General features: G+C 43.2%; 2 protein-coding genes and 1 long non-coding RNA gene across 4 annotated transcripts; 2 read left to right on the top strand and 1 right to left on the bottom strand.

Moving 5' to 3' along the window:
- The first annotated feature begins 11,017 nt into the window (after positions 1–11,017).
- On the top strand, positions 11,018–13,142 carry LOC102078049 (pre-mRNA-splicing factor 38A). 2 transcript variants are annotated; one of them, XM_019356130.2, is made up of 2 exons: positions 11,018–11,405; positions 11,688–13,142. In XM_019356130.2, exons 1-2 carry the CDS (start codon positions 11,129–11,131, stop codon positions 11,756–11,758), a joined length of 348 nt encoding a protein of 115 aa, XP_019211675.1. In that variant the 5' UTR covers positions 11,018–11,128; the 3' UTR covers positions 11,759–13,142. The 2 variants fall into 2 exon arrangements, with proteins under 2 accessions (XP_019211675.1, XP_005465144.1); XM_005465087.4 differs by having other exon boundaries at positions 11,018–11,489.
- LOC102078228 (methylglutaconyl-CoA hydratase, mitochondrial-like) lies at positions 12,476–35,408 on the bottom strand. The gene is made up of 4 exons (XM_025907031.1): positions 35,403–35,408; positions 17,070–17,077; positions 14,352–14,370; positions 12,476–13,892 (listed from the first exon to the last, which is right to left on the bottom strand). Exon 4 carries the CDS (start codon positions 13,675–13,677, stop codon positions 12,853–12,855), a length of 825 nt encoding a protein of 274 aa, XP_025762816.1. The 5' UTR covers positions 13,678–13,892; positions 14,352–14,370; positions 17,070–17,077; positions 35,403–35,408; the 3' UTR covers positions 12,476–12,852.
- LOC112846855 (uncharacterized) lies at positions 16,400–17,335 on the top strand. The gene is made up of 3 exons (XR_003220034.1): positions 16,400–16,715; positions 16,794–16,852; positions 17,098–17,335. It is a non-coding gene; the product is annotated as an uncharacterized LOC112846855 (long non-coding RNA).
- Positions 35,409–67,533: the final 32,125 nt, after the last annotated feature.

The following is a 67,533-nucleotide window of genomic DNA, read 5'->3' as shown; positions in this document are numbered from 1 at the left end:
CACCCTGCAGTCCCTGCTGCATGTCCTCCCCTCTCTCTCTCCCCACTTTCCTGTGTCTCTCTACACTGTCGCTATCAAATAAATAGAACAATGTCAAGATCCACTGACACACACTGAAGTGTGTATATACGTGTGTGTGTACCTGTCTTCACTTGGATTGTCACAGCTCCACACACACAGACAAACGACCTGTTTCCAGCTATGATCTCTGTTCACAGCTTCACCACATTTCTCACACCGACTGCTGACTTTACCATCCTCATTACTTGGATGTGAAATCTTGTTGTCTTTGTTTTGCTCTGTCTGATTTTTTTCTTGTGGTCCAGTTGTGGCTTTGGTCAGCCCACACCTTCCCATGCTTCAGTTATCGGGGTTTGCAGTTGGGGAAACCTTCCAGTCGACGTATCGTTTGTGTTGTGGTGAGCTCCTCTGAGAGCTCAGTGAGGACGACCCATCATGACCCATCACCCATCAGACTCACACACAACAGCAGAAATGCTGTTATGTAAAGAACACTAGACTGTGTTAGCTGTTGTCACTCACCATGTACAGTAGAGTTAGTGCTTAGTTTCAAGTCAGCTTTTTGCAGAAATCTCCAGTTAGTGTCTGTCTTTGTCAGGCAGGAGTCAGTTTGTGAACCAGTTCATGAAACATAGCGAGCTCCATTCTTAGAAACAAAGTCATCCTGCTCTGATTCTGCCATAAAGGTCTCACACAAACTAAACTCTGCAAACACTGCTGTGAAAATGTTTGGCCCCTTTCTGATTTCCTATTTTATGTGTTTGCCAAACTTCAATGTTTCAGATCATCAAACAAATGTAAATATTAGACAAAGAAAACACAAATAAACACAAAATGCTGTTTCTAAATGAAAGTGTTTATTATTAAGGGAGAAATAATCCAAACCTACATGGTCCTGTGTGAAAAAGTGATCGCCCCCTAAACTTAATACCTGGTTGGGCGACTTTTACCAACAACAGCTGCAATCAAGTGTTTGTGATAACTGAGTCTTTTACAGAGGAGGAACTTTGTCCCACTCATCTTTGCAGAATTGGAGGCTTTTCAGGAATAAACCACCTTTTTAAGGTCACCCCACAGCATTTCAGTTGTATTCAGGTCAGGACTTTGACTCGGCCACAGTTTGTTTTTGTTAAGCCATTCAGAGGTGGACACCAAAACAGCCCCAGACCATCACTCTACCACCACCAAGTTTTACTGCTGGTCTGATGTTCCTTTTCTGAAATGCTGTTACTTTGACACCAGATGTAATGGGACACACACCGTCCACAAAGTTCAACTTTTGTCTCATCAGTCAAAATGTTTTGGCAAATGTGAGACGAACCTTTTTGTTCTTGTTGATCAGCAGTGGTTCTCTCCTTGAACTCTCCCATGGTTCCCCAGTCTCTTTCTTATTGTTCAATCATGAACTCTGACCTTAATTGAAACATGTGAAACCTGCTGTTCTTTAATGTTGTTCTGGGTTCTTCTGTGACCTCCTGGATGAGTCGTTGCTGCACTCATGGAGTAATTTTGGTCGGTCTGTCACTCTTGGGAAGCTTCACCACTGTTCCAAGTTTTCTCCATTTGTGTATAATGTTAAACACAAACACTGACGGTTTAACGTGGAGGCGGAGTCTGTTTACACAGAGAGGCGGAGTCTGTTTACACACTAAAATAATGGATAGCTGCAGGCCTGGTCTCGTGTGTGAGAAGCTGTAAATCAAATATCTTCTACCTGCAAAATTCCTTCAGTTTTATTTCTACAGCAGCAAATGACAACAACAGTCACCTCCAGGAGTTTCTACTGTAAAGTAAAGACTCGACAATAACAGAGAGAAACTCCACCAATCAGACGACCCCCCTATGAGAACGGTGACGGTGGGATCATCCTCATGTTCTTACAGCGTGGTTACAGCGTGGCTATGAAATCTCCACCATGTTAAAGAGTTTTTGGACACTCGATGGGAAACTGCCCGCTCAGGCCCAGCAGTTTGCTTCAATGACCTGGAGAAGAACGCAGGAAATCCTCCAAGGTTTCAAACATGTTTCAGTCCTGGAAATGTGCAATACTACCTGCTGCATTATGAGCTTCAGTAATGAGCACAGCAGTGGACTCAGTCAGTGTTTCCATCACATCCAGGCCCAGAAGACTTGGAGGAAATGAAGATTTTGTTCTTCCACTTATTTCCTGTCATATTCTGCACTTCTTACTTCTTTCAGCTGCCCATGAAACAATGAAAGCTTTCTGCAAGAAAGACAATAAAGATCAGTTTGATCATCAACATGAAGTTTGTTTTTATTTGACAGCATCAGCTGTTGCATCAAGTAAGGAGTCAAAGGCAGCAAAGAGCTGTTTGTGTGTTTTTGGAGTGGATCACTGCGGCTTTATTCACGTGTCCTCTCTACAGAAGCTCACTGGCTGTTGGGAGGACCCGGACATTTCCCTCTGGGTTGTTTGGCTCTGTTGGAACTTTGAGGAAGAATAAATCTTATAAAAGCTGATCTCTAATAATTCTCTCTGTAATGTTCAGTATATGTGTGCGTGCTGTGATTGGTGTTTTCCCTGTGAGTGTTTGATGTGACACCTGTAGCTTTAGCTCACCTTGAAAACAGAGGTTATGTTTTTGGTAGCGTGTGTGTGCGTGTCGTTCTGTGTGTGAACACGAGAGCTCGAATAGTTGTGAATGAACTCTGATCAAACTTTGTAGGGGTGTAGAGCGGGCTCATGTTAACAATCTATTCAAATCTGGCTCACATCCACCCAAGTCTTCAAGGTCGACTTCATGATTTATTGATGGAAACTGAGAAAAAGCCTCAAACTTAGAAACTAGGATTGGAACAAGTGTGCTGTGGATCATCAACATGTAGAAAGGAGCACATGAAGGTTTCAAATATCAGCTCACATCTGACCTCTGACCTCACTTTCAAGGTCAACAGATGGATCTGAAGGTCAAAGTGATAATAATGCTCTTTAGAGCCATTTTGGAGCTCTGAGCTCTTTTTCAAGGTCAAATAAGGTCAAACTTCCATCAAATGTCTCATGTTTCAAACTCTGTTTATAATTCTACTGTCTTTGTTTCTAATGGAACATTTACTTTATTAAACAATGAAATAGTGACATGTTCTACATCCACATCAATCACAATCATAGAAAATGTCAAATAAATGTGCTTGTGTTGTGTCCATGATGATGTTAACAAACAAACTGTGACAGAGCCTCAGACGTGATGAAGAAGCTGAATCAGCAGAAAGAGCAGAGCAGGAAGCAGCATCATCCACACAGGTGTGTCTCAGGTGAGTCCTGCTCCCACACTAAACACATCCACATCATATTAGCATGTGCTAACATGTGCTTCTGCTTTATTTCACTCTGATATGTTTCCAGTCAATATGTCTGCTGTGTGTCTCTCAGCACTTGCACTAAATCTTGCCGTGTGTCTGTGATACTGCGTGATGCTAACAGACTGTAACGTCAGTGAGTCTGTGAGTATCTCTGTCACCTACAGCTTCCCCTGTGGAGCTCATTTCAAATGCTCAGGTTTACACTCAGGAACAGGAAATGCTGCGTCTGCAGTTTGTCTCCTTCAAACTAAAGTGTCTCAGACACGTGCAGCACGTGAGCACAAAGATGTTTTTGGTCACGTGGTGGGCACGAGGAGCTCTCAGTGAGTTTGGAGCTGAAACATCTTTGACTCCCAGAGTTCAACTGTGAAAGTGAAACAAGCAAACATGGATATTTAGGAGCCTCAGACGGTGTGATGATGATGATGAACCCAGGAAAGAAACAAAGAGAGAAAAGAACAGATTGGAGATCAGAGCTGAACACACACTTTTTTAAAAGCATGCAGGAGCCGTGAGGACGAGCACGGATTCATTCATTCATATCTGCACTGTAATCTGAACTCTCTCTCCCTCTCTTTCTAATCTCATGTCTGAAGGTGAGAAGGACACCGTCTCCCTGACAGAAAAGCTTCTCCACCCACACAGCTGAAGAAGAAGAAGATATTTACAGTGTGTACAATGGCATCACTCTTCCACACACAGACAATCACTTGTTGATGCAGCGTGGTCCAGCTGGGAGTAAGGAGGTAGGAAAGCTGAGCCAGTGTTCCCGCTTTAAAGAAGGCACCTTCAGCCAATCACTGACTCCACCCACAACTCAGCATAGTGACAAATACTCAGTACAGGCTAAACAGCACCACCCTCAGGCCAACACGGAGAAAAACATTCACACTGAAACAAGACAAATGATGATCAGGGCCCTGTTTCAGAAAGCCGGTTTAGAAAACCGATAAATGATACTCAGCGTTGAGTAACCCCGAACTGTCCAACTCGGAATATTCGGGTTCAGAAAGGCTGATAACAATTAGTTCAATCAACGCGGAGTTGCTTTAACCCCAAGTTAAGCGCGCGCACGAGGATACATAAAGCCCTGATTAGTGGAGCACAGATTAAGCGAGTCACCATGGAGACGGAGGGAAAGAAGGCGCGGTCAATGTATTTTACAGCGCTTGAGGCCGAAATTCTGATGGTAGCATATACCGATAACATGCAAATTTTTGCGGAAAAAAAGTAACACAGCCTCAGCTGCAAAAGAAAGGGAGCACGCATGGCAAAACATAGCCGACAGAGTCAATGCGTGAGTGTTAATTTAAACATTGATCTAGGGATTTCCACCCATTTAACACGTTATTTTATTATATTTCATTTTATTTTTTATGTTATACATTTTATTTTGTGATGTGATGTGAGCGCAGGTGCAACCCAACAGGTCCCAAACGTTCCTGGCAGCAAGTAAAAATGAAATATAAAAATATAGTCCAAACAGGTAAGGTGTAATTGCATTATGAGCCATAGTGCTTGGTCTGTTTGTCCTATGTAAATCAATTGCAGTTAGAGGCTACATTAATTTTCTTTCTGTAAGCACTTATTGAAATTATCTGAGCACATTACAAGTACATATTTGCTTACTCTGTATGCTCAAATGTGACCCGTTATAGCCAACAGAAAAAAAGCGGAGGGCCGAAAAACAGGTGGGGGTCCTCCACCACCACCACTCACAGAGGCTGAGCAGTTGGCCCTCAGCCAAAACAGTGGGCGCCCTGTGGCTGAAGGCATCTCTGCAGGGACATCCTCTGAGTCAATAACCCCGCAAGACACAAGTGCCTACATAAGAGGTAAATTACTATACTCCATTACTATAATGAAATAATTTGTTAGTTTGAAATGCTACAGGGATGCTACAGGGAACTATGTACCTGTACATTAATGCTGTGGAAAGACTTCCTGTTCACATAGTCTCCTTCATTTACTGAAGGAGCAATGATTGGAATGTGAGTGCCATCTATACAGCCAATCACGCCTGGGAACCCTGAAAATAAATGTAAAATTTAAGTAGTAGTTCAAGTATCACCACATCATGAATTAAGTTTTGTTCATCCTTATACCTGCAATTTTGTGGAATCCCTCTCTGATAAATCTTGTGGGTCTATGACCGGGGAACACCACAAACGAGTACAGGAGACGTTTCAGTGCAACTGTAACATTCCTGACTGCCCGACAGACGGTAGCCTTGGAAACGTGCTCAGCGTCACCAATATTATACAGAAAGCTCCCGTTTGCAAAAAACCGAAGTGCAATACAAATAATATGTACAGAACTGAGAGAATGTCCGCAATGTGTCACATGAGCAATATAAGGCCTGAGGATGTTATTCAAATAAATTATAGATTGTGCTGACAAACGGTAACGTTCACACAGAAAATCATCAGGAAATGATAAAATGTCCAAACGCGCTCTAATCACTCTCTCCCGGCGGAGAGCTCTGCGGAGAATTTGGGCTTCAACATCTACTGGCTCTTCAAGGAAGGGGCACGCCATGTCTGACACTTCCTACAGTCAGGTTTCCGACAAAGAGGCGGAGAAGGTCAGGGTTAGTTGAAGTAAACCTGCTAGGGGGCAGGTTAGCTTCACGGAGTGTGTCGTCATAGTAACTCACTCAGAATTAATCTAAACTCGCTTTGTGAAACCGAAAACCCAGAGTTTTCGTTACCTCAGGGTATACTTACTCAGAGTTTGCACTAAACCGGCTTTCTGAAACAGGGCCCTGGGCTCCAAACATTCATATCCAACACATGTAAAGCCTTCAAACATCATCTGCTAATGTTTCTGTTTATTCTATGATTATTTTAAAATGAGCTCACAGCCACCTGTCGTCCTGCTGAGCTCCACCAAGGGGCCACTTTAAGGACCTGTCAGATAATCTTATTAGTCAATCATTATCTTATCATTTTACAATTCTATTTAAACTTTCAGCAACTTAGGACCCCACATCCAGTCATTCACCCATTCACACACACATTCACACACTGGTGATGGCAAGTTACATTGTAGCCACAGCCGCCCTGGGGCGCACTGACAGAGGCGAGGCTGCCGGAAACTGGCGCCACCGGGCCCTTTGACCACCACCAGTAGGCAACGGGTGAAGTGTCTTGCCCAAGGACACAACAACTGAGACTGTTGGAGCCGGGGCTCGAACCGGCAACCTTCCGATTACAAGACTAACACCCAACTCTTGAGCCACGATCACCCCTAAACAAACAACAAAGTACAAATACTCTGTTACTGTACTTAAGTAGAATTTTCAGGTATCTGTACTTTCTACTCCTTACATGTTATAAATGTGCCTCTCAGTAAAACACAATGTGCTGCAGGCTACAAATAAAATAGGTGTGATAGTCACACCAAAAGCTTCAGACAGTTTTCATTGTGCATGTTTGACCTACTTTGTTTTTCCCCAAAATATTGATGTAACACAGTCCAGTGTCTGTATAATGAACTTAGAGCATAGAAACAAAGTCTCAGTCCCATCACACTAGTATTGATCCGACACCAATACCAGCGTTGGTATCGATTGGCCACCTTTAAGGTCCAATTCATGCCTTTATTGAACAACTAATTCCTGCCTGTTCAAATGAAGTTCCTGCAGAAAGCTTTAAAAGGAGCAACATTTCAGTCTGTCACACTAACACATGCTGGAGCAGCTGTTCATATTTAACATGCACATATTGTTCACAACCAAACAAAGCGCTGCAGTTCTCCCTCTCTGTGAAGCAGCACAGTTACATGGAAAAGATAAAGCCTACAGTGGACAAGCTGCTGATCTCAGATCTGTAGGTGATGACAGAGAGCACATGTGGCTGTGCATTTATTAACACTGGGAACTGTGGGAACCAGTAGAAGAAGAAGGCTGCTTGATGATATTAAGGTAAGTGTGGAAACTTCTTCACACTGAGCATTTAAAGCCTGCTGGCTGCTCATGTTGTGAGTGTGTGTGTCCTCACTCATCAGGAGTGTGTGAAGCTTTCATGTGCATCCATCTTTTCCTGCATCAGTGTGTGTGTCCTCTATGAAAAGCTTGAGAGCTCCTCAGACCGTGCACACACACACGAAGACCAGGCTGTGTCACAAAGTTTACACGTTTGATCCGACTGTGTGAAGAACACAACATGTGAAGCTTCAGCTTCTCTCTGTGTTTAAACACACTCACAGGCAGCCATGTGACTACCAAGCTTCAGCCAATCAGAACAAACTGGAGCAAAGTTCAACATGTTAGAAGTTAGTTTGTGCCCAGTGTGCATGTTTCATGAGTGCTGTGATAACTCTGTGTGTGCGTTTATTGAAATGACGTGGAAAGAGGTGTGAACATGTGCGCTGAGACCGCCGCCCCCGTGAGCCCGACCGAGACGAGCAGGTGTATGAAGAGGGGCGGGGCTTAGAGAGGCTCTCTGAGTGGATATGATTGGCGTTTTACAGCCACAGCACCCTGAGCAGCCCCGATCTGACATCATCTCTGAAAATCAATCAATCAATAATCAATCAGTGAGTTTGTTTGATTTTGACTGTGAACTTTGTTTCAAAGATGGAGGCCACGCTGCTCTCAGAGGACTGTGTGTGGTTGTGGTAAACGTGTGAGCTGCTGCTGGTTCTTCCTCACATGTTTGACATGTTTCCACCTTTTTCACAGATGTAAACGGCTCCAAAAGGCTCGAGTGGTTCTGGATTTGACAGCACGAGGACTTTATGTCTGCTTCCAAACAGAAATGAATGGTGGCAGCAGGATTTCTGTCTCTACTTGGAGTTTGATTTTGGCTGTTTGGTTTGTGTTATGGTTTCTTTCAGTCCATGTCACAGATCCAGACACTGCACATCCCGCTGACTTCACTGAGCTACATCAGTTTGCTTATTTTACTTTTGTTATAGAACATTTTTGCTAAGCTATCATATCTGGCCTCCTCCCTTTGGTCCTTCCCATGAGCTGTCAGATATCAGGATGTTTCTATAAAACCAGTTCCTGTAGAAATGACATCATTACTGTGGGAATATTGTCAAATCTTCCAGCACGACTGGATTCACAGAGGAACACGAGGAGGAACTTTGTTTGCTGTGAACTCACCAGAACAGGAAACTGATGACATCCATGAGCTGCTGTAATCCTGAGAGCTGATTTCAAAAAGCGTGAAATGTCCCCGACGCTCAGACCTGACGGGTCTGTGGACTGTTTGAAGGAAGCGTGGACTGTGATGTTCTCCTCACTGAAGCAGATTCAAACTCATATGGACACAGAACACAACCATGATGTCAGCGTGACCCAGGTCTCATTGCTGAGTGACATTTCCTACTGTTTAATGGTCAGTGAACACGCCACGGTGATGTTGATGTGGGCGTGGCAGCCACACACTGCAGCTGTGGATTTTCCTCTGTGTGCTGGAACTTTGTTTCAAAGTAGTTATGATGAGTTTATAAAATTGTGTGTGAGTGAAACTGATGAGTGTAATGTGCTGTCAGAGTGAGGAGTCACTTTGAAGCTGTGTCCAGGAGTTATTGTGATCACACAAACTCCTCTGGTGAGTTGGTCTGATGCACATTCATGGTTAGTGCTGCCCTGTTATACCTCAGTAACACAACTGCTGTGATGTTATTAAAGTGGCCACGTTGTGTAACACGGATCCTTTCAGCTCCTTCTGGAGATGATTCCAGGAAAAAGATGGAGCTCATTGAAAAGACTCTGAGCACAAACATTAAAATCCTGTGAGAGCGAAGCCTGAACTGATTCTGCTTTTTCCTCATGAATGTTCACAGATAAGAGGAGAGATTCAGAGAGGAACCAACCAATGTGAAAGTGAGAGACAGACGGAGACAGCAAGGAAGGAAAGTGAAAGGTTTCCAGGATCAGACGAGTTCAGGTGGATTCATAAAGAGAGATCAGCAATAAAAGGAATGAAGTGTTTCCTCAGCTGGAGGCAGAACCAGCAGCTGGACTGTTTCCCCACAGCTGGACTCACAGGTGAGACACCTGCAGCTTTACTGACACCCAGTGGACGCAGCAGGAAACTGCAGCAGCTCAGACAGTAATTCAAGTGTTTATTCAGGGCTGCTGTGGCTCATTAAAAACTCTGAAAATCAAATAAACGAAGGTCTTCAAATGTCACATATTTCTCTAAAATCATTAAATTTAAGTTCATTTTCAGACTGGAAGCAAAAAATGAGCCCAAGAAGAATTTTTTCAGTCAGTTTTTAAAGTTTGACTCGCTCAGCGTCTCTCCTCTTATCACCGCTGATCAGACACATTTATTTATTTGAAGATGCAGTTAGCGGCTGACACGCTGATGATGCTCAGTAGATCTGATCTTTGTATCTGAATTTATTTGACAGGGACAGTGTTCATGTTCATGGACATCAGGATAAAACCAGAAGATGGAAACCTGCCAGATTTGAGCTAAACTGCTCATTTCCATGTGCATAGCTGGACTGGCCATCGGGCATACCGGGCATTTGTCCTTACCCACTCCGTCTTTTTGTTTGTTAACAGAAGACGGAGAGACAACAAACACTAAGGAAGTTCAGCCATCAGCTCCACCTATGGCAGCCTCCACCCTGCTTCCAACTCCAGCAGTCCGGACGCTGCGGTGAGTAAACTGGGCTCTGCTAATGTTGCTAATTCCCATCCTGTGACTATTAAAATGAAGCAGGAGAAAAGGTAGAAAAGAGTGGAGGAGGAAGGGATAAGTGTAGAAGCAGAGAATAAGAGGCGTGCAGAGGTGGAGAGGGTTAAGATGGATGAGAGAAGGCAGGAAAGGAAGTACTGACTGAGAAGAAGAGATGGAAGGTAAAAACTCCTGAGGTTGTTAATGTTAAAGAACTTGGGAGTCCAGAAACTGTGTTCATGGCTGCTGATGTCTGAGCTTAGTTTATCTAAGCCTGACAGCCACGAGACATTTCCTCACTCCAGGGCTTCCCCTGGGACTGAACTGGAGTCCTCAGCTAGCTCTGGATTCCTGGAGGTTGTTGCAGTTGGTGTGACACCATCGTCTCATCTGCCTGCAGCCACCACTCTGCCATCTCTTCCGCCACCTGCAGCTATGACGCCACCCGGACCTGCCCAGCCTGTAGCCGTAGCTCAGTCAGCAGCACAGCCTGTAGCCGTAGCACGTAACTCACTCAGCTGCCGAGCATGAAACTCACTCAGCTGCCCAGCATCAAACCCAGTCAGCTGCCCAGCATGAAACTCAGTCTTCAGCCCCGCTACCTGTAGCTCAGTCTTTAGTCCAGTCAGCCTCTCATCTTCACCCTCAGTCGGAGGTCGATGCACCTGCTGGACCCACACCACCGTCATTTCACCTGTCTTTTGTTCCTGCATCGCTGCCCAGTCTACCGCAAGTAGCTGCCGCACCATCATCACCTCCACCCTCTGCAACTGCTTCTCCACCAGCGTCCCATCAGTCTGCAGTGACCGCAGCGCTCTCAGCTTCACCATCCACATCAACTACGCTACCATCACCTCCACCGCCTGCAGCTGCCACTCCATCGTCACCATCGGCTCGACCGTCTGCGGTTGTGGTGCAGCCGGACGAGCCCGCGGAGGATCTCAGCGAGTAGGAGGAGCCCGAGCCGCCAGCGGAGGAGTTCAGCGAGCCAGAGCAGGAGCTCAGCGAGCTGGAGGAGCCCACGGCGCCAGCGGAGGAGCTCAGCGAGCCAGAGCAGGAGCTCAGTGAGCCGGAGGAGCCCGTGGCGCAAGCGGAGGAGCTCAGCGAGCTGCAGGTGCTCGCGCTACCCGAGCAGGAGCTCAATGAGCCAGAGGCACGCGCCGCCAGCAGAGGAGCTCGGCGAGCGGGAGGAGCCCGTGCTGCCCACGGAAGACCTCAGCGAGCCGGAGGGACCAGCGCGACCAGCACAGCCGCCACGTCCGCGACCGGTACGGCCGCCACGTCCGCGTCCAACACGTCCACGACCGGCACGTCATAGATCAGGTACCACACCTCACTGTGGTTCATCGGAGATGTGCCGCCGCCACTGGACCCGCGGCAGGCCGCCGGAGCTGCAGCACCACCACCACAGGACGCGTGGTAAGCCACCGGAGATGCAGCGCCGTCGCCACTGGACCTGTGGCCGCCCGCCGGAGCTGCAGCGCTTCCACCAAGGGGTTAGAGGTAGGCCACCTGAACTGTTTTGCCGCCACTGCATAACCCACCGCAGGTCTCGCCTGTTTTGCCGTCCACCGGGTCGGCCGACAGAACTGTGTTGCTGCCACTAGGGCAGGGGTTGGACTATTGAACTGGGGTTTTTTGTTGTGTTGGCGGAGATGTTTTTTGAGTTGTGGGTTAACGGCTGCCTTTGTGGTTTTCCAGCAGGAGTGCGGGAACGGGAGAGCAGCGAGCACAAGTTTCACGGGAGCGCAGACACGGAGCACGGGCACTGAGAAGAAGACACGGAACTGGAGTTGGGATCGCACTGGGGATTTATTGTTGTTTGGATCATTACACCACTGTAAATAAACGCACTGCCTAAATCATAAAGTCCTGCACTTTGGGTCCTCATTTCTCACATCCTCCAGACCGTGACACTCTTAGCCTTGTATGATGTCAGAACTGATATCCTTAATATCGTTATCTCAGGTGTGGCTCTGGCTGTCAACAGAGAAGTACAACACACTGTTGTGCTGCTCAAGGGATTCAAGGGCCAATCGGAACAAAGTTGCTGTAAAGGAAGACGAGCCGATTTCAGATTGTTTCAGGCGATGTAAGCTTTAAGCACCCCTCATATTTTTCAAGAATGTTTATATTTAAAAAAAACCCAAAACAAAACAAAAAAACACTTTAATATGATGTTGTCTTAAGTAAGTAACAAAATTGGGCAGCAAGTAAAGATGACATGTAAAGAAAATAGTTTAGCTAATGTTTGCTATTTGCTATGGGGAAAAGTGTCAAGCTCTGACCAGTAATCAAGTCGCTCAGATCTTTTTTTGGTAAATTATAGAGTTGAGATAAGTTTTTATTCAGATTAATTTGGCACCAAAAACTGACTTGTAGGAAAATAACAATTAATGATTTTTAACCAGTTAATCTGAAGGATTTTTTTGTTACTAGCACATTGAGGCCCCAAAAGTAAGAAATCAAACCATCTCCATTCACTTCACTTTGGTAAAGGGAATCAAAAACTGTTTTATGCAGACATGAACACAGCAGGACACATTTAACTTAGCTGGGTTAGTTTGCTTTGTTTCTCCAAATCTTAATGTGATTAGTTGTAAATTCTTTACTTTACAATTTAAAGCGCCTTGTGGTGACTGCTGTCATAAATTGTCACTATATAAATAAATGTGAATAGAATTATCAAAGTCAGAAAGTGCTTTAGCCTGAAACACCAGCCCACAACGACCCCTAAGGTCCAGCTGTCAACTATGATGTAAGGGCTAATGTGTTGACAAGTTTAGTCTGACCCATAATTTATGTTGGAAGCAGTGGAACAGTAGCAGAGCTGAAGGCAGAACTGATCGATTCTGGAACGATGACTTCATTCCCCTTTGTACTGAGGCTGCCTCTTCTCCTTGAAAGCAGACAAGCCTTCCAAACGGTCTTTGGTTGGTATCACCTGGGAATAACAAGCCTCTTCTATTGCCAGACCTGTAGATAAATCCACCTCTATCCCCTGGTTAATTGCCAACTTTGCCATCCTTATTGCAATTGGGCCCTGGGGGTTAATCTCCCGTGCAAGCTCCAGAGCCCTCAAGTAGGCAGCATCTCCACTGTTATTCTGCTCCACAGAATGACTGACAAGACCCATTTGTTGCGCCTGTGTTCCATCAACCACTCGTGCAGCAAAGATGAGCTCCTTGGCTAGAGAGACGCCAATCACCCTAGGGAGACGTTGTGTACCACCTGCTCCAGGAATAATTGCAAGTTTAGTCTCAACTAGTCCCATTTTGGCAGTATTGGAGGAAATTCTGATGTCACAAGCAAGGGCCATTTCCAAACCTCCTCCTAAGGCAGCACCATCAATTGCAGCAATTGTTGGTACTGGCAGGTTTCCTAGCTCTGTAATGAGGGCTCTTGCTTTGGATACAAATGGTCCCACTTCGCTCTGGTGCATCTTGGCCCTCTCCTTCAGATCTGCACCTGCACAAAATATACCAGGAACTAAACTACATAAAATTACACTGCGCACTTTTTTATTCTTCTTGATGTCCTCCACAGCTTCAAACATCACTTTCACAAGATTTTTGTTTATGGCATTTTTGGCTTTTGGTCGATTTATTCCAACGACGACAATACCGCTGTCTTCTCCGTCCAGGTATCTAACGTGCAGCTCATCCTTTGAGTCGGAGCTGTAGTATCGCATAACAGCACTGTGGCCGTTCAGGCGAGGACAAAGCACGACTCTGTTGGACAGAACATACCGTCTGGAGCAGAAGGCAGCGGCTAGCCTACACGCACTTTGTCGATGCGCTGACTGCACGCGTCTCCACTCCACTTCAGCATCTTCAGGCAGGTTTTGTGTGGTGTTGAAGGGCAGCTGGACAGACTCCGCCCCCTCCTCCACCTCCACCTGACAGACTGAGAGGACAACAAACACAACATGAGCTGTACAAAGTGTGATTGGTGTTGACAGAGCAGCATCATGTGACTCTTGTTCTGCACTAAATGAAGCGATGGAGTGGCGCCTCCTTCAGGCAGAGAAACAGCTCATGGAGAGAAATAATTATTCGAGCAAAAACAAGAGTGGAGCTGCAAATAAGGCCGAGAGGAACGCTGAAGAAAACTGTTCATGTGTGAATTCATCACTTCATAGATTTATTTGAGCACTAAAATCAGAGCTGCTTCTATTTCTAATATGACAGCTGTACATTAGAGCTGGAACACTTTTCCACCCAAACCCAAATGTTTTGGGTGGAAATCAAATAAAAACCAAAACAGCCACAAACATCAGACATGCTAACACTGTAACATTATTGGATGGAGCCACTGAGACTGAACCACCATCATGAGTCTGTCAGCTGTATCTACAGCACTGACCTCTGACTTTCAGCTCCACTTGTTTCTCCATCAGGACGTTTCCCTCCCTGCTGTAGACGGTGCAGGTGTAGGTGGAGTTGTCTCCATCTGTGGGGTATTTCAGGGTCAACCATTCAAACCATTCAAACACCGTTAGATTCCTCTTCTTTTGGACATGACTGCTTCTATTTTTCTCATTTATAACATTTATATTTTTAATTTTATTCAACTTTTTTCAACAAAAATTTCCCATGTATTTCAATGGAGAGACCCTTCAAATTCTAATTCAACTCACTCCTCTTTAAACTGTATCTACTTCCACATACGTTGACATAGAACCACCATTCAAACTTTAGAACGAAGACAAGACATTCAACTATTCAACTTGTATTTATCTTTTCAATATCTATTATACTTTTTCTTCAGTTCCAGTTTAAGTTTCATGATGTTTTTTCACCCGTTTCAGAGTTTATAATGGGTGTGTATGGGACGGAATGTTGGGGCTAGAGTGAGACAGCTGAACTGCCAGAGTGAGAGGAGCGAAAAAATTCATCTTAAAATATTTTTTAAAACTGCTGCTGTGTCCACAGCGTTTGCTCTACAGGTATGATTTTACCCTCAAAACGTAGCCATCGCTGTCCTCTTTCATCCAATGTGTTTACTATTGTACTAGGTGTTATGGTTCTTTCATAAATGTCACCAAAGAACAGCCTCCTCCCTCCAACTCCTCCATAGACTCTAATGTTAAAATGGCTCAGAAGGTTCGTTTGAAAATCAGAAGAGCATGGTGTTTTTACACTGTCACCACGTCCATATAATAAACTCCACAAGCATGAAAACTGAGAATTAGGTAGACTGGACATTGCTGCCGCTCACGGTGAAAGAATTTTGTCAATAGGACCTGTACTTTTCATTTGGGAACGATTTGTTTGGGCCTGACTTTTCTGTTCATTTTAAGCAGCAAAAGTGAGGTGCATGTCTGTGCGTGTGTATGGAGCCAGTGGGTGCAGTCACTATAGCAACCAGGCTCACACCTGCCTGCCTAACGAGCTCTCTCTCACTGTGCCAAGATTCATCTTAAACACTTCTCTTTCAACTGCTGCTGTGTCCACAGTGTTTGCTCTACAGCCATCATTTTACCCTCAAAACGAAGCCATCGTTGTTCTCTTTCCAACAGCATGTCTTTCAAAGCTCAGAGATGTAAACCTTTAAAGCTGTGTGGATCCAAGTGGAGGGATTACACTTTAGTCATTCAGTGATTCAAAGAAAATGAACTTTTAATATTCATTCAAATGTTTTCTGACTCTAAATTGTGTTTTCTCATTTCTTAGGTTTTCCAAATTTTAATTTAAAAACTTTTCAGCTATTTTCCAACTTCTTCTGTGTGAACATCAGCTTTCAAAAGTTCTGCACTTTTGTTTTCAGGTTAAAAACTCTGTATTTTCCAGCTCATTCAACATTTTTATTTTTAACTTAAAATTCAGCAATTAATTCATTTCAGTGCATACATTCAGATTCAAGCATTCACACTGCAGTTTCTTCAGAAAATGCACTTTCTAGTTTTAGCAGCTTGATTTATAATGAGGTTTGTTGTGATGTCACACCTCAGTCGGCTAGAGCTCCTGCTGGGGAGAGGTGTGCATGCAGACGTCTGGTCATATGAAGTTGCTGTACTGAATTTGTTTTTATTTGAACAGTTTTGGGAGGATTAACCTGCCTCAGCTGGCAAAGCGAGAGTTGACTCGTCTCATCATTCGCACAACAAAACACAGAGAACACAGCAATCAGAGTGTCAGGCCAGACCGCTACACCTGTCCCTCTGCTGCTGGAACACTCACCCAGTGAGGGACAGTAAAGGATATTTCTATTCTTCTCTTTTTTAAAGTTTTTTTTAATTGCAAAGGTTTAATAAATATTCAAGTGTTGATTTTAGCATTTACGTGTCGAAAAAAGCCAAAAAAACAATCATACATATTGAAACTCATTGTTTTTATATGTTTTTAAAGCTTCTTAAAGATGGCCTGCTGTGAATGAACTTGAACCCTGAATCACTGAGCTCATCATGAGTACTCAATTATAATATCAGTGCAGCCACGGGTGAGATAACCAGGTCCTGCTGTTATAAGTGTAAGTGTCACAGAAATGGCTTATGTATAAAGAAGTTTAATAGATGGTTCCAGCAGTTAAAATGTTCTTGCTTGTACATTTCTGTGGACAATAGTGTAAAGGTGTGTTTATCTTGTCACAAAGAACAAGTTTTGTTACACCGCTAATATCGCGAGGTTTGGGCGTGGTAATATAGGCTGTGAGCCCACGTTTAATAATCACGCTAAGGAGTTCAGCGAGCTATCTGCAAAAGCCTGGTTAGTCTACCAGCTGTTCAAGGTATTTGATATAACTGTATTGTAATATTGTGAAAATTTGTAATGTATGGTGTTCTAATTATTTTATGTTTTCAATTAGAATGCACAGGACTGTAAAGTTATTGTTCTAGGACCTCCGAAGTGGCAGGCGGCCACGAGGTAATTTTTTTTGTTGTTAAAACACAAGTGTTACTTTTGATAGACTGACGCGCTTAAAGCCTTTGTGTTTTATGTTTGTAGTTTTCATGGCGTTCAATAAATACAGCGAAGCGCCCGTCTTGAAGTAGCCGTGCCTGTGTTGTCATTTCGGAGTTACAATAAGTTATTTCCTCACTGTGAGAACATAACTGAGTGAATTCATAGAAAGTTATTTAATCTTTCTCTCTCCTGTTTGGCCGGGGCAGAACTCATGGTGAGTTCACACCCTTGGCCCACGCCTTCCTGGATTGGGAACACCTGGGCCTCATCAGACCAGCTGGTATTTAAGAGCTAGGAGGTCTGCTGTTCGGCGCTGGACTGTTGTGAAGACTCTCATTCCCCGGACCCGTCCCCGTGTTTCCCCATATGAAGTGTGGAAGAAGCGACTGGTCACTAGTGGAAAGAGAGAGGTCAGAGTGGACGTGTGTGATTCCCCTTTTTGCCCTGGAGCCCTGCCCCTCATCTTGTAAATAGCACAATCCTCGCACAGCCTGTAAATACACTTGGTGAAGAAATTGTAAATAAACTTTCTCTGTTAAATCGCAACTCCGGAGTCCTGCGTGTGGATCCTCAGAGCAACCCGTGACAATAACTGAGTGAATTCACAGAAAGTTATTTAATTATAGCAGGAAAACAAAAACAAAAAAAAGTTTTCAATCACTCATGTCCTTCACAGTGGTTTGGTCCTCCATCATTAAACATTAAAATCATTAAACAATTTTTTTCTTTTTTTATTGCTGAAAGGGATTTTTTGATTTCCCATCAGGCTCTTCCAGCTGACAGGTGCACAGTTGAAACCAGCTAACAGTATTCAGGCTCCACCCACTGCACCGCAACAGCACACAGTGATCTGTCTGACTGAAGCTCTGCTTTCTGATAACTCCACATACAGATGCTGCGTAACAGCAGAGACTATGATGGCTCTGTTGGTCACTACAAACACTCTGGATGTTCAGAATAGAGCCCTGCATTGGGACTGGGACCCAACGCCAATCTTGCAGGAGCTGCGGGCGGGAACGGGCAGCTGAAAATGGACAGCGGGTCCTGAGAGCCATCGTGTTCACTGTGATGTTCAGCAAGTTTGAATGTGTTTCTTTGAAATGTGTCTCAGGGTTTTCTGATTATTATTGTGATTATTGTTGCTGTGTATTTGTGATCCAAAGCTCAGAGACTTTTGTGTTTTTATTGATTCTCTTCTTGTTCTACTGAAATAACTCATTCTGTGCATAGAAACTTATTTCATCATAAAGTATATCTGCAGGTGTGGGCGGGGTCACGCACAAAAACAGCAGAGGTGGGTGGTAATGGTCAGAAATTCAGCAGGAGTGGGTTTTAAAAACAGTCCAGCACAGGCTCGAGTTCAGAGCTTTAAAAAGCTGCACAATACAGTAGGACACCATCACGTGTCTGCGGTCAAACTGTTTAAACGGGCCTTTCAGAGCCTGTTGCCGGGCAGATTATTCATCCTGGAGCTGCAGCTGTGGAACAGCCACAGCAAAAGATGTTTGGTGTGACGGGCGCACCTGCAGACACACAACTATGAAGTGAGTGCCGTGCAGCAACTTGATGCGTATGATTGTGTTACACACACCACACAAATAATGACACACTTCTTGTTCATATATCTCACTCATTCATTTGGACTTTGGTGAAATCCATTAGTTCTGTTTGGAGCACATTTAGTGAGCTTTTGTACAACACAGTTAAATTCTGTCTTTGTCACATTTCTTTGTTTTCCTGCTGCTGAAGGCTCCATGTGACTGCTGAGGGCTGTTGGTAGTTCTATACAGGAAGTGCTGATTGGACCAAACCAAGCACAGCCCTCTCATTGGGGGCCAATGTTTGTGTTGTTGTTAGATGATTGTTGGTATTTGTGTTGCCCTCATGTCTCACACTGCTCTGATCAGCCAGTATTTAAGTCCTCTTTGTTTCTTGTGGGTCGGCTCACTTTGATTGTGTTGAGCAGTTAGTTTGGAGTGAAGTTGTTTGAGTTCAGTTCTGATCAGCTGACCTCTCTGAGGCCCTGTGTCACTTCCTGTTGGATATTTGTGCATTTTTGGTTAAATAAAAGCCACTTTTTCCCAAAATGGCCGCTGTGTTCTCACGTCTGAGCGGCTCGCTCCATCACACTCGCTCACCCCCCAAAACATGAATGTGATATAAGCGTGCCCTGAAAGCTGAATACAAACATATAGAAGGTCACAGCAGTGTGGAGAATATGAAAATGAGCTCAGACACAGTCAAAGATTCTTTTCTATGGATGTTTTTCAGGAGACGTTTGGTCCCTGCAGGACCAGCATGTCGTAGCAACTCACAAGTGTAGATACTGTAGGTGCAGCGAATGTTTAAGTTGCATTGATTAGAATATACTGGACATCCAAAGCTAAGATTCAGCGCACTGTGTTAGAGGCTGGATTTTGATGAATTCATCATATATACAACCTTTGATCATCATTTATGTCCAGTTGAGAATGAATCTGTGCACTCACATATTAAATGAACTGAAATCAGTAGTGTGATCTCCAGTCTTGCTATAAGGAATGAGAGAACTGACAGCTGTTATTTTAATCAGCCTGTCTCAGTTGTTTTAACTCTAAGTATCACAAATTAATGTGGTAACATCTGGACTGACGAGTTTACTGTCAGCATTTTAATCGCTAGTTTAAAGGCTGTAGGTTGCAGCCATTGCTCTAACACTGTATAAATGTAACAGGGCTCAGTGCTGGTTCTAACAGTCTGAGCTGCTTCCAGCTTTGCTTGTGAAGAGCACAGCAGCTTACAAAACACGTAGCGAGCTCGTACAGCTGCGACGTAAAATTTTCATAAGCTAAGATGACCTTAAAATAACGGGGCTACATGCGGTGATGCTAGCGTTAGCCATGTTACCTTCAACAGGTGGTCAGACTGCGTAAACAGGCACACAGTCAGAGGTTGGCTCTCCGTTTTGCTGCAGGCTCCCTTCATTCTTCACATTTCCGTGTCAAGCCGAGTGTAAATCCCGAGGCTGAACGGCCTTTGTACAAGCACACACGCTTCTTAGCAGGGCGAAGCTATGAGCTAGAAAAATCCAGGCAGACAGCCTGTGTCTGTCCAACCCAGTGACGTTCTACAGTCAATGGTCCAACCAATCAGAGAGCTCCTTACATCCCACGGTGTGGCTAATTTGCATTGCAGCAGGATTTTTAAAATGAAGTAGCTAATCCAAATGTTAATCCCTGAGCAAACAGGAAAGGGAAATGGATTTTGAAATGAGAAATGGAATCACCATTTTAAAAAGCATTTTGAAAATCACTTTATTAAAGTGGAATTCAAAAATGAATTTACAAATGCAGAATTTATTCTACAATTCATTATTTAAGCACAGAATACTTTATTTCGATGTGCACGACTCTTGTGGTCCTCCATAAAGGAGTCCCTCTTGCAGCAGATATGTATATTAAAATCACCAGAAATATGAACACGGTCATAATTTTAAAAAAGAGAAGCTGGAAAATCTGCAAATTCGGAAATAAAAGACTTATTGTATTTGGGTGGCCGATAAATCGCAGCACAGAGAGTCACAGGGGGGCCAGTCAGTTCAAATAATTGAGCCTCGAAGCTAGAGAAAGTAAGAGTAGGCAGTCGCTGAAGTTTAAGTTTATTTTTGAAAACTGTGGCTAGGCCTCCAACCTTCCCTGGAAGTCTCGGTGAGCTGGAAAAAAAAAACAGTCAGGGGGAAGGAGTTCAGAGAAGGAGAAAAGCTCATCGGGGCGAATCCAGGTTTTGGTCAGGAGCAAAACATCCAGGAGCAGGGTGAGGAAAAGATCATTTAGGATGCAGGTTTTATTCGCCAGCGATCTTGAGTTAAACAATGCCATCCGGCTCTTAGCCACCGCATGCCTGACAGAGGCGCGTCTCAGCTTGCTTAGGAGTCTCAGAGGTCCCAATCCAGGTCTGAAGTGGCGAGTACACCACTGGAAAGGTTGGATGAAAATGAAGTCCAATAGGGCAGATCCAGCAATGGCTGAGCAGTTTGAAGGATGGCCGGCCATGGGAGGTGAATGGAAATTGCAGAGGAGTTAGCCACAGTATGTGCCTTAAAACCAGTTTTCTCCTGTTTTGAGTTAGTTAAGGAGGTCAGACTGTCTCGGTTTTGGGTTGCTGCTCTTGCCGTCGACCGGCCAGTCAGCTGAGCAGTTTTGCGTTCTTTTTCTAACTTTAATGCTGTTTTCGTTGTTGTTTTTCGCCGTCTACTCGGTATATTTGTATTATTTTCCTTTTCCTAATTTTTGTGATTTTTCGGACTTGTTTTCGACACTCGACATGACCCCAAGGCTCACCTACACCAGGGACTCCCTCATCTAGCTGCGGCTGCAGCTGCAGCCCGGACTCCGGCTTTTCCTGCACATTGATGGCTTTTCACCACTTCTTCGTCTGGACAGGCGGCGGCGTGTGTCTGTATTTAAACAACAGCTGGTCTTCTACAGTCACTGTGAGGGAGAAGCTGTACACTACAGACATCAAGCTTCTGGCTGTTTCCCTGCGCCACTACTACCTCCCCAGAGAATTCCCACAGCTTTTCATCATCTTGGTTTACATCAACCCCAGAGCTGATGCAGCTAAAGCCACAGAGTACTTCACCAACAATCTGTACAAACTGGAACAATTATCACCGGACTCTCCCAAGTTCATCCTGGGTGATTTAAACCACTGTTCCCCTGACAAGTCGCTTAAAGTCTGGTCTGCTGGGGTGGCAACATCTCTGCCGGGGACAGGAAGAGACTGAACAGGCTGATCTGCAGGGCCAGCTCTGTTCTAGGATGCCCTCTGGACCCAGTGGAGGCGATGAGTGACAGGAGAATGGTGGCTAAGCTGTCATCCCTGTTGGACAACATCTCCCACCCCATGCAGGAGACTCTGACAGCACTGAGCAGCTCCTTCAGTGGCAGCGGCACCCACGGTGTGGGAAGGAGAGATTTCACAGGTCTTTCCTTCCCACTGCTGTCAGACTCCACAACAAAGACTTTTGCAGCTGATCAGACACACATTCACCAGTGTATGAATGGGTGGATGACTGAATGTGTAAAGCGCTTTGGGGTCCTTAGGGACTAGTAAAGCGCTATACAAATACAGGCCATTTACCATTTACCACACAAACCCACACATGTGCAATAAGACTAAGTGCAATACTCTTTTCTGCTAAAGTTGTATTTTTACTTAGTTGTATAAAGCATTTGTATTCTATTTTTATCCCATTGTATATTTTATTTTATTCTATTGTATATAGTATTTTATTTTATTCTTTTCTATTCTGTACAGTTGTGCACAGTATATTATTCTTATTGTATTCCAGTGTTCTCTAATTTTTGCTATATAACTTTGCACTGTCCACTTTCTGCTGTGACAAAACAAATTTCCCACATGTGGGACTAATAAAGGTTATCTTATCTTATCTTATCTTAAAGGATACCAACAGTATGTTACATGCAGCACACGTCAGGGGAAGACTCTGGATAAAAGCTATGGCTCTGTACCAGATGCATTTAAAGCCCTACCCCTCCCTCCTCTCAGCTCAGCAGACCACCACACCATCCTGCTGGCCCCTGCTTACACCCAAGTCATCAAGAGGATTAAAAAGGTCACCAAAGACATCATGCAGTGGACAGCGGAAAGTATCCTCACACTACAAGGAGGATTTTCTTCACCAGCTCTGCTCTGGATAAAAAGGAGGTCAACAGGGACGTCAAGAGGGCCATAAAAACTGCTAAACTGGACTACAAAAACACAGTTGGAAAAAAAAAATTCACCACAGGGGACCTCCGCTTAGCCTGGCAGGGCCTCAAACCATGGCCTCTGTGAATACTGCAGTCACCACCCCCAGAACCATCCCGGTAGAGAGCAGCAACCCCTTCTCCCTCCCTGACGACCTCAACGCTTTCTACACCAGGTGTGAGACGGACAACATGGCCCAGCTTGAGGAGTCCAGATCCTCACTCAAACCTGGCAGCTCTGCACTCACCTTCAGGACTGAGGACGTGGTGAGAGCCCTCAGGAGGACCAGGGAGAAGAGCTCACCTGGCCCTGACAACATCAGCAGTCGAGTTCTGAGGCACTGTGCAGGGCAACTAGGAAGTGTGTTCCGGACTCCATTTCAACACTCAATTGACAGTCATACCGTCCCCAGCTGTGGAAACACTCCACAGTCATCCCCATCCCCAAAAGAAACAACCCAAAGTCTCTGAATGATCTTCGTCCTGTGGCCCTCACCTCCCTGGTGATGAAGGCCATGGAGAAGATCATAAAACAGCACATCATAAGAGCAACTGACCCCCTGATGGACCCAATCCAGTTTGCTTATCGTGCACGCAGAGGTGTTTTCCACCACAAAGTTACCACCATGCAAACTAACGTTTTTACTAGAATCAGGGCTGGGCTGATAATCTGGTACACCATGCATCTTACTGGTGGCTGCTACACAGCCGGCCCTACAAGAACTAAAAGCAGCCCATTTGTTTATTTTCATTACTGACACTGGATTGTCCAATCAAAGCTTTTAGTGCAACTGGCCCCTCCCCCTCACTCACTTACTAACCAGGCCTCACAGTCACAGCAGGCTGCTGCACCAGCTGGGGACAAGTGAGGATTACAAGTAAGAAGGGGCAGATTGAAGGACTGAGGTAAAATGAATGGCTGCTTTCACCATGAGCCACTGCTAACAGATAAAGTGTAGTTAACTGCATAATGTTGCCCCGAGGCAACAACGCAAAAAGAGACGTTTTATAAAAAAGCAACTAAATCTGAATCTTTAAACATCTACAAATACACCTCAGATATTCTTGTACATTCACAATTTTTTAAAAATATTGTTTTTTAAACATGCATAAAAATGATATTAGACTTAGGTCCAATCCTCTGCTGCTCCTTATGTCACTCAACACTGAGAGGTTTCATGTAACAAAATAAGTCAATAAATTTAAGGGACAGCATCATGACATAAAGAGTTAAAAGCAACACAGTATCTGTTGGCAGCTCCACCCTGACCACAACCATCCACAAAGCATCACAAACCTACAATCCTGAAAGTGTGTTGTAAGGTTTTTGTACCATATGGTCCATGGGCCACGTTCCAGCCACCTTAATACTTATAATACCTGTTATGTTGGACTTGGGTTTTAGATTTTTTGGGAGATAGATGAAGCAAATATTTCTGGATTCATAAGCTCTTTATTCCGAGGGGTCACCCTGTGTGTTTTTGCTGTGATGCAGCCTAACAGAGAGGACACTCAGTACACCACTCATCTAAAACTGCAGCCATTTGTTATTTTAGAAACTTAGTCATCTGTCAATTATTGTAAAATGCTTTTGTCTGATTAATGATAAATAATAAATCTTCAAAAGTGAAGAATCACAGGTGTTTCAGAACAACTGGTTTCTGTTTTGGAACTTTCAGTATTTTAAAGTTGAACTAAAACCCAACTAAACCCATCATTGTATTTACATGTTTATTAGTTTTAAAGAAAACATTTTCTTAAATGCAAAAATATGTAATTTCTTAAGTACAGTCAAAGTCAAACGTAATAAAGCATAAAACATGAATCTTTACTCTGTAAATGTAAAGTCGCTCTTACTTCTCTGTTACTTCTGTCTTGAACAGAAGCTTCTCTCCACTCTCACAGAGCACACATCATTACATTTGTATTTTGTAGCAATAAATTAAAATCATCACATAAACACCACACAGTGAGATTATCTGCCTTAGACTGTGGTGTGAGTGCAGATTAATCTGCATTCAGTTTCTCACCATTTATGAGGAGCAGGATCATCAGCAACATCTTCATCCTCCTGTAAAAAGCTCAAACAAACACAAAGTCCTTTAAATCAGCTGCTGACTGAACAAAGAAACAAACACTCTCCAGCTGTAAGCACACAAGGAAAGGGTCACTTTTGTTTTTAAGAGGAAGTCAGTCATGTGACATGAAACTGTCCACTGTGAAAAATCATCTTTACAGCCCACAACTTCCACCTCAGTGCTGACACAAGGCTCATCAGCAGACTGACATGTATTAAATGTCATTTGAATAAAGAACAATAAAAAAGTGCTGCCATGCTTAAAAAGTGTAATTTTAATAACCCAAAGCTTCAGCTTGTCTCTATGTTTGTGATATATTATCTATATAAGTGTAGGGCTCATCAATGCCCTCATTGATAACACAGAGTTGACAGTGTTTAATAAATAATGTGTCCGAATTATTTCAGAGTTTTGTCTAAGATTAGTTTTAAGTTTTGTAATTTAAGCTGGACTGTTTGAAAAAACACTGATGGGGTATTTTTGCACCACCTTTTCAGAGCAGATAGAAACTCATGATGGTCCTGGCAGGTCAGGGTTTGTTTTCCTTCTTTCCTTCTTCTTCCTCTCTGTGTCTCCTTCCCTCTCTCTTTCCTCTCGGGTGGCTGGCTTGATCTCCAGTCTTCCTGGGCTCTGGCTGTTTGTCATCAGCTCATTCACTCAGTAGAATTTAAAGACTAACAGGCACCTCCACTCTCTGCCAGACTGCTGCCTATCAGTGGTGGTAATTGCCGTCCAGTGTTTTCCTCTCTGCTTGTTCCTCAGGAATTTTCTCACCTGTTTTCTTTTGTGTCTTTTGCATCAATCCAAGACTCCAAACCACCTCAGACAGTCACAGCTATCATTCCCTCAGCCACCTCTAACAAGTCCTCTCCTCTCGTGCAGAAATCCCTGTGATGTTCCTGTAAAGACTCAATTTATCTGCTGTTGGTCTTTTCAGAAGCTCCAGATCTGTGAATTCTAAGTACTGGAGTGTGCTGCTGACCTTTGACCTGGAGTTGTATTTCTGAGTCTTCGTTCATTTCCAAATGCAGTGATGGTGCAGGTGTAGGTGCCGCTGTCAGAGATGATGGGGTTCCTCAGAGTGAGGCTGAAGTCTCCGGTCCTCAGAGAGTCCGTCTTCATGGATGTTCTTCTCCTGTAACGCTGGTTTTGGGCTCTCAGTTCATCTCCTGCCAGGTTACGCTGGTGGACGATTGGAGGATTGAGGTCATAGCGGCTCTACACCATAGTGGGACATGCAGGTACAGAAGAGTCCTGACAGGTCGGCAGGACAGACTCCCCCCCCTCATACACCTCCAGAGCTGAGGCATGCTGGGAAAGTGAGGACAGAGAGACAGAAAAATGAACCAGCTGTGTGTGAGTCTAAAGCTGAACTGCAGTAAATCATTTTGAACAATGAAGCTTGACTGTGCAGGTTTTCAGGTCTAAGATATCAAATCTAAGTTTAAGAACAGAAGATTTCACTTTAAATTAAGGACAACATGCAGCTGATGTTTTATATCTAAAGGTCTCTGAGTTTTAGATTTAATAATAATAATAATAATGGATTGCATTTATATAGCGCTCTCTAGGCACCCAAAGCGCTTTACAATTCCACTATTCATTCACTCTCACATTCACACACTGGTGGAGGAAAGCTACTGTTGTAGCCACAGCTGCTCTGGGGCAGACTGACAGAAGCGAGGCTGCCATATTGCGCCATCGGCCCCTCTGGCCATCACCAGTAGGCGGTAGGGTAAAGTGTCTTGCCCAAGGACACAACGACCAGGACAGAGAGAGCAGGGGGATCAAACCGGCAACCTTCCGGTTACAGATGAGCTTCCCAATCCCCTGAGCCACAGTCGCCCTGTTCTCAGAGAGGAAGCTCTCATGGCTTCATGTGTCACATAAATCCAAATCAGATCAGGTCACAGCATCCAGAGATCACTGAAGTCTGAAACCAGGACAAGGACCACAAAGGTAGATCCTCCTTCTGAAGCTGCTTTACTAAATTTCCTTCTGAGCCTCGTTTTGTTTCATCCAGTCAACGTTTCCATGGCACAGATCATTTCTACTCACTACAGTTAAAGTTTGGAGGCAGGTTCTCACTTTCACCCATGAGGTTTGGACTCTTCTCACTGAGCAGTTTCCTGTTTCATGGCAATAAAAACTCAAATTAGGTTCAGACGACAAACATTTGACATTTTAATTAGTTTTGATCCGTCAGCCACACATCGTCTACTCCAGATACACAGGCAGTGTTACCGGGCAGGCTTTTTAAATATAAGAATATATTTATTTACATGTTAGCTGTGGCTGGTATTCCAAACATAACACAACCAAATCCAGCCCACAGCATCATATTATTTTACATCAGTTGGTTTCCTTTTTCCATTATTGTCAACATTATTATTGTGTCACTGAGGTGCCGTGACAGTGGCAGCCTGTTGCAGAAGCTCCTGTTTCTGGTTGTTCTTCATAGTTTTGATCAATCTTGTCGTTTTAATGTTTCACTTTATAAACGTACTTAATCCTCAGTCATGTGTCCATGTTTGTGTGTGAGTGACTCTGTGTTACATACTCTCAGGACCAGCTGCTTGCACTCTCCCAAACATGGCTGCTGCCTGGAGTTAGACCTGCAGAGGAGATGTGGTGGAGTGAGAGTGTGTTAGAAAAACTCTCGTATGAAGTGAGACACACAGAGTAATGAGGTCATACATGTTTATTTACTTGGATGGAAGTAAAAGCAAACACAGTGAACATCTATGTGAGTGCTCGCCGGGGCACTTCTGCTACTTTGATACACTTGTTCCAACATCATCCTGGGAACAGATGTGTGTGACGCTCTTACAGAAACAGTTCAGTCACATGTGTACATGATGCTAACTGTGCTCTGGATCACAGACAGCAGAGGAAACACAACAAGACCTGAGAGAGACACAGGTCTTGGAACAGTCTTCCTCAATCCATCAGAGAATGCTCTACATTTAAATTGTTTAAGGCTCAGACTAAAAATTGGTTATGGACAAATCAAGTGTGTGATCATGTATAAGTTGTATAGTATTAATGTTTTACTTGGGAATAGAATGGTTTGTATGTGTGAGTTTGGTGATGGAGTTCTTATTATGTATGAATTAGGATTTTTTTTATGTATTATTATGGAAATGAGCCTTTGGCTATAATCTTGTATGTTTACATTCATGTAATTTCTTTTTTTACATGTATGTTCATTAACATGCACTGTCCTAAATAAATACATTTTTTTTTAAATTAGAGACGTTCCTTCAGCTTACTGTAGAGACTGTTGCATAACGTTAATCATGTTTCTGTCAGATAAGCTCTAAAATCCTGAAACAGGCCTGAGCTCAGTCACAGTGCAGGACACTACAAACACGACAGCTTTGTCTGATGTGATGATTTGCTGTGGATGAAGCTTCCCAACAGTCTACAGTAAAAGTTATTAAATTAGGCCAACCTTAAACAAACTGCAGCATTGATAATAATAAAGCTGCTGTAAGAATCATGTTTCTGAACAATGTTAGTTTTTATACTTCCTTCATGTTTAAATAGTTTTTCTTACAAAGCTTTTAAAAGTCTGTAAACGCTGGGCTGTGGTGTTCACATACAGGAGTGCTGTCATTGTTAGAGTTGGATTGTTGGTTGTTGTTTATGCTTAGAAATATATAATCATATATGCTTAGAAGTATATAATCATTTGTAGATTGAAAGAATGTCTCATCCTAGGAGGTCTGTAACAGCTCTGTGTAGCATGAAGAGGGGAGGGTGTTCACTCCTCCTCAGAGTGTTCTGGCATAGATCACAAACCTCTTGGGATCATGAGCAAGGTTGTATCTTCTCTGTTGATATATGGTATAGCAAACACACGTATGTCTGTTTTAGTCTAAGTGCCTTTTGTTTAGATGAACTGCTGGACTTCCAGACCAGCAGGTTTAGGGAAGTCGTTTATGGGGTCACACACACACACACACACACACACACACACACACACACGTACACACACACACACACACACACACACACACACACACATGCTTACACAAAGCACAGGCAAGGTACTCTTTGTTTGTATGTATACGTCATATGTTAATGAACCTATGTATATTCATGTAACCTCAATAAAAGATCAGTGTTACGGGGGAGCGGACGAGAACAACTGGGGTCAAGCGAAGGAACCGCGTTTGTCCAGTTGGTCTCCCTCGTATACGAGAATCATAAAGAGCTCTGCTTGGTGTGAATGCTTTTTGCTGTGTAACTGAATTGTCTTGAACGTTCCAGCGAATAGGTTTAAGCTACAAACCTATCAGTCATGTTGTAGTTTTAGTACGTGTTAATAACCTGCTACAGGTAAACTGTCCCCATGGATCCCCACACTGCTCTACATGAACGTTTCCACTAATGGGAAACAGGCATCTGCACACATGTGCTTCACTAACTACACAGAGTACTGATGTAACTCTGTCACAATCCTAACAAAGCAGCTTCTTTCAACACTCCTAACTTACAGCTTGTGATCATTTCCAGTCTGTCTCTGCATCTACTCTGGCAGCTGCCTGGATAGTTAAAGGAAACCAGTGTGTTACATCCCCAGGAGGATGTTGGTTTTCTTCTTTCAACTAACTCCTTATGTTTTGTCTAGGCTCCACCTCCTCTGTCCTGATTGGATGCTGCTCACAGAATCCAGCTAATTGTCAATCAGCAGAGTTACTTAAGGCCTGTGGAGCTGTGTTTCTGGGCCCTCTGGCCATATCTGTGCAGGCTTGCATGCCTTTTGACTTATATGTGCATTTTTGTGTTTTCATGTTCAGACTGCCTGTAGGAGAGAGCTGCCTTTTGTTTTGACACCCTGTTTTCTCCTGTTTATGTGTGTTGTTAGGTAGGTTATGGTTATAGGTTGTATATTTTGTTTTCTTTAGAGTTGGGGAAGTTTCTTTTATTTTCATATCTGGGATGTTTTGTTTGTTATGTTGGCCTTGGCTCTTCCTGAAGTTAACCCTCAGTCTGAACCAGAATTTCAACACGAGCATAAAATAAACCTTTTAAAATTACCATCTTGGCTCCTCCTTCACTACTTACCTTTATGTTAGTCCCTTCAAACCCCCTCGACTAGCCAGGGGACGTAACAAGTGTTATCCTTGGAGCTGCTCTAACTACACCAGCTTTATTACTCTGCTCACTGCTTTGTATCTGCTGTAAGAAAAGCCACAGCTGGGTAAGGTTCATAGTGCCACATGGAAGTTTTGTCAGTGAAGTTCAAGCTGAACAAACATCATTTACAAACATCAGTCTCCCACAGAAAATAAGCTCTCTCTCTCTCTCTCCCTCTCTCTCTCTCTCTCTCTCTCTCTCTTTTAAGTCCCGCCCCTGAAACATGAGGGTGAGGTTGACTCACTCACACAGAGGAGAGAAAGAGCATCAAGAGACAGAGACAGGTAGAAAGTGGTGAGGCAGCACAGGAGCACAGAGGGACCATGACAGGCTGGTAGCTCGGTGTAGGGATCTAATGGTGCTCAGTCAGATGCTTGTTTTGCTCCTTGGTTTTCTGAAGGTCTGCCTGATGGACCTCCATAATCACTGACACTGACAAAGGTGATGCTGAGCTGAGGGAACAGAAATATCCCCTTCAGGAGGTGGAGGTGGTGGTGGAGGTACTGCTTTCAGTTGTACATGATTAAAGTCTCCAGCCACAGTCACAACCCCCTCTGCTTTGACATTCAGCTGTTGATCATGCAGTACAGCTGCTCCAGTGCTAACTTAGCATTAGCCTTTGTGCTATATAAACAGCTTTGAGCAGACAGGCAGAAACCCCCGTGGCGTGTAGACCGCTCTGCATTTTACTGACAGATACTCCAAACCTGTGAGCAGTGTGTTCACATCAGCAGCTGTTCTGTATGTAGACACACAAACCTGCAGCTTTACAGGACGCACACCTGTCCACTCGAACACTGGAGCACCTCTCTGACTCCACAGCTGTGTGGGGAGTATTGTGATCCAGCCAGCTCTCTGTGATTATTGTTAGACACCTGTCCGTCCTGGAGACATGATTCTCAGCTGCATCATGTCCATTATGTTGGTGAGTGACTTGGTGAGTTTGTGAGGGCGAGACTCGGTAAAGCCAGTTTGTGTTAGCATGTAGCTTCACACGTGTGCCGGCCTCCTCAGAGGTGAAATGGTGATGGCTTTACTTGTTGCTCCATCTCTGGTGGTATAAAGTTTGTGCACCCTAACATTAACCTCTATGCCCCTCCTCTTTCTACAAAGGAGTAAGAGGAGCAGCAGGAGGTACCAGCTGGACTGTTTCCCCACAGCTGGACTCACAGGTGAGACACCTGAAGCTTTACTGACACCCAGTGGACGCAGCAGGAAACTGCAGCAGCTCCGACAGTAATTCAAGTGTTTATTCAGGGCTGCTGTGGCTCATTAAAAACTCTGAAATTAAAAACAAATGAAGGTCTTCAAATGTCTCATGTTTCCCCCAAATCACTGAATGGAAGTTTTTTAAGACTGGAAGGAAAAATGAAACCAAGAACAATTATTATTAATAGTAATGATGATTATTATTCTTGTTGTTATTTTATTGTAAAACAAAAAAAACCTTTTTCACTTGAAATTTATTGGTGAAAACTCGAATGAAATTTCCTGAACAATGAAATAGTGACATGTTCTCCATCCAAATCAATCAAAATAATAGCTCTTAAAGTGTTACATCATAGAAAATCTCCAGGGCCAGACTTAGTGGATCCTTACTTCTTGAAACTGGCAGCTGATTTTGTGGCAGTGCCTCTCACAACAATTTTCAACCTCACACTGGATATGAATGAAATTCCCTCAGTATTGAAATCAGCTTTTGTTGTCCCTCTATTAAAAGGGGGCGACCCAGCAGTGTTAACTAATTACAGACCAATATCTAATCTATCTGTGCTGGCCAAAGTTCTTGAAGCTCTTGTGTTTGAGAGCAGTTAAAGGAGTTTTTAGAGACCAATGCCATTTTATCTGAATATCAATCAGGCTTTAGGAAAGATCCCAGTACTATCACAGCTGCAATGAAAGTGTAAATGATAATACTGTTGCACTTGATAAGAAACAACTGTGCATCCCTTTTTATTGATTTGTCAAAAGCATTTGACACTGTTGGTCATTGTGTTTTAAAACGTAGACTCCTCCAGTCAGGACTCTGAGAGAGCAGTGGTATCATTCTCAAACTACCTCAGTAATAATTCTCAGTGCATCAAATCTGATGGTGTATGTTCTGAATTTGTTACAGTGCACAACGGAGTGCCACAGGGCTCTGTATTAGGTCCCCTTCTATTTATCATTTGCATAAACTATCTTGGTCTAAATGTGCCAGATGCAAACTTGCTGATGACACAGTTATTTGCAGCTGTGGTTCGACTCTTGTCCAAGCCACTGACTCCTTGCAGAAAGCCTTTCTTCATTGATGACTCACTTACCTACAAACCACATGTAGAGAATCTTGTGAAAAATCTGAAGTTAAAACTGAGATTTTATTTTCAACATAAGTTGTGTTTCTCTTTTAATACAAAGAAGCGGCTTGTTGCTGCAACATTCTTGCCTGTGCTGGATTATGGAGATATTCTATATATGAATGCTTCTGCTCAATGTCTTTGAATGGTTGATACTGTGTATCATGCTTCTCTGAGGTTCATCACTAACCGTAAATCTCAGACTCACCACTGTAAGTGTACTCTCAGGTAGGATGGCCTGCTTTAGAAAGTCGGAGGAACTCTCATCTATACAGTTTTATAAGGCGATACTTGGGTTGCTGCCTTCTTATACATGTTCCCTGCTTGCAATGAAACATGCTGGTCGGTATTCTCTTCGTCCGCATGGTTACTTGTTGCTTTCTGTTCGAAATGAATTTGGTAAAAGAGCTTTTGTCCATTTAGCACCCTTTGCTTGGAACAAACTGCAGAACGAATGGAAAATGACTGAATTCATTTCATTAAGTGCTTTTAAATCTAAACGTATCCTTGAGGCCATGTACATAACATGCAACTGTTTCAATTAGACTGATTGTCATTTTAACTGAATTTCTTTATTTTTTTTAAACTTTATTGAATTTTACTGAATTTTATTGAATTTTATTTTATTTTTTAATTTTTGATTTATTTTTGTATGTGTGTTGTTGCTGCCTGTGTTTAATTGAGTAATCTCTGTAACTGTGAGACACTTGCTGCTGCCTATCTGGGCCAGGTCTCCCTTGAAATACAGGTTTTTCATCTCAATCTTCCTGGTTAAATAAAGGTTAAATAAAAAATAAAATAAAATTTAAAAAAGGCTACAAAAGTGTAAAAGTGCCGTGAGCGGTCAGACATGAAACTGTGATGTTTGTCACTGGAGGAGGAAGTTTCCATGATTTTGATTTAAAGACTTACAAAGATCAAAGAAGTGCTTCCTGTAACTCACAGCTGAACCTTTATGAGCCTGTAAGCTCTGCCAGTCAATTCACAACGTTGAAGCTTTTCCAGCTCTTTAACATGGCTGCAGGGAGCTCTGCCCCAAGTCTGAAGCCCAGGGTTTAGACATGACCCACACAGAGTAGAGACCAGTCAGGAATCATATTATAATATCCACTCTAGAGCGAACAAAGGCAGGTGTCTACTAACCAAAGAAATCTATAGACGGAGGTTAAGTGTGCATCATTTCTATACAGTCAAAGTCAATAGAAAATGATGTTAAAATGATGATGAAGTGAGTGAACCAGGCCACACAGAAATCTGATCCCAAACACTGATTCAGGTAGATTATAATAAACTGATAATACAGATATATTTCTCCTTCTAATCCACAAATAGAAAGTACTTCATGTGTTGGTCTGTGGGGCATCTCTGATCTCTAGTGTCAAACAAAACCCTCCATTTGAATTTCATTTTGAAGAAGAACACAAAGCTGTAGAGACACAAATCTGCTGAGTCGGCGGGTAATAAGGGAAGATTTTCTCCGTGTGAGCCGACGGGTTTGAACCCACCGTCGGGCCTTTCTGTGAGAAGTCTGCATGTTCTCCCCACGTCTGCGTGGATTATTTGCTGAGTCTAAATGTGCCAATGCTCGTCTGTCTCCATGTGTTAGGCCACCTGTGGATCACTTCCTAGTTAAAGGAAGACTCTTCTTAAATCTCTTGTTGTGAGAAGCAGCCCAGACCCACTGATGCACATGGGCACTCAGTCATGTATCAGAGTGGGTAATAAGGTGGAATAAGACACCAGCAGTAAAACCCTGCATGAACAGACATCTGCTCCAAGGACAGAGACACGTTTTCAACAATGTATTAGCTGTTATTGGTTTATGCATGCAGCTGCAACAGATGTTGTACAATGGTCATGATGTAACTGGAGCTGGACTGGACCCACTCAAGGTAACTGCAGAGAATCACTGGAGGAACTTCTTTCACAAACTTCTGCATTCAAGCAGATCCATCAAATATACAGGCTCCTTTTTACCAGCATGTTATAGAATAACTGTGGTCGGCCTGAAAAATAACTCTGAACTCATTATTCATTTAAATGCAGACTCCCATTCTGCTTTTACAACATCTAATTATTGTCCACATGAACTGGACTGAATGTGATTGGTGTGAGTAGTTGGAACTGTGACATCAATGGTGTCTCTGCCTCCTCTCTTAAACACAATTAGTCTCTTTAATTCTGACTGAAACTGAAGTCAAGTAAACACAACTACACATCTTTGTATAGAAAGCTCACACAGTCACTTTCACTTTAGAATGAAAGAGTAAACTGAATGAATGTGTCGGCTTTATAATGTGCATGTTTCTCACAGAGGGGACAAAAGCCACACAGGTCAGGTTTCACAGAGATACAGGATGGAGCTGAATCCCAAACTAGTTCAAAGCTCTGACATCAAGTTATGAAGAGCAACATGTTTCCTTGCTCCTCTGTCCCGGAGTGCAGTCTGTACCTCTATCCTGGAGGATCCTTGTGGCCTTTGGGACACACTCAGAATCCAGAATGACTCCACCTGAAATGAAGCTCAAAGGGAAAAAACAAAACTGCAAATCCTTTCATGAGTCTGCAGTTGTTCAGTTTGGATTTAATTCATGATTTGTTTTTATAAATCAAATGTAAAGATGATGCCTGCTAATGGGCGAGGACGTGCTGTCTAGTGCAGCATTACTGTAGCTGCCTACATGCCTGGAAGCTCAGTTTACTGTCTGCCTTTAATCCACAGGAATCAAACGATTCCAGGGAGATGCTGATTTACAGATGAACACAAAGCTGCGTCCAATCTGCTGATGCTGATGTAAAACCACGTCAGCTGGAGTTTCATGTGTGAGTTCAGTGTGTGGGCTGATTATGGTCTGTGGGCTGGCACGGCTTGGATGAGGAGGGAGGACATAGAAGACAATTAGAGAAGAACATGGGGGGAGCGTCACGTTTAGTTCAAATAAACGGTTGAACATTGAGCAGCTGAACAATGAATCATTGATGTCACACATTTGTTACTGTGGTTGGAGCTGTTTTTTGCAGGCTAACAAATATTGCTGTAAATGCACTCGTGTCTTCAGCACTCGCAGAAAGAAGCTGTGCAGATTTAGCCGCAGGCAGCCATGACGTGATGTGCATCAGACAAACTGCAATGACAGCAAATCTTGAACTTCCACTAGAAAAGGTCTCTATAAGCTGCTGGGAGGAGTTTTACCAAATGAACTCAGCAGGATGTCTCATGACTGGAATCTGCTCCAAGGTTAATAAAGATCAACTCTTTGTTTTTGCTGTTTGTGTTTCTGTAAGTGGACGAGCTGTTTGGTTTGACACAGCAGGGCTGAGCAGAAGGATCATCTGTGTGGAAAGAACATCAACACAAATATCTGCAGTTCTAAGGGCTGAAAGAAGAAAAACAATCTTTACAATCACTGACATGAAATGAGTCCATTCAACAACTTTTTGAACTCGCTGTATCAAAGGACCAAGTTGTGTGATGAAAGGCCAGCAGTGCTGTGCACTACCAAGTAAATCCATGAGCAGTGTTGCTCATATCAATACTAACACTGCTCTGTGTCACTTCTAATGGCAGTATATGTATGTATATGTAGGGAGAGCAGTGTGTCAGCATTTATGAGATGAACCATCATCAATGTTCTGAACACATTTTAATGACACTAAATCACTGTGATGTTCACATTCTGCAATAATTAGTTAACACAATAAAAACACAGCTTTGAGCTTTTTTGGACACCTTGAATATAAATGTGCGTCTCAGTAAAACACAATGTGCTGCAGGCTACAAATAAAATAGGTGTGATAGTCACACCAAAAGCTTCAGACAGTTTTCATTGTGCATGTTTGACCTACTTTGTTTTCCCCCAAAATATTGATGTAACACAGTCCAGTGTCTGTATAATGAACTTAGAGCATAGAAACAAAGTCTCAGTCCCATCACACTAGTATTGATCCGACACCAATACCAGCGTTGGGATCGATTGGCCACCTTTAAGGTCCAATTCATGCCTTTATTGAACAACTAATTCCTGCCTGTTCAAATGAAGTTCCTGCAGAAGCTTTAAAAGGAGCAACATTTCAGTCTGTCACACTAACACATGCTGGAGCAGCTGTTCATATTTAACATGCACATGTTGTTCACAACCAAACAAAGCGCTGCAGTTCTCCCTCTCTGTGAAGCAGCACAGTTACATGGAAAAGATAAAGCCTACAGTGGACAAGCTGCTGATCTCAGATCTGTAGCTGATGACAGAGAGCACATGTGCCTGTGCATTTATTAACACTGGGAACTGTGGGAACCAGTAGAAGAAGAAGGCTGCTTGATGATATTAAGGTAAGTGTGGAAACTTCTTCACACTGAGCATTTAAAGCCTGCTGGCTGCTCATGTTGTGAGTGTGTGTGTCCTCACTCATCAGGAGTGTGTGAAGCTTTCATGTGCATCCATCTGTTCCTGCATCAGTGTGTGTGTCCTCTATGAAAAGCTTGAGAGCTCCTCAGACCGTGCACACACACACATGAAGACCAGGCTGTGTCACAAAGTTTACACGTTTGATCCGACTGTGTGAAGAACACAACATGTGAAGCTTCAGCTTCTCTCAGTGTTTAAACACACTCACAGGCAGCCATGTGACTACCAAGCTTCAGCCAATCAGAACAAACTGGAGCAAAGTTCAACATGTTAGAAGTTAGTTTGTGCCCAGTGTGCATGTTTCATGAGTGCTGTGATAACTCTGTGTGTGCATTTATTGAAATGGCTTTAAGAAGCTTTGTTTCACTTTATTGGCAGCAGTGTTGTGACTGCACGAGCTGTGACTGAAAGGATCAGGCTGAAGGTACGAACGCCATCCGTGAGCTTCCTCTGAAGGGCGTCTGGGTGAGGCGTCCGACTGGGAGGAGACCCCGGGGCGGACCCAGGACACGTTGGAGAGATTCAGTCTGTCGACTCATTGGGGAACGCCTCAGCGTCCCAGAAGAGCTGGAGGACGTGGAAAGAGGTGTGAGCGTGTGCGCTGAGACCGCCGCCCCCGTGACCCTGACCGGGACGAGCAGGTGTATGAAGAGGGGCGGGGCTTAGTGAGGCTCTCTGAGTGGATATGATTGGCGTTTTACAGCCACAGCACCCTGAGCAGCTCCGATCTGACATCATCTCTGAAAATCAATCAATAATCAATCAGCTTGTTTGATTTTCACTGTGAACTTTGTTTCAAAGATGGAGGCCACGCTGCTCTCAGAGGACTGTGTGTGGTTGTGGTAAACGTGTGAGCTGCTGCTGGTTCTTCCTCACATGTTTGACATGTTTCCACCTTTTTCACAGATGTAAACGGCTCCAAAAGGCTCGAGTGGTTCTGGATTTGACAGCACGAGGACTTTATGTCTGCTTCCAAACAGAAATGAATGGTGGCAGCAGGATTTCTGTCTCTACTTGGAGTTTGATTTTGGCTGTTTGCTTTGTGTTATGGTTTCTTTCAGTCCATGTCACAGATCCAGACACTGCACATCCCGCTGACTTCACTGAGCTACATGAGTTTGCTTATTTTACTTTTGTTATAGAACATTTTTGCTAAGCTATCATATCTGGCCTCCTCCCTTTGGTCCTTCCCATGAGCTGTCAGATATCAGGATGTTTCTATAAAACCAATTCCTGTAGAAATGACATCATTACTGTGGGAATATTGTCAAATCTTCCAGCACGACTGGATTCACAGAGGAACACGAGGAGGAACTTTGTTTGCTGTGAACTCACCAGAACAGGAAACTGATGACATCCATGAGCTGCTGTAATCCTGAGAGCTGATTTCAAAAAGCGTGAAATGTCCCCGACGCTCAGACCTGACGGGTCTGTGGACTGTTTGAAGGAAGCGTGGACTGTGATGTTCTCCTCACTGAAGCAGATTCAAACTCATATGGACACAGAACACAACCATGATGTCAGCGTGACCCAGGTCTCATTGCTGAGTGACATTTCCTACTGTTTAATGGTCAGTGAACACGCCACGGTGATGTTGATGTGGGCGTGGCAGCCACACACTGCAGCTGTGGATTTTCCTCTGTGTGCTGGAACTTTGTTTCAAAGTAGTTATGATGAGTTTATAAAAATGTGTGTGAGTGAAACTGATGAGTGTAATGTGCTGTCAGAGTGAGGAGTCACTTTGAAGCTGTGTCCAGGAGTTATTGTGATCACACAAACTCCTCTGGTGAGTTGGTCTGATGCACATTCATGGTTAGTGCTGCCCTGTTATACCTCAGTAACACAACTGCTGTGATGTTCACTGTCAGCCATCCTGTAACGTATGAGTGAGATTATTAGTAGATTATTAGCTCTCTGCCAGCAGATTAGAGGCTAAGCAGGCCTGAGCACTACAGCTGGCTGTGAGTACAGATGTGTAACAGCTGCATGAACTTAAACATCATCAGATATTTGAAACCAACCGTTTCTGCCACAACAGAAAAATACATTTTCTTTGCTGGATTTGATTTGTTTCTAAATCTATGTCAGCTCCAGATATCAGTGATCGGTCTCATTGATTACTGATAATCGTCCACATCAGTCCGTCTTTATTTTTAAGGCTGCTGATATTATGATAAAGAAGCTCAAAGACTTACTGACACACAGAGGCAGCTGTCACAGCTGTTTGAAAACCTGAGTTTGTGGAAGAACTTTGCAGAAACAAAAACACAGCTCAGTCTTGGATTCAGATTTGACTTCAAAGCGACACTTTCATCGGGAAGTTGAAATGAGACGTGTTTAATAAACTGGCACATTTCTTTCTCCTGTTTTTACAAAGCTCTCATTTTGGTGACGTCATCAAAGAAAACACACCTTTCACTTCCCCCTGATGGTTTTTGGGCTCTGACTATTTCCTGGATCCTTTTAATGGACTTAAAGTGGCCACGTTGTGTAACACGGATCCTTTCAGCTCCTTCTGGAGATGATTCCAGGAAAAAGATGGAGCTCATTGAAAAGACTCTGAGCACAAACATTAAAATCCTGTGAGAGCGAAGCCTGAACTGATTCTGCTTTTTCCTCATGAATGTTCACAGATAAGAGGAGAGATTCAGAGAGGAACCAACCAATGTGAAAGTGAGAGACAGACGGAGACAGCAAGGAAGGAAAGTGAAAGGTTTTCAGGATCAGACGAGTTCAGGTGGATTCATAAAGAGAGATCAGCAATAAAAGGAATGAAGTGTTTCGTCAGCTGGAGGCAGAACCAGCAGCTGGACTGTTTCCCCACAGCTGGACTCACAGGTGAGACACCTGCAGCTTTACTGACACCCAGTGGACGCAGCAGGAAACTGCAGCAGCTCAGACAGTAATTCAAGTGTTTATTCAGGGCTGCTGTGGCTCATTAAAAACTCTGAAATTCAAATAAATGAAGGTCTTCAAATGTCTCATATTTCTCTAAAATCACTAAATTTAAGTTCATTTTCAGACTGGAAGGAAAAATGAAGACAAGAAGAATTTTTTCAGTCAGTTTTTAAAGTTTCACTCGCTCAGCGTCTCTCCTCTTATCACCGCTGATCAGACACATTTATTTATTTGAAGATGCAGTTAGCGGCTGACACGCTGATGATGCTCAGTAGATCTGATCTTTGTATCTGGATTTATTTGACAGGGACAGAGTTCATGTTCATGGACATCAGGATAAAAACAGAAGATGGAAACCTGCCAGATTTGAGCTAAACTGCTCATTTCCATGTGTCGTCCCTGGGCAGGTCACATGACTCTATCCAACATACAAAGACACACAGACACACAAGAAAAGCCAGAGAAACAAAGACAAATCCAAACAATCCATCATACTGAGTTAAAGTGATCACAGGTCTGCTTTGTTGGAGATGAGCCTTCAAAGTGGAACATGTGGACTGTTCCTTTATTACTACCACTGAAGGCCACGCCCCTCTGGTCATGTGATCATGTGGTTTGTAGGAACGCTCCTCTTCCTCAGAGGATCCACCTGTGCTTCCTCTCCTCTCTCCTCCACCTGTTACAGTGAGGGAACGTCCTCCATGATGGAGGAGCTGCTGGAAAGTGCTGAGAGTTTCCTCCAGAGTGAGACCTCTGTCACAGTTCAGAGGATCTACGGCAGCAGAGACCTTCATGGACACTAAAAGTCTCAAACACACAACAACATCATCACACTGACTCCACTCTGACATCACTGATCAATAATCAAAGAACACACAGATCAAACTGATTGATCAGCCATCAGAGGAGTCGGATCAATGGAGCTGCTTCTGTTCCTGATGTCCCCTGTTTGATCCTGGACCTGAACTCTCCCTGCAGAGGAGACACAAGACAGTCAGACACAGACACACACACACACACACACACACACACACACACACACACAGACAGAAACCAACCTTTTACTTTGAGGAGCACTGTTTTAACTTGGATGACCTGAGTGTTCCTCCTCAGGTTACAAACATATTCTCCACTGTCTCTCTCTGTGGGGTATTTCAGGGTCAGACTGAGGTCTCCAGTTTTCAGCAGGTCTTCATTCATCTTCGTTCGGTCTCTGTAAACCTGGTGCTGTTTGTGAGGCCGGTCAGAGCCGTTCTCATACACGTGAACAGTCCTGTATGGGCCATAGCGTTGCCACTCCACTTCAGCATCTTCAGGCAGGTTTTGTGTGGTTTTGAAGGGCAGCTGGACAGACTCCGCCCCCTCCTCCACCTCCACCTGACAGACTGAGAGGACAACAAACACAACATGAGCTGTACAAATTGTGATTGGTGTTGACAGAGCAGCATCATGTGACTCTTGTTCTGCACTAAATGAAGTGATGGAGTGGCGCCTCCTTCAGGCAGAGAAACAGCTCATGGAGAGAAATAATTATTAGAGCAAAAACAAGAGTGGAGCTGCAAATAAGGCCGAGAGGAACGCTGCAGAAAACTGTTCATGTGTGAATTCATCACTTCATAGATTTATTTGAGCACTAAAATCAGAGCTGCTTCTATTTCTAATATGACAGCTGTACATTAGAGCTGGAACACTTTAAATGTGAGCCATGAAAACATGATACTCTACAAGTGCATTCAGCTCTGACACTGTCACATCATGAAGGAGACGTGGAAATCACTTTGTTACACAAATCAAAGTCAAATCAATTCTATTGATGGAATATTGTGTGATCAATAGACTGATCAGTTTCTAATCTGTCATCTATCAGCTGGAAATCCAGCAGTGTCAAACAGACTTGGCAGCAGATTAGGACCAAACACAAACACATTGAGACTTTTTCTTCATCAGCAGTTGCAGGTAAATTGCAGCAACAATGCGACTCAGACAGTTTCTCTATAACTGCAGGGCTTCCTGCGCTGCTGTTAGTCAGATACGGATCAACAGGTTGTGGATAGAAAGCAGATTCCTTCAGCAGAGGATCCATATCACACTTGAAGCATGTCGTCGGGAAACAATCAGTGAAAATGGGACACTTTGAGCCAATTTGAGCCTCAAACTCTGAACATAACCTGCTGCAGACCAGCTGATGTGTTCAGTTACCATGGTGAGGAATTTCACAATAAAGGAGGCGTACGCTCTGTCTTTTCCCGGCCCGACGCTCTGGGACATTTTAGACAAGTTTCCTGGCAGAATACGATCCCGTCCGGAGGCCGACACCATCCTTATCCACATGGGCACAAACCGGATTCCAAACAGTGCTCCCACTTCCTCAAACTGGACTTTGTGTGTCTTTGTGAGGCTGTGAAACAAGCCCACCGTAGTGTTTGTATCTGCGGCCCCACTCCCACCTGTGGCCGTGGGGCGTTTGGGCGGCTGCTCGGCCTCCACACCTGGCTCTCCTCTGTGTGTGACTCCCACAGCCTGGGCTTTAGGCACACTGCAGGCGAAAGCACATCAAATCCGACTTTTTTGACGCTATGCGACCCATATCCAATCATGGTATGACAGTGCGAGCAGCACAAATCCGATATTTTGAAATCCGATCTGGGTCACTTTCGGAGTGAATCTGATGTTTTAGAAAGCGACTGCTGTTTGAATGGTCATGTCGCATTAAATCCGTCTTTTATTTCACTGAGACACAGCCTCACAAAGACACACAAAGCCAATTATCAGCGACGGAGAAGACATCGTGAACGCTTTCTGGCCATCCCGTGTAGATGTTAGTGAAACTGTTGGGAAGACAATGTTGAAGAAATGGGAAAAAAAAACATCGGAATTGAGCATTAAGACCTGCAGTGTGACTGTAGCCTAAGAGGCAACTTCAATGTTTTCTGGGACAGGAGGCATCTTTCTGCAGCTCCACTTCAACTAATTAGGAGCCAGATACTCTGCTAACAAATCAGCAGTGTCCAAATTCAGGGGCTGCATCCTTCAGCGGACACAGCCTTCACAGTCTACATGGGCCAGGTCCTCCGAAGACTGAGAAGGCTGTGATGTGATATGGGACGGTCTAGCCTTTATATTTGTGTCACCAGCTGTCTCGGTGGAGTTTAATAAACTCAGCCGTCTTCTCCTTGCTACTTAAAACAGTAATTCTCAAACTGGAAAGTGATGGTACAGGGGGAAATCTCAGCTTCAGCTGGACTCGGAGCCTCTGGAGACATTTTGGATATTCCAGTCATAATAACTAACAGGACAGTTTGTGCAAGGTGGAGAAAGTCTGCTGCATCATCCCATTGATGAAGCATTCAGCTCCACCCTACAGTTTCTCTGCTGCCTCCATCCACCTTGGTTCACTTTGCTCTTGTTGGAGCTCTGAATAGTCAGGCTTTTATTCTGAAGGATTTTACAACTTCCCATCAGCTTGATTTGATGTTTTGAACAGAAACATGATGAAATCTGGAGAGGACTGTCTAGTCTGTGAACTCTGACCCCACATATGATTGTTTCAGTCAGCCCAGAGAAAGTGGCTGGGTGGGTGGAGCTTTGGCTTCAAATGCTCCCCTATTAAGGTGGATGAAGGGTGTAGTTTGGAGGTGCTGCTTGTTAAAGTGTGAAACAGCTCCTATCTGTGCAGGTATCTCCGCCCTCCTAAGACTCCATCAGAGTTGGAGCTGAACTCTCAGATGTTTCCTGCTCCATGGTTCTTATGTGTGATCACATGATCTGAGCTGCTGATTTTAAGATCCATGTTGATGATCTTACTGACTCATTTGCCACAGAGTTCCTCAGTACAGTAAATTCATTGGTTTCAAACAGCGTGTTGTTGGCCTACATATAACTGTGGGCTTCAGTATGAACTCCAGGCTTTGAGCTGATGTGTTTCTATCTGATCATTGATGGATTCTGTTTGAGATCATTTTTCCAAGTGATCAGGCAAAAGAAGCTGTGTCAGTACGCTGACGCTCTTTTCATGAGGAAACAGGAGAAACATGTTCATCAGTGTTTTCTACCACCACTGGTATTCCTCCTCCCTCACACACACAAACACTCTGAATGATCTGAACCTCCTTTGTACATCCACTTTAGATTCAACTGCACCTTTTAAGATCAGGACTAAACGTGGTGCTCGCTCGCTGCCCTGGATTCACAAAGACATTCACAGTCTGAAAAGACAATGCCGGAGGGCAGAAAGGAGACGGAAGAAGGTGAATCTTCAGCTCCGTCATCAAGAAATGAAAGCAGGAACGACTGCTTTCAATGAACAGGTGAACGAGGCGAGGGCCGGCTATTTCTCTCCTTTAATTCATTCTAATAAGCACAGCCCAGAGCTCTTTGGAGCTCAGTGGAGCGTCTTTGACATCCTACAAGTTTTCATCAGATTACGGCATCGAGTGAGGAACGTCTTCACTTTCTAAACTTTCTGAAGGATCAAATGAATGAGAGGAAATCCAAAGCAGCAGCTCCTGATTCTTTTCTTGATGTCCCCGACCCCAGCCACAATATCTGATCTTCTTTTCTGCCAGTCTCTGTGGAGGAGCTTTGAAGGACTGTGGCACAACTGAAACGCTCATCAAGCTGTGTAGATATGATTCCTCCAAAGTTCCTGAGTGAAGTTTGGGATGTCCCTGCCCCTCGGCTGCTTCCAATAATGAACACTTGTCTGTCCTCTGGCTGTGTCCCAGAATACTTAAAGACAGCCTGTGTGCAAGCACTCATCAAAGATCCAGCCTCCATCCTTCTGACTACAACAATTACAGAGCCAGCTCAAAGTTTCCTTTTAGAGCAGAACTTTTGGAGAACACTGTCTGTCTGAAGCTTCTTGAAGCGTTACGTCCATGCTAGAACTCCACTTTGACTCTGACTGTGGATCCTGCTGAAGCTTCTCCAAATAGTGGAGAAATGAAGACCTCCACAAGATCAGCAGACCCAGCTCAACAATGTCTGCAGGTGCTAACAGGTCAATCTTTGAGACGCTGAATGTTCCCAGTTTCCTGCTGTGAAACTAGAAGTGATGACTATTATTGTAACAGCACTACAGCTGGAACTGCTGACAGGGCTGGAGATGAACTGGATTCTGATTTCAGTCACAGTTTTGGCTTTCAGTCGTCATCAAAACACTTTGTTTCATTCATGTTGCTCTGAAGCTTTCCTTTCTTCTCATTGACATGTTATGAACCAATCACAGCCCTTTCCTTTACAGCGCTCTGCTTTCACCCCTCCCTAAAAGCCCAAATTCACTCTCAGTTTAGTTCAGCTGGAGCCAAGATGACACAGAGAGCCTTTGGTCCATGAGATCTATCTAGGAGACATCAGTAACATCAGGTTTGTGTGAGCCGTCCTGTAGAACGCTTACATACAGCTGCTTCTGTCTCTGATCTCTGAGTATCTCTCAGCTTCAGCTGGGACTCCACCCAGGTGTTGGTTGGTTGTTGGCACAGGTGTAGAGCTGCTGCAGTGACTCACAGCTGGTTTCATCCAGTTTAAATTCAATGGTGACTTTAAGCGTGTTTCATGTATGAAAGCCAATAAAGACAGAATGAGTGGTCAGAGGTGTCATAATGAGATTCATGGTCAGATTTACTAACAGTTCAAAAGCTGCTGTCTGAATTTACTAAAGAGCTGCAGGTCAGTCTGGGACTGAAACACGAGGAGCAAACTGGTGCCATGCTGCAGTCACAAACATGAGCTGATGGCTGATCTACCAGCAACGTGCTGCTTTATATACAAACATGCAGCCAATCATGACTCTGTCAGAGCAGCCAATCAGAGGAAAGCAGCAGATGAGGGAGTGTGAGGCAGAGAGTGATGGAGCAACCAGAATAATCCACAGTAAGCTCAGGTTTCACTGATGAGTTTCTCTGTGGAAACAGTTCAGATCAATGAGAGGAGGCTGAAGGAGGATCAATATGTTTGTGATATCAGGGAGAACTCTGCTGATAGAAGCTGCTGGGACTGTGTGAGGTCCTGAGGACTGAGACTCAGGTGGAGCTCAGGATTGATCAGAGGAGAGCTGCATGATTACAAAGTGAACTGTGAGGATCAGCTGACTGTACATGAACATGATTTAGCATCAGATCTGATCAGTTACACACTCTGATAACATCTCCCCCTCTCTGTGCAAATACATGAACACTGCTAGAAGCAACAATCACAACCACATCAGGATCAATCACATTCTGATTGCTTTTTGTGTTACATTGAGAACAATCTGCAGTAAAGTGTGCGTCACAGACCTGATTTATTTCAACACTTTACTCCAAACTTTGAAAGTGAAACTCCTACAAACACATATGAAATAATCCAGCCACAGAAACTGTCCACAGCTTTCAGTCTCCACATTTACTGTGAACCTCTGCAGGAAACCCTGACAGCAGCTTTTTAGCTCCAAAGCAGGTTTAGCTCTGGTGCAGAGTGTTAGTGACTCTGCCCGTGGACACAGTTATTTCTGCAGGTGACCTTGTTACAGGTGGATTTGGAGGAGATTCCCTTTCAGAGCACTCAAAGCTTTGTGGCAGGGAGTTTACTGCAGACTGCAGCATGTTTAATACCAAGCATGATGTGAGCCTGATGTGGCTGATAGCTGCTTCTAGCAGTCTTCATGTATGTGGAATGAGAGGGGAGATGTTATCAGGACCAGTTGCTGATTGGACGTCTCAAAGCTGTGAGCGCAGTGCTGAAACTTTGGCTCTGTCCTGTAGCTCTTCACTCAGTCCTCACCCTGAGTGTTTAGAGCCCAGCCCCACATATTCCTGCTCCTCAGGAATTCTGGGATTTGGAGGAAACACAGCTAAACTGACCTGAAGCTAACACGGAGGTCAAGGGGGAGGAGCCACAATACAAGCTGCATCCAGCCAATGGGTGCACTGTTGAGCCTGAGCCCATGGATGTGCAGAGGGTCACATGTTTAGTCCCATTTGTAGAAATGTGTCCATAATGAAGACAAATGCAGTCACACAGCTCTGCAACAGCACAAATCACTTTGATGGAGTTTGTTTGTGCTGCTCTCAGATCTGTACAACACTGACATGTGTGTCAACATGCTGCAGACTCACAAAGATGTGCCGTGTTAGCTTCATGTGTCCATCTGACACTATATTATAGTGACTTGAAGAAATCCCTGCAGCATCACATGCAGAACAAACAGAGGCCACGTGTGGCACAGTTCCTGTAACGGGATGAATCCGTGGATGTGTCGGGATCTGACGCTGAATCATGTTGCTGTTCTTTTCCACATGGTACAGGTCAGCTGTTCCACACAGATTTCAGCTTTCTAGAAGAGTTAGTCTGGAATAAAGCAGCTCTCCTCTGGACCAATCCTGCCTCCAGCTGAGCCGTCACACACACACATTCACACACAGTCCCAGCAGTTTGTAGCACAGCAGTGATCCTTCTATCAGAAACATGCTGCTTCTCCTTCATCCTCCTCTCATTGATCTGAATCAGCTGTTTTCACAGAGAAACGCTGCACAAATCCTTCACTCCACTATTTCTGTCAGCAGATGACTCGCTCTATCATGGCTGCTGCTCCTTTTTCACTCATTTGTGCTTTGAATCAAATCTGTTTCTCATCATCACCATGAACAGGCTGCTCATCAATCAGCACATTAGCTGTAGATCAGCTGCACACTGATGAAGATGCTCAGACAGACGGGCACACAGAGGACTTTATGATCTGTTCTTACATTCAGTCCAACATGGATCATTTCAGAGTCCAATCATCTCTGGAAACTTGTGCTTACATGGCACACGGTGCGCTGGGCTACTTCAACAAATAGCACTACACCTCTGGTTGTCAGCTTCATCTCTCCATCGCTCTCCCCGTGGCTACAGTACAAGTGAGCTGACACATCCATCAGTGGAGACTGTGGGCCAGTAAGGAGCAGCAGCTGCCTGCAACATGGGCTTTACATTGAAAACAGCCACAAGTCTGGGCCTAACCACGCCTTTGGACTTCTTCTTCATTTCCATGAGATTTACATTTCAGGGAGTTCCCCTGGAAAAAGAGCCATTTTGAAAGCTGTTTGCTGACTTCATCAATAATCTGCTTCAATCATCCAGATGAGAATCCTGAGAATGGAGCAGCCCTGATAGCAGCTCATAGGATCACAGTGTTTTTCATTCAGCTGATTGATTTCACAGGTTAGGAGGTGAACAATCTAACTGTGCTCCTCCTTCCACCTTTGGACCACTCATTTAGTGACAGCCAGGATTTGACAATCAGCTGTGACACAGGAAAACATGAGGTGGGAAACTCTGGAGAAGATTTGCTTTTCTCTACAGGGGAGGCTCGCACATCTAATCTGCTCACAATCACTCAACTCACTTCAACAACATGCTGACTCAGTCATTTCTGCACGTTTGCTCATGTTACAGCCCTGACTTCAGTTCAGCTGAGGAGGAGATGAGGGAGGAGAGAGCAGTGGTGGAGGAGGCAGATAAGGAAGAAGAGGAGGAGAAGATCCAAAGAGGAGGCAGGGGGAGAAGCTCAGGAACAGTTAGGATCAGAGACTTTGAGCCATCATGGACTCCCACTCCTTCCATCCAGCCCTGTGTGGATCAGCAGCTCCAAAATGTCTGCTCACTCATGTTCTTACTGTCTGTGCTCTTCTTTCATTTCACTCATTATATATGAACGGCTCCTAAATCACACTGGATATGGATTTTCTGTCCATCCACACTAATTCTCTTCATTCTCACCTGATTGTTTGGATGCTCTTTGATAGCACATTGAAAATCCTCACAGTGACTTCTATTGCCACACTGACTGGACAAATACAAAGTTGAAGGCTTCATGTGTTTGGCACCAATAATACTTTGGTAGGTCTGAATTGTGTTTTGAACCATCTCTCAGGACCAAAGTCTTTTTGCTTCATTCACAAAGAGCTGAAGGCTTTTTACCTCACAGTTTGTCCTGTGATATTATTGGATGATGGACTATGGAAAACACAAATGTGCACTTCTTAATGGCTCATATGTGCTGTGAAAGAGCTCTTTGTCATCTTGAAGCCTTTTCAATAGTTTTTCTTTGGCTGTTTGTAAAGTTTTCTGTGTGAACTCTCAGGAATCTGGAGCAGTCTAATAGAAGTCTACTGGGGTATAGAGGGAGGAGCTTCTGTCAGACTCTTTCTGATGAGGAGCTGAAGCCGCTCTCATGGTCTCATCAAATCCATCAGACTCTGCTGAGAAAAACAGTCATGTGACCTCTCAGAACAAACAGCCTGTTAGTTTCCTGCTGCCTCCATCACTCACTTTCATTCACTCTCAATCACACTAACATGTTAAAGCAGCGCTATAGCTCACCTGGCTGAGCAGGTGGGCTGAAGGCGGGGCTTACTACAGGTGCCTGTGTGTCCCTCACTCTCTCCCCACTTTCCTGTCTACTCTCTGCACCTATATAATAAAGGCAAAAATGCCTCCAATAGAAATCTTTGCAAACACAAAGTCCCACAGCAGCCCCGTGTTCTCCGGCTAAAATGAGAGTTTTTGTCAGTGGAGTCTGGTGGCTTTAACCACACAAACATTACAGCTGCGCTCAAATATCACAAAGAGCTGTGACAGCAGAGAAACACATGAAAATCCTCCAAATATCATCTAGAAATAGAAATCTGTCCACTGTGGGACATGTGAGGCTGACATTAATATGTCTTAAAGTGGGAGATGAAGAAATGATTCCAGGGCCCAAATCATTGAGACAAACATCAATCCACACTTCACTTTGTTTCATGTCTTTAAAGTGGGAATATTTCAGTGTGATGAACAAACGGCCTCCAACAAATAAAGCTGATTTTCTTTTCCTGTCTTTTCTCCAGCGGCCTCAGCTTCTTCCTCTTTCCCCTGTCTTCTTCTGCAGACGCTCCTCTGTAGCTTCAAGCTGTTTCTCTTTACAAGGAGAGCTACAAACCTTTGCATCCAGCCACAAACACCCCATGGGCTCCTCTGGATCATCACACTCAGCATTTTCACAATAAAAGCCTCATATTTATGGCTGCTCCACCCTGACATGTGACAACATCCAAATGACTGGATCAAAGTGTTTGAATGATCTCAGCAGCTTTAAAACTATTGATATTTATACATTTACATTGATTTGGACTAAACTAACAAAACTATTGATTTGATCCAAACTCAAATCATGCCAGAGGCTTTTATTTTGAAGTTAGGATCATTTTTAATGGTCTTCTTAGTCTGTTCATTTAAACACACAGTTGCTCCGCCTGACATTTTTGGCTTTTAGATCAAAACATCAAATAATTTATTTTATTTGAATGAACTGAAAATAGATTCAAACTAAAAGCTTTTAGAGAATAAACTCCTACATGACCTCTGACCTTTGACCTGTATCTACAGCACTGACCTCTGACTTTCAGCTCCACCTTTCTCTCCATCAGAATCCTTTCCCTCCCTGCTGTAGACGGTGCAGGTGTAGGTCCTGTTGTCTCCATCTGTGGGGTATTTCAGGGTCAGACTGAGGTCTCCAGTTTTCAGCAGGTCTTCATTCATCTTCGTTCGGTCTCTGTAAACCTGGTGCTGTTTGTGAGGCTGGTCAGAGCCGTTCTCATACACGTGGACCTTTCTTTTGTAGTAGTAGTAATCATCCTTCCACTCCACTTTAACATCTTTGGGCAGGTGAACTGTGGCTTTGCAAAGCAGCTGGACTGACTCCACCCCTGAATCTACCTCCACCTGGGGAACTGAGAGAGCGAGAGTGAGAGAGGTAGGAAGACTTTTTGAGATTTATGGTGGGAAATTGTTATGAAAAACCTTTTTATTATAATGAACATGATGTTCCACTTAATCATATTTAATTGTTATAATGTATATATTTTTTTTCTATTCTGAGAGAACAGTGGATTTCATTTATTTTCATTTACTAAAGAAAAAAAGCTATCCAAAGCTAGCTGGCCGTGTGTGAAATATTCTGAATTAACTGTGATGAACCACATTTCACTGCCACATCCAGCTGACAGACCTGCTGAATCAAGAAATCACCTAAATAGACAGAGTGAATCTCAAACAGCAGCACATCACGCCACGATCTAAAGAACCAGCTGAGGAACAAAATCAGTGACATCTGTCAGTGTGGAAAGGCTTACAGAGACATTTCTATGGCTTTGGGACTCCAGTGAGTCACAGTGAGGACCATCATCATCCACACATGGAGAAAACTCAGAAACACATTAGTTCAAGAGCACATCGATGACTCATCCAGGAGGTCACAGAAGAACACAGGTTTGAGTCCCGTTACATCTGCATCAAACTAACAGCATTTCATAAAGAGAACATCACAGCAACAGTCAGACATCGTGGTGGTGGTGTGATGGTGGGGGCTGCTTTCATTCAGGATGACTTGCTGTAACTGAACAATGACCTCTGCCCTCTAACAAAACATCTTGAAGGAGAACATCTGGACATCAGTTCATGCCCTGAAGCTTAAGAGCACTCAGGCAGTAGGACAAAGATCTGAAACATGCCAGTAAGTTGACCTGTGAATGGCTAAAAAACAAAACATAACGACAGTTTTGGAGTATGTGTTAAAAGGACCTAACACACACAGAATCTATTTTTTTAACCATCACAGTTTAACATGATTCTGAAGAAATCATAAATGGTCGTCATTTCCTTTTCCCGGGTTTTACTTTAGTCTTCTTCTCATCTGTCTGCTTGGTTGGATTGATCACCCGTCCACACAGCTCACCATTACTTCAGTAAATACTCTGATTTCTTACTTCATCTCTGAACTCATGCATTTGAAGCTCATTCTGTATCTTACAGGAGTTATAAGAGAGCACAAAGACATTTTTGTGTGTTTTCTTGTTTCCGACTGTTGAACCAAACCAGGTTGTAAAGCCCTGTTGGATTTCTGTTCTGATAGTTTTACAAGAGTCAAAGAGTAAATTTAGTTTTAAAAATGTGGTTTGCATTTTTAAAGGTAGAGAGTTCTAAACATTTGTTTCAGACAGTAAATCAAGTGTGTAGCTGATACATGTTCCCTCTCAGTTCTACATCACTGACCTCCGACATAGAGCTGCACTCTGTTCTTCATCAGGATTTTCTCCCTCCTGCTGTAGACGGTGCAGGTGTAGGTGTCTGTGTCCCAGCCTGTGGGGTGTTTCAGGGTCAGACTGAGGTCTCCAGTTTTCAGCAGGTCTTCATTCATCTTCGTTCGGTCTCTGTAAACCTGGTGCTGTTCTTCAGGCTGGTCCGAGTGATCCTCGTACACGTGGACCTTCCTGTTTTTTCTGTTCGTCCACTCCACTCTGACGTTTTCAGGCAGGTGAAGTGTGGCTTTACAGGGCAGCTGGACAGACTCCACCCCTGAATTCACCTCCACCTTTGGGACTGAGAGGACAACAAAGCAGCACTGAGCTCATTTTCTCTGACTGAAATTTAACATCAAAGTAGCCTCATGTTACTCAGAGTTAAGAAGTCAGTGGAAACAAAGATTGAAATAAAATATAAATAAACATTTGAGGATAAATGATACGATAACTTTATTGTCGCCTCAGAGAAATTTGTTATGGACTCAAGCACTGACACAGAAGCTGCCTTCACAGAGTAAATACACAACAGAGAAACAGGAAATTATTTTAAAAAATGACTTTAATAATACAATTCTTAAATCACTATAAATGACAGAATGAAAATGAAGAAAGTGTTATTTAATATCTGTTAACAGAAAACAGAAGAGCCTGTGTTTGTTACACTGTTTCAGCTGTTTTTGTTCACCTATGATTCATCAGGTTATTAATATCAGTCAAGTTTATCTGATATATGAAAAAGTCATTTAAAGGTTGTTTCCTGTGTGTTGTGAAAGCTGATTGAGACTCTTGTCTGTGTTGGTATCACATGGTAAGTGTGACTTCTGAGCTTACAAGCCAAATACCTAAAATGTAAAAACATTAAATTACTTTATTATTTTCAGTTTTTAACCCGTCTAAGCTCACTGTAACAAACGCACACAGTGTTATTAAATACGGCAGCAATGATGTACCTGTATTTGAATGTATTGGAAAGTAACGCATTACATTAAATTACATTTTTCAGTAATGTAATGGATTACTGTACTAAATTCAGTAATTACATTACAGTTAAATTATGCGATTACTTATGGCCAGGCAGTGATGAGCAGCCAGGCTGCAGCCTCTGTTTGTACCTGCTGATGTTTCTACAGTAGAATCACCATGACGACCACTTTTTCTGCTGCTTTTCATCTTTGGTTTTGTGTTCATACCTAAACCAGGGTTGTCAGCGGTGACGCGTCATCACATTTACATTTTTTAATGAAATTAACCTATCTGGAACACAGAATGGACAAACTTTGGACGAACTGCCCAAAATGTGTTGACAGAGACATTTCAGGCATTTTTTCTGCTCTCCAGATGGATTCATTACATTAAACATTTTAATCTCATGATGACAGATTAATCCGCGTTAATGCTGACAGCCCTAACCTAAGCACTAAAAGAAAGATCGTGTGTGTGTCCTCATTAGTATAGGTGTGTGGGGCTGTAGCCACAGGTGTATAATGTTAAATGATGATTATCAGGTGGTGTGTTTTACAGAGTAACAAGTAATTTAACATGTAACAAGTAGTATAAAAAAATACTTTCTTCCCCAGAGTAATTTAGTAATGTACTTCATTACTTTTAAGAAAAGTATTAAGTAATGTGTGATACATGACTTTTCTTGAGTAACAGCCTGACACTGCTGATGAGCAGACTGAGGACTAAAGAAAGCCTGAAATAGTCTGTCAATAAACTCTTGTCAATAAAGGTGGGATTGAGACCGAAGTCCCCCTGGATACCTGTCACTGCAGCTGAGAGAGGGTAAAAGGACTGGACGTTTGTGTTTAGAGAGACACAGAGTGCTTAAAAAGAGTTTATCTTTGAATGTCTTTGACCAAAGTAAATCTGTTAGATTTGTATTGTTGATTGTCATTTATGCTTAGAAATATCTACTCACATATGCTTGGAGTTTTATAATCAATGTCATGTTGGTAGAGGTTTGATCCTTATAGTCTGCAAAGACTTTGTGTGCATTCCAGAGTGCTCTGGCATGCACACCCACATCTTGGGAGCATGGGAGAGGGCATACCTTCTGTTATTGTTTGTGGTAGGATAAACGTATGTCTGTTTTAGTCTAAGTGCCTTTTGTTTAGATGAACTGCTGGACTTCCAGGCCAGCAGGTTTAGGGAAGTCTTTATGGGGTCACACTCTGACCCCACACACACACACACACACACACACACACACACATACACACACACACACACATACTTACACAACGCACAGGCAAGGTACTCTTTGTTTGTATGTATTCGTCATATGTTAATGAACCTATGTATATTCATGTAACCTCAATATAAGAGCAGTGTTACGAGAGAACGGACGAGAACGACTGGGGTTCGAGCGGAAGGAACAGCGCTCGTCACAGTTCTCTCCCTCGTGCACGAGAATCATAAAGAGCTCTGCTTGGTGTTCAATACTTTCTTTTGTGTAGTTGAATTGTCTTGAACGTTCCAGCGAATAGGTTTAAGCTACGAACCTATCAAAATCATCTTTAACTCTGAAGACATCATCTGAAGAGTCGCTCTGGGGAGTCCAAAGTTACAAATTACAGCAACCACTGCCCAACACTGTGGACCCACTAAACATATTTATGATTTTTGACTTTGACTCTGCTCATTTTTGCCATGTTGGATTTGGAATATGGAGATAAGTTCATATTCAGGCCTGGATGTGCTCACCATCCTCTGTCTCTTTAATATGAACTCAGACAGTAAGAGGACATTGATTGGTTTTTCATCTGAATCATCAAGATTAAAATCTCAATGCTAAATAGATGTTGAATTAACCTTATGATACTAATGAAACCTGACGACTGGAATAATACTGTTTGATAGTATAAATGACTATTGATCTATTTATAGTTATACTGAAATATGTAGCTGGCAGTAGTACTCAGTGTCACGATCCTGGGTCTTTTGACCCAGCATTTTGAGATTTAGTTTATGTTCATGTTTATGGTTTATGTTTAAGCCCTTTAGGTTTTCTAAGTTCATTTTTTATCATGCCTAGGTTGTTATAGTTCTTTGTTATTAGATTCCCCTTGTGTCTTCCAACCCCTTTTAAGTCTCCCTTGCCCTTCATGTGTTTCATGTCTGTGTCTTATGTTGTCAAGTTCAGGTTGTCATGTTTGCGTCTTATGTTTCCTGTTTTATTTTGAAGAGGTCTTGTGTTTCTATGGTCACTGTATTTAGTTTTACTCTTTCCCTGCGAGTTCATTATGTTCATGTGGGTTGTGCTGTTTTGATCTTTATAGTTATAATTTCCCTAGGTTTCATTTATGGTTATCATAGGTTTAGTTCTTGAAATATGGCTTCCCTGTGTTCCATGTTGTGTCTACTGTGCCTTTCTGTACCATGTTTCAGGTTCCTATGTTCTGTCTCCCCAGTTGCTGTTAAGTTTAAATGTCAGTGTGTTTCCTGTTTTACTTTGAAGGTCCGTGTCACATGTCAGTGTTTTGCTTCCCTTGTCTCGTCCAGCCTGATTACTCCCAGCTGTGCTCTCCGTCTGTGTCTCATTCCCTCTTAACATTAGCAAATACAAGAAAAATGGCTAGTCTGACAAATTATTACCGTACCTCTGTGTATTTAAGCCCTGTGTTTCTCTTTGTCTGTTTCGTAGTCTCCCTCATAGCTGTGTTTCCCTGTGTGTCAGTTTATCCATGTCCCAGTTTAGTTTCGTTATATTTTTTGTTCCATTCTGCAATAAAGCAGCTGTTTGAGTTTAATTCCTGCGTAGTGAGTTTTGCGTTTGGGTTCTTCTCCTGCCTGCACACAGCCAAAACATGACACTCGGCCCTGCACTCTGATCTATATCAGGTAAGAATATGTTGATTTATTCAGTATTTGAAGGTTCAATTGAAAAAACCTCAATAGATTTTTTAAACAATGTGGGAGTCATACAGTTGTGTCTGTCTGGTTGTTTTAAGAGATCACTAAAATATCATAGACTGAAACTGGTTTCCATCATATATAAGTTGGCTAAGTTGTCATTGGCCAAGCTAGCTGAAACAGAAGGAGAGAAGTAATATTTCATAATATTTCATAAAACCTTCATACAAATTTTATCTTTCAGCCATGTTTAGATTATTTTACAGTTCTGCACTTTGTACATAATTTAATTTATGTTTTGTTGAATTTTCGGCTTCTTAAAATATACATTTAGAACATCTTGATGCATTCTCAATCATCCAGGAAAGTAAATCTCCAAAAGTTGATTCTGTTCATCTGGACGTAGCGTTTTGTGGGAGAAACGTTTCGTCACTCATCCAAGTGACTTCTTCAGTCTCAGCTGACTGCAGGTTTCCCCAAACCTTATAAACAGTACATTTGCATAATGACTGAAACCAGCCCACTGAAGGAACAATCGGCTGTGAGGTCAGTTCCTTAATCATAATTATGCAAATTCCCATGACCATTGATCAACAATCACTGACCAAAACCCAAGGGTACATCTTTCGCCATCTTACAATGCTGTGATTGCAGCCATTCCCCAACTCTGTGTGAATGGTACTCATGGCCATTGATCAGTGTTCTTTGATCAGTGGGTTTTGGATGGAGCTGGACTCTCTCAAGGTGGTGTCGGAGAGGCGGATGTTGTCCAAGATGAAGACAATGTTGGATAACACCTCCCACCCACTCCATGACATGCTGGTCAGTCACAGGAGCACGTTCAGTGAGAGACTGAGATTACCGAAAAGCACCACTGAACGACACAAGAACTCATTCCTGCCTGTGGCTCCCTGTACAACTCCTCCACCTAACACATTGTTTACTGCAACAGCTACACCCTTCTTGCACATGTTCTTTTTCAGCTATTTATTAATAAGTGACTTTTATGTATAGATATGCCTGTATATATTGTGCTATTCTTAGTTAGTGTATTGTCTGTCTTTGTTAATGTATGTTTATAATGGAGCACTGTAACAAAAAATAATTTCCCCTAGGGATCAATAAAGTATTCTGATTCTGAAATGTACTGTATGTAATGTAACTGCATAATACACAGTGGGTAACTGTAAACTTCTGTATTCTTATACATACCTGACAGGTCAGCTGGTAGACTGATTCTAGTAGTGGTTAAATGGTTTGTAATAAAGCAGCAGGTCTTTTAATTGTATCACAGGGTGAATTCGTGAAGGTGACATTTTACTGGACTTTATAGTAAAAGTCTGGGAAATAATGTTTAAGTTATTAGTTTGTGTGTACTTGAATTACATGTCAATCTTTTCTTGTCTTATTTCAGATTCCAATAAAACACATCCTTTCCATAATGTAAAAAGATAAAAACTCTAAGATTTTAAATTCTCCTTGTTAAAAATACTATTCTATGAGCTCAGATTGGGATTTATTTGGTAGTTACCTGTATAACTAATTAATCTAATAAATAATATCTAATTAAAGAAGTTCAACAGGCTACTAGGAAAGTGTCTACATGTATAATTTTGATTTTTTGCTGACTTGCCTTTTATGTGCTATTAGGACTGCACTGAAAATGAGTTAAAAAGCAAATGTCCACAAACTCTGAAAGAGCTTCAGAAAGCAGTCTGGCTCCTTGGAAGGAAAATATACAGAAATAAGGTGAAGCTCAAGACTTTTGCACAGTACTGTAAATGGACTGAGCCGCTATCATGTGATTGGTTGATTAAATATTTTCATCACGAAGACATTAAAAAGGTGTACCTAATAAAATGACCATAGAGAGTAATAACGCTTTAAAAAAACAAACAAACATCCCAACAAAGTAATAAAACACCCAAACTGGCTTGAATATTTAGAGCCTACAGTGGAGTGGCTCATGGTAACTGGATGCACACAGAGTTGGTCTGTAGCTGCTGTGTGAGGTGCTGATACCTTTGCCTGGTGGCTGAGCATTTCCCCCTCTGTTGTTGATTTGCTAACCTTGCAGTTTTTAAGCTGCTGCAGTATCTGTGACAGGGTCCTGGGGGCTACAAAGAACCCCCTTCAATATGAACCACAATAGTTTGTGCTTCTAACTGTATCACAAACTCTCCACTGCTGGAGTTGATGCCTTAAAGCAGAGCATGAGGATGTTGACAGATGACAACATCCTTATTATCTGAGAGATGCAGGAAATGCTTCAGACACTGCCTGTTTGTTCAGGCCGCATGTTTGTTCCTGCAGACGAGCAGACTGTGGAATATAATCCACAGGTGAACAAAGTGAGGCAGCAGTTTGCTGATTTCTACCTTCTGTTAAATTGTGGGACTCCAACACATTAGTCTGTGGCCCAGCTCATCTTTTCTTTCCAAAAGGTTTTCATAATTATCAGCCTAGTATTTTATCGGCTTTCTCCCTGATAAAGACTTTTGGCATTTTGGAGTTTATTCTTATTTTAGTTTCCTTCACCCAAGCAGCGCAGAAATGGTTCTGCTATACTCCACATCAGATGGGTGGAGCAAGACACCAGTTAGTCATCCATCCAGCAGTAAAGTAAAAGCAATGAACTTAAAATGAATATTAAAAAGGTTAAATTTAATAAATAAATAAATAGTTTTCTTGATTAACTTAAAGATGTCTGTTGACATTTTTATATTAGATAAAGCCTAATGTTTAATAATATGGGTATACAGATGATTAATTGTAACACAATATTTATCCTGTTTTTAGGTAAAACATAATATTTTTTCACAGGTTTAGGTACTGATCATAAAAATTATTAGCAGGACTGGACCCAAACTGCAGGACTTGGAAGCAGGACTGGAGTTTTAGCTTCATAGCTGGATTTACAGAATAACAACTTAACTAGGAAGGCACTGGGAACTTAACTGGTAAACATCAAACAGCTGGAACCCTAACACAGCTGGAGAAATGACAAAGAACAGTGGGAGACAGACAATATAAATACCAAGTGAATCAATGAAGAGAGGACACGCCTGGGAAAGATAGCTGGAAATAATCTAAGTGACGAGACAGGCAAAACAAAACTGCACATGATGCACACAGGAAGAGTGACTTTCACAATAAAACAGACGGACAAGGTAAGCGACACATGCTGTAACTGACGTCAGACGCCGGAGATTTTGGCGGAAAATTTAAGCGAATGGTAGTTTAGAACTGAACAAAGTTTCTTTAAGCTTTAGCATTACCAAATATAATAATCAATTGTCACATAACTAACAACATCTGACCTATCATCCCTAACACCCTGGAGGACAACGGGGAGAGTTTAGACGCTCTCCAAGATTACATCGACCGCTGTTTCCAAGATTTAGTCATGAAGAAGGCCCAGAGTGCATCTTCCCCGGCCAAAATTGAGACACCGTCATCGAAGAGATGTCGCCCGGCAGACTCCCCCGGCACAACATCACCTGCCGGCAAAGACATTGCAGACATCCTGGAGTCAATCGACCAACGATTGTCCAGTTTCGATGCGAGGCTGTCCCTGGTGGAGATTTTACACCGGGAATTTAAATCTCTGCGAGAATCCCTGGAGTTCAGCCAGCAGCAAGTGGAAACGCTTGCCGCTGAAAATGCCACGCTACGGGAGTCGGTCAAATCTCTCACCGATAATGTGACCCAGCTAAACACTGAAAATAAAAAAATAAAAGAGTCAGTTATCGATCTACAAGCCCGTAGCATGCGTGACAACCTTGTATTTTCCGGTATTCCAGAATCTGCCGGAGAGGATGCAGAGGCAACGGTGAAAAGCTTCATTAAAATCCACCTGAAGCTGCCGGAGGACACCGTAAAGAACATTGCCTTCGATAGAGTGCATCGCTTGGGGGCCGTGAGGACACCGGCCGGGAGACCACGTCCTATTGTGGCCAAATTTGGCCACTTCAAACAAAAGGAACAGGTGAAAAGCCGCGGGAGGGAATTAAAAGGAACGGACTTCAGCGTGAACGACCAGTTCCCCAAAGAGATCCTGGAACGACGCAGGGTCCTCTTCCCAATCCGACGCAGCTTCATCCAGAAGGGCTCCCGCGCTGTCATCGCTGTGGACCGGCTGTACGTGGACGGACAGCTCCACCGCGACCCCGACATCACTCCGTGGCTGTATTAACTTCACACCAGATAAGAATCCGCTACACCCTTTCCCTATCCACGCACACTAACTTGCATTAACTTAACATTAACATCTGTCTAACTTACCAGTATCAAATCGGCTCATCTTAATTTCATAGCAGAATTAACACCGTCACTCTCCGTCAACGGTATGATTGGAATGTTTCCGGGTTTGTTTGTTTTTTTTGGGGTTTTTTGCTATTGTTTTTCTCTCCTTCTCGTTTTTTTTCTCTCTTTTTCCCCCTCCTGTTTTTATGCTGCTCACCCTTGTACTTGGTTTCTTTCTTTATTTCTTTCACTGCTTCGATCACCTGCTTCCAGACTCATCCACAAACTTTATTTCGACACATACGCACAGCACGATCACGCACAATCATGCGCTCAACGGCAGCACATTTACATCAGACAGACAGCGCACACAGTATAGGATACACACACTTAAGTCAAGCGTACTACTTATATTAGTAAATATGCACACACATAGTCAGACTCAGGGAGCATCTCGCCACGCATTTTTTCTCTCTCTCCTTCTCTTTATTTATGAACTGGTGATGTTTTCTCTCCACCTGTCTAAGCGACACACACAGCGCACACCCCTAGTTATACACAGACATCTATGGGTGCACTTAGATTCGTTACATGGAATGTAAATGGAGCTGGCTCCAGAGAAAAGAGGTTAAAAATATTTAACCAACTCAAAAAACTACAGGCAGATGTTGTCCTTTTACAAGAGACCCACAGACCTCTTAGAGGTTCGAATGAACTTAAAACACCTGAGTTTCCTAATGTGTTCTCAGCTTGTTATAACTCTAGACAAAGGGGAGTAGCAATTTTAATACATAAAAATATTAATTTCACAGTACTCGATACAGTTATAGATCCAGAGGGCAGATTCTTAATCATTAAACTATCTATACTTGATAAAAAGCTATGTATTGTAAGTGTATATGGTCCAAATGTTGATGATCCCTCATTTTTTCACAGTTTTTTCAGTGCACTCTCTGAACACTTAGATGGCACACTTGTTCTTGGAGGCGACCTCAACCTTGGACTAAATGAAGAAATGGATAGGCTCAATACAGCAGGAACTCAGCGTAATTGGCAGTCCACAAATATAATCAAACAGTATATGAGCGACTTTGGTCTTTGCGATGCATGGCGCTCCCTTCACCCCACCAGTAAGGAATATACTTTCTTCTCACATGTTCATCACTCCTACTCTCGTCTGGATTATTTTTTGGTCAGCAGCTCACTGCTGAGTGACATTTCAGACACTGAGATTCACCCTATAGCTGTCAGCGATCATGCTCCTGTATCTTTAACACTAATGCACAAGAATAATACTACGCCAAGTAAAAACTGGAGATTTAATACATCGCTGCTTAAAGATGAAGACTTTATTAAATATTTTAAAAAAGAGTGGACTTCATATTTAGACTTTAATGACACTCCCGGAACATCAGCTTCTGTTCTATGGGAAGCAGGGAAAGCTGTGATGAGAGGTAAAATAATTTCTTTCTCATCACATAAAAAGAAAAAAGAAAACAAAAATATTCAGGAATTAGAAAAAACCATCAAATCACTAGAAGAAGCCTATGTATCACACCAAGATCAGGAAACACTAAACAAAATACGCAAAACAAAACTAGAATTAAATGAGATAATTGATAAAAAAACAAAATTCTTAGTACAAAGACTACGCTTACAAAATTATGAACATAGTAATAAATCCGGTCAATTTCTAGCAAACCAACTAAAAATAAATAAAGAAAAAACAACTATATGTGCTGTTCAAGATTCATCTGGGAATACAATATATGACCCGAAACAAATAAACAACATTTTCAGGGATTTCTATAAAACGTTGTATTCACCACAAATAAACCCATCTAAAAAGGAAATTGATCAGTTTTTAGACAACATAACTCTCCCAAAATTATTAGACACTCAAGCAATGGCACTAGATTCGCCACTGACACTAGGTGAACTCCAGGAAGCCCTGATAAGTATGCCCAATAATAAGGCTCCAGGCCCAGATGGCTTTCCTGCAGAATTCTACAAAGAATTCTGGACGATTCTAGCACCAGTTTTTTACAGAACGTTGTTGGAAATCAAAGAAAATGGCAGACTTCCATCAAATATGAATTCTGCAAACATTAATCTCCTGCTAAAACCAGGCAAAGACCCTGTATATCCTTCAAGCTATCGTCCAATATCCCTTATTAATGTAGACCTTAAAATAATCTGCAAAGCTCTCTCGAAGAGATTAGAGAAAATAACCCCCCTCTTAATTCATCCTGACCAAACTGGTTTCATTAAAGGTAGGCACTCATCAACAAATACACGTAGATTACTTAATTTGATAGACTACTCATACAGTAAAAATCTTGAAACTACAATATTTTCTTTAGATGCAGAAAAAGCATTTGACAGAGTTAACTGGAAATTTCTATTTGCAACTTTACACAAATTTGGTTTTGGAACCTCTTTCATCAACTGGTTAAAATTATTATATAATTCCCCAACAGCTTGTGTCAGAACAAATGACCAGACATCCTCCAGCTTCTGTCTCCTGAGGGGCACCAGGCAGGGATGCCCACTCTCCCCTTCACTGTTTGCAATTTTTATCGAACCACTAGCAGCAGCAATAAGACAGAATTCAGTAATTAAGGGCATAAAATGCAAGAACGTGGAACATAAAATCAGCCTTTATGCGGATGATGTGTTACTCTTTCTCCAAAATTCACAAACCAATATCTCTGGGGTGACTGAACTGATAAACTCTTTTGCAAGAATATCAGATTACTCAATTAACTGGTCAAAATCTACAGTCCTTCCGATTAATTGCTCCTTCCATAATTCCTCTTCTGCTCCACTGCAATCGGGAAATATAAAATATTTAGGTATTAATGTTTCTCCCAAGCTTGCAGATCTAACTAAATTAAACCATATCCCACTTTTAAAGAAGGTAGAAGGTGATCTGGCTAGGTGGAAATATCTACCCATATCACTCATGGGAAGGGTTGCCGCTATAAAAATGATGGTATTACCAAAAATAAATTATTTATTCTCAATGATCCCAACTAAACCGCCGCAAGATTGGTTCAGATCTCTAGATTCACATATGTCCAAATTCCTTTGGAAAAATAAGCCCCCACGTATAAGCTTAAAAACATTACAAAAGACCAAGGATAAAGGAGGATTAGAACTACCTAACTTTCAGCACTACTTCTTAGCCAACAGGCTTCAGTTTATCTCAGGATGGCAAAAACATACCCTCTTAGATGAACCTTGGCTAGATGTAGAACAAGCACTTTGCAATAATCTAGAGATTTCAGATCTACCATTTATCAGCTCAAACATCCAACAACATGAATGCTTCAAAAGCATCAACATCAGCTCTTCTCTGACAGCGTGGTGGGAGTTTCTGAAGTTGACAGAGTCTTCATTAATCCCATGCAAACGTACACCTATCTGGAACAACCCTGACATATTACAAAACAATAATATGATAAACTTTTCAGATTGGAGTAGTAAAGGAATCAAATATTTAGAACATATACTAGAAGGAACAGAATTTATTTCATTTGACAGACTAGTTACACAATATGGGATCAACAAGAAAAGATTTTTAGAATATCAACAAATTAAATCCATAATAAAAAAGAGATTTAAACCGGGTCAAGTTGAACTACAAACGCCACCAAGTGTGGTTCAATTTCTTACTCTTAAAACCCCCAAATTACTATCCAAAATATACAGAATGCTTTCTAAAACAGATGAATCAATATCACTTCCTATTGCAAAATGGGAAGCGGATTTATCAGTTAACTTTGACCAAAACTTCTGGTCTCAGATTTGCTTAAAAACCTTTCATCTAATTAGAAATCCCAGTCTTCAATTAATTCAATACAAAATACTACATAGAGTGCACTATACAGGTCATCGGATGTTCAAGATGGGCTTTACGTCTACCAACAACTGCTCACACTGCCAAACCAATTCACCGGACAATTATATCCACGCTCTTTGGTTCTGTCCACCAGTTCAGAAGTTTTGGCGTGAGATATGTGAAGACTTATCAAAGTGTCTGAAATGTAACATTCCAACTTCCCCTTTAGTATGTTTGTTGGGCAGCTTAGATAATGTCACTACGGAAAAGAATATAGCCCATATGGTTTTCACTGCCCTATGCATAGCCAAGAAAACAGTCCTCATGAACTGGAAAAATAAAAATAATCTTAATTCTAACCAATATAGAAATTATCTATTAGATTACATTAGTCTTGATACAGCCTCTGCCACCACATCAGATCAATTGCTCTGGGCTCCTTTGATCAGCTCCATCACCTAGTGGGGGTGGGGGGTCTTAGTTTGGTCCCACCTTCACTGTTGTGATAGGTGTGGGGGTAGGGACAGGCTTAGGGCATCAGGGGGTTCCCCGGGAGCATCTTCCTTGGGGGGCTCAACCCGGGGTAGCGGTCATGGCCAATTAGGGGCTCTGTTGGCTCTTAGGTGACGGTTTCCTCGTGGCTGCGTGCAGCAGGGCTAGGGGGGGGTCTGTGCTGACGGACGTGGGTTACTGACCTGGTAGCCTGGCTGCCCCTGGGTGGGTCCGGGATGGGCGTGAGGTTCTGGGGGCTCTCCGTCTCTGGGCTGGGGCCCTGGCCAAGCCTCAGGGGCTTGGGTCCTGGTTGGTGTGTTGCCGGGGTTGTGGGCGGGTGGGTGTATGGGGGCCCAGTCCTGGCGCAGGGTGCCGCCTGTGCATCGAACCACCTGGGGGGCTCTTCAACTGGTGGGGGAGGTTGTCAAATCCTGCAGGAGATTTCCTCTCTCCAGGAACTCTCTCTGCAGGAGGGGGAGATACAGGAGAGATGGAGGAAGATCTCAGCCTGGGCGTCTATTGTCTTGTGTAGTCTGGAAGATGAGTGGATGATGGGGTGGGTGCAGTTTTCTCTGTGGTGGGGTCACCTTAGAACACACATACATCAACACTACATATGAGCGGGTGGAGGGAGGTTTGGAGTCTTCCTACACCCCCGTTCTCTGCGGCCTGCTGGAGCGGGGGGGCTGGGAGGAGGAGTTGGCCGTCCAACTGGGGTCTGGAATGTGGGGCCTCCCTGCTGCTGCGGAGTCGGGGCAGTCTGCTTCTCCCCACCGCAGGGAAAAGGGTAACACCACCTGGGTCTGGGCACAGTTTCCCCCTCCAGGGGCAAGGGTACCTAGACCCGGGGCTTAGAGTACGCTTGGGGAGTGTGATTGTGTGTACAGTGTCTCTCTATGTCTGTCTCCACGTTGGGTGAGTGTTGAGTAATTGTATATGAGAGCATGAGGGTGGGAATGGATGTTTGTATCTGTGTGTGCCTGTTTGTCTGTGTCTATATGTCAGGTTGGGTATCAGACGCCACCTCTCTGGGGACATCTCAGGCCCTCCAAGGTTTGGAGGCCCATCTCCCCCACCACTTCCCCTGCCGGTGGCAGACGCCCTCAGACATCGGTGCGTTGGTGGTTCTTTGTGTCCGGGGGTGGGTGCCCAGGTACCCACCGGCTCACTCCTTGGCGGCTGCTTATCGGGGCATGGAGCCTGGGGCTTGCTCGGGCCACTTCGGGGATGGGGTGCCCTCGGCCTCTTGGCCCGGGGCTCGGTCACTCAGGCACAGCTGGCTGCCGGCGGAGCTCACGGGCACGTCACTGCAGCCCCCCCGGCTTCTGCTCCGCGGCTGCTGAGTGACCCCTCATCTGGGACTCTCCTCAGCTCTTCTGGGATAGTGGCGCGGCTGCCCCTCTGTTGGTCTTCCTTGGTCTCTTGTGTTCTGGGGGCCTCTGGATGTCTGGAGTTTTGATCTCCTCCATACCTGCTTCATGCCCTGGAGGTCGGGGCAGTGGCCCCCCACACCCTCTAGCAGATCATTACATGAAGGAACCTTTTAAAAACAAGCGCGTTCATGCTCACAGGTGTACACACGGGTGATCACACACACAAACTACACCCTTTTTGGCTCCTACCTCAAAGCACACACTGCGCTGTCTCACGTACTGCACAATAATGTTTAATATTTAGTATTTACTGTCATATTCCCATATATCATTGTGATCTTGTTTATTACTCTCGTTTTCTTCTGCTTGCTTTCTTTTTTCTTTCTCAACAGGTGATCCAGGTGATCGATATGTATTTTTTGTCTGCTTATTCTGTTGGTTTTTGTTTTTTGCCCTTTTTCCCCGTCCCTCTTCTCAGGTTTTTTTTTTTTTTTTTTTTTTTTTTCCCTCTTTCTTTCTCCCCTTTCTTTCCCCCAGTTAAGTCTGTCCCGTATTCAGCAAGTGAAAATAAAATAAACAATAAAAGATGAATCAAATAGACCATTACGGCAAGGCTGGGATGGTCCATTTGGTAAAGTAAATCCGTTGGGCATCTTTCTTCGCCTTTAGACAATAATTCTGATGGCAAAAGAACCAAACGGGACAGGTTAAAAAAAATAAAAAATAAAAAAAAAAATAAAATAAAATAAAACAGGAAACAGACGGACCTGACACAGGAAGACATAAGAAACAAGCACAGATGAGACTGACTACACAGAAGGAAGACAGAGAGGAGACAGAGCGAGAGAAGGAGACACACTGAGAGAAAGAGGGCGAGGGAGAAAGACACTGGACACGAAAAGGAACTGGCTTTAACTAAACGTGGAACTTAGAACAAGGCAAACTCGGAACCATCAGGATTTAACAGACTCAAAAAAAATAGATTGTCTTAAAGCTCATTCTGTAATTAACTAACAGATCCAGGCAAACACACAATACAGCGTCACTGACCCGGGACCATGACACTTATATCCTCATGTGGGACTTAACACTAGATTTACTATCCTGCGCAAATTTGCGTAACTTCCCTAAACCCAACACCCCCTAGGGTGTGTTTGCACAACAAAAGCAGGAGAACAATGGAGCTGAAGACCTGTGAAAATCTCAGCGGGGTGCCAAGAGGCGTTAAGGTCAGGGGGAATTTACGCAAATTTGCGCAGGCCAGTAAATCTAGTAGTAGGGACTTGCACCAGGGAAAAAAGGCTCAGTAATTCTAGTGTTAAATCTAAAAGGTGAGTGTGCTTTTGTCATGAAGGCCAATTTGGATCAACCGGCCAGATAAGCTAACACTTGCAGAATCATAGACTTTGTTTAAAACTGTTCTTAAAATACATTCATACATATCACAAACATATATTTATTCATGTGATTCTATTACATGTGAGGTTTTATTTCCTGCTAATCATTTTTCTTTTGTGTATATTTGTGTATTTAATATCTGGCTTTATGTTTGACCCTTTGAGTCTGGTGCTTTAGCTTTTCTGTTATAAAACTGTGTAAACTCTGTTTATTTAGTTAAACTTCGCATGCAGACAGCATGTGGAAACAGACTCTGGTGTTAATTATCACCATCACCTATCTCAGTGGAGCTGCTCAGTCACCTGCAGACCAGACTGTGTTGTAGTGGACAACTCCCAGGTGGGAATGTAAGAAACTGTTAACTGGGCTAGAAGAACATGCAGGTGAAACACACACACAGACACACAACATACCTTTCTTCAGTAACTTCCATAAATACACTCCAAGTGCCACAGTGGCAGCAATAATCAGAATAGCCAGGAGAACCCAGGCCTCAGCAGGAAAGATGTACGGCTCTGTAAGAGACCAACAACAGAACGAGGTTTACATGAACACGATTATTCTGAACCAAAGTGAATAATCACTGAGTTCTAACAGGTCTGCTGCTCATCAGGTTTGTCAAAGGAAAATCGTGTATTTTGTGATCAGCTAACATGAAATGTATCCTTTCATTATTTGTTTAAGCAGATTTCTACATGACTTTTCACCTCTAACTTGTGTGATGAACTTATGCAGCTACTAA

The sequence above is a fragment of the Oreochromis niloticus genome, linkage group LG5 (genome assembly GCF_001858045.2).
Source record: "Oreochromis niloticus isolate F11D_XX linkage group LG5, O_niloticus_UMD_NMBU, whole genome shotgun sequence".
Classification (NCBI taxonomy): Eukaryota; Metazoa; Chordata; class Actinopteri; order Cichliformes; family Cichlidae; genus Oreochromis; species Oreochromis niloticus.
Note: the sequence above shows the minus strand (reverse complement) of the source record. Positions and strands in the feature narration are given on the sequence as shown.

Excerpts from the sequence above, each read along its gene's own strand:
- LOC102078049 (XM_005465087.4), top strand. The coding sequence starts at position 11,129 with ATGAGCCAGAGGCACGCGCCGCCAGCAGAGGAGCTCGGCGAGCGGGAG. Across the intron at positions 11,490-11,687 it reads CTTCCACCAAGGGGTTAGAG|CAGGAGTGCGGGAACGGGAG; the intron begins GTAGGCCACCTG and ends GTGGTTTTCCAG.
- LOC102078228 (XM_025907031.1), bottom strand. The coding sequence starts at position 13,677 with ATGCGATACTACAGCTCCGACTCAAAGGATGAGCTGCACGTTAGATAC.